The sequence below is a fragment of the Rhinolophus ferrumequinum genome, chromosome X (assembly GCF_004115265.2).
Source record: "Rhinolophus ferrumequinum isolate MPI-CBG mRhiFer1 chromosome X, mRhiFer1_v1.p, whole genome shotgun sequence".
Classification (NCBI taxonomy): domain Eukaryota; kingdom Metazoa; phylum Chordata; class Mammalia; order Chiroptera; family Rhinolophidae; genus Rhinolophus; species Rhinolophus ferrumequinum.
The window spans coordinates 70,615,906-70,687,994 of NC_046284.1; positions in this window are offsets into that span (position 1 = coordinate 70,615,906).

The following is a 72,089-nucleotide window of genomic DNA, read 5'->3' on the forward strand; positions in this document are numbered from 1 at the left end:
AGACCTATTTGAGTGTATCAGAGCTTAGGGCACTATTCTTAGGCTCAGTTTGTGCCCTGTTTCCCACTGTGTCTTTCTTATCTTTAGACTCTACTTCTGTCCATGCCAATTAGGATGTCAAGTTACCAAATTCTGCTTGAATGTTAGGAGCCTGCCTTGGTATGTGCTCTTGTGCCAAGCGTGGATCTGTAAGCATTAAGCCCACTGCCTATTTTAACTCTGTCCATATCTTATTCCCTCTGTTTTAATATGACACCCAGGTCTCTGACCTTAGTTTTTCCCTTTGGATCCATTGTACACTTGAGCCCCTTGTTCTGTAGGACTTGACTTCTCCCCTATTCTCCTCGTGTTGCTTGTGAGTGAGACTTGTTCTCCAGAGTACTCTTTCTGCCTTAATGTCACACAGAATTGTCTGTAGAAATTGAGGAACCCAGGTACAAGGTCTGGACAGCAGGCACAATTCAGCAGCCTCTTAATTTTGAGTCCAAGTCCTGCCCTCAGTTAGGAAGCTGACAGTACTGATGTAATGTCTACATAGACAGGGTTAAATCAGATGTAGCCAAAAATGTGGGAGTTATGACTTATGACTGGTGGGAATAGAGATTGCTGGAGTCCTACCACTGTGAGGAGTATAAATGGGCAGAACTGAATTAGAATCTTCACAGGTGGTAGAGAGAAGACAGACACTCACACTCAGAGTGGCCAGCATAGGCTCAGGAGCAGAGAGCAGCAATCAGGTAAGATTTCTGATTGCTGTGATATATGGACTAGCCTGAGTTTTTTTTGTTGAGAGAGACAGTGAGAGAGAGAGAGACAGACAGACAGAGACAGAGACAGAGAGACAGAGAGAGAGAGAGAGAGACAATATTCTGGGCACTGAGAGCTTCTCAAGCAAGTTTCACTAAAATCAAAGAGTTCTCCTCTGGAGCTGTAGATTGTTCCAGCTTTCTTTCTCCCCTGCCTTACACCTACCACATGGGTAGTTTGTGCCTGAAGAGTTGTTGGTGTTTTTATAGAAGGGTGGAGTTTTTTTCCTGGGGAAAACTGGACCTCTCTAGGAGAGGTTAGAGCTGATTAAGAATAAATACATTCAGCTGGCCTCATTAAGAAGGAAGCTGGCAAGACACAGGAGGGTGAAAGCTACTGTTCCCAAGCCAGGTAGGACTTGGAGGGAGCAACCAGGGAGTTGGGAATCCTGTGCCCAAGCTGAAAAGGCCCTGAGGATGATACCAGAAGGGTTGGCGTGAAATCTATTTGGATAATGATCCCTCACACTTGTGTAGCACTTTATGTTTTGCAAAGTGCTTCCACATTCGTGATTTCATTGGCTTCTTATAGCACCTCTGGGAGGTGGTTAGATCCAGTGTTAGAAATGAAGTAAATTGCTCAAGGTCACAGAACAAGTCAGTGGCAGAGGGGAACTGAAAACCTGCTTCCCCGACCTGTGTCCTCCCACTGGTGCAGGCTGGACGCCTATGGATGCATATGAAAGGCCAACTTCTCTGTGGTGAGTAGTTTTTCAAGAATGTTCTTAGAACAGGCATGGAAGCCCCAGAGTGAAGGATTAACTTGTCACTGGTTATTCCTGCGGACTGGGGCTCCTTTTTCTCAGTACACTTAAATGGCTTTCCAGAATTCAACTTTGCTTTCTTTAGCAGACATTCTCTTCCCTCTTTTCCAACAGATAGTTGCTAGTTATTGCTTTCTTAAGTAAGAAAAATGTCCATTTCTGCTGTTCAAGCTGATAACCTTGCCAAACTCATTGCCTTTTCTTCTTGCAGAACACTAGAAATAAACAGGTAGGTCTTATACGCCTTGTGAAGATCACTAGGTTGTCTTCTAACCATGGCCAGCCATTCGAAGTCTGGTTGCTGTTTCTAGAGAAGGACACCAGTATTGGCATTCAGAAACTGAGTGACTCAGAGACTAAAGAGATAATCTCTCTTCAAATCATTATCTTCAAGCAGTGTCCTAGCTGTTAAGGTAAACTGAAAATGGGCATTTTCTCTCCCCAAGTCAGTGAGCAGAACTGTTCCTAGTATAGACAAGTGGGACTGATCTCCCTGGGGCTGTAACTTTTAGGTACCCGTGTGGGCAAATGGAAAGTGAGGAAGGCATTTCATGAACTGGTACTAAAAGAACTGAAGCATGTATATGCAAACACATAAACATACCCTTCCCCCTTTGCAGCCACCCGCACCTGCTCCAAGGTACAACAGCTATGGTGGCTTTGTCCCTCCTCTCTCTTTCAGACATGCACCCTCAGGGTGACCTCTAAGTTACTCTTCCACTCTTAGACTCATTCTTTGTAACCCTTGTTGAGAGATGGAGAACAAGGTGTGATTTCTCTAGCACCCTCAATGTCTTAGGGATGACTGCAAATTTAGGCAAATTATTGGGCACAAACATACCTGGGCAGACTACCTACACACTCTTCCTCTCATTTAATTGTGATATAGCCCTCCTATCTACCCACAACTACAGGAATTGCTCAGCTTCTCTCCAGAATCAAGCAACTCCCTGGCTATAGAAGTCAATTTGGCAGCTGCACTAACTTTGAACTCCTCTAGCTCCTGAGATATGTCACTGTTGTTTAAAACTAAATGGGAGCACTAAACTGTTGGGGGATGGTAGAGGAGGGAAAAGGGGATCAAATATATGGTGATGGAAGAACTGACTCTGGGTGATGCACTCAATGCAATATATAGGTGATGTATTATAGAAATGTACACTTGAAACCTATATAATTTTACTAACTAATGTCACCCCAATAAATTTAATTAAAAAAAAACTAAATGAGAGCATACAATAATAACAGCTGAAAGAATAAGGGTAAATTCCAAAAATGCATCATGCATATAAGCCGGTAGTGACACTGGAGAAATCTGATTTACATTACCTCACATGGGTCTCATGTTTCAGTTATTAAAACACAAGGAGTGCTAATAATTGATGATTTAGATATTTGCCTTATCAAAATGAGAATAAATTGATCTTTATTTCACAGACCTTAAAACTGTTGAAAGTTGCTGCTGGGTACACATTACCCTTCCCCAGTTAAATCTCTTCTTTAAGGATGGTTTTCTGCCTTAGTTTCCACATAATTTGTCAATGTCCTTCTTCAAATGTGCACCCCCTCAAACATTTACACACTGGATATGATAATGATGCATTCAGAGATCTGTGTAAGAATTTGATCTAGGCACTGTACTATCTTAAATGACATTAATCTTGTTTTAAATTGCATTAGCTTTGTCTTTTGGTGGTGGTCTTTTCTAGTTTTGGATTTTGTTTTTCAGCAAACACCTTTCACTACTGGCTAATTGTGCTTATGATCAACAAAAAAATTTCCAGTGACCACTTTTTGCATACTGTTAAGGCAAGTCTCCTTGTTAATTTTATAAACTGAATTAAGATATTTTGTATTAATTACTTGTTACATTTCATGTGGTTTGATTTTACCCATCCTTTCAAATTGGCATTAGAATGCTGTGTTCTTCCTTCCAGTTTTGTCATCTGCCAATTTGAAAAAGCATTCCTCTTCTATTTTAATTTGAGACCCTGATAGCAGGGGTCTAAAAGCAGTGTGAATAAAATAGGAGAGCATTATAATATTCCATTGTTTTCAACAACAAATTAATTGATATATTTGGTGGAATGGTTGGTTATCTAACTATAAATTCTCCTACTACCTCAGGCCACATTTTGTCCTAACAACAGGGAGATTATGTTTTGTTCAATTCAGACATGCTAGCTCTAAGGCAGTCATTCACACTAAAAAGGAAATGAGGTTAGTTTGGCCTGACTTGTTCTCCATGAACCTATTATAGCTTATTGAAAATGAAATGGCGTCTGTCTTGCCAATTCAAGTTATCTGGATTTAACAAGGAAAAATTACATGCCCTCCCACTTCAGAGCACTTACGCTGTCCTGACCAACCACAGAAGTGGAACTCAAATTCCAATCGACAGAGCTCATGCTTCAGAAGCGGCCATTTTTAACATAATACTGACCCAGAAGTCAATATGATAGATAGAAATAAAAGTTGGAAAACTGAGAGAATATAATCTTTGTCTGTTAGGAAAGAAAAGGAGATAAACAAGAGAAATATTAGTCTGTCACTTTTTCTATACGTTTTAAGTAGTCTTGTTTCTTTCTTCTCTGCAGCTGGGTTAGAGACTGGGTGGAAATTTAAAGAATGTGTATTGATAGGATTGAAGCAGCCTTAAAAAAAAAACAAAAGGACTTAAGGCAGCTGTGGTCTAGTAAAAAGAGAGGTCAAAACTTGGACTCAAATCTGAGCTCTAGCACACAGTAGCTAAGTGACCTTGGGCAAGTCATTTAATCCTTTTGAGTCTTGGTTTCTGGGTTTTTTATTTTTATTTTTTCAGATGAATGGTACTTCATGAAGTTGTTGTGAAGGTTAAAATTCTTCCTTCACAAAATATAAAAACAAAGAGAAACGGTGCTCAACAGAGACTCACTTTCCTTCTGTTCTACTTTTGGGAACTGCCTTTTTTGGGAGTTTTAGCTTGCTATTTTCTAAAGTTTCATTAGTGCAAGATGCACATGTGGGGCGGCTGGATGGCTCAGTTGGTTAGAGTGCAAGCTCTGAACAACAGGGTTGCCAGTTCAATTCCCACATGGGCCAATGAGCTGTGCCCTCCACAACTAGATTGAAGGACAATGACTTGGATCTGATGTGCCCTGGAGAAACTCACTATTACCCAATAAATTATTTTTTTTTAAAAAAGGTGCACATGTGAGCCAATATTCCCCAATAACAATTAAAAAAAAAAGATGCAAATGTGAAACTGATTGAGTGTATAGGAGTCTCCCTGCCTTTTGAATTGATGCCAAACCTTAAAAGATAGCATTATTAATGATGAGCATTTTATTAATTTTTTTACCTTAGAAACATAAAGTATGATTTTTCTTGTAACTTGAATAACTTAACATTAACTTGGGTTAGACAAATCTGTATTCTTGTTTTCAGTTTTGAGAATTAGAAAGACAAGGTAAATAGTTTAGATAAGTGATCTCTAACATGGACTGTGCAAAGCAATCTATTAGGGTGTGGGAAGAAAAATAATATAACTATTTTATAGTTACTTTTAACACATCATTTTACATTTTCAAATTTCTGTATAAATTTTTTTTAAACTTTTACTTATTTTAAGTGTGTTTTTCCAGGACCCATCAGCTCCAAGTCAAATAGTTGTTTCAATCTAGTTGTGGAGGGCGCAGCTCACAGTGGCCCCTGAGGTGATCGAACCAGCAACCTTGTTGTGAAGAGCACCACGCTCTAACCAACTGAGCTAACTGGCCACCCCCTGTATAAGTTTTATAATATATATAATTAGATTGATACATTAATATAATTGACATACAAATTTTGGGGACACACATCCAAAATTTACTGATTAGGTGAACAAAATTAAGAGAACACTGATTTGGAGGATGGTAAAAATAAGATGAGACAACTTTTGCTGGAAATTCATCATGCCTGAAATCAAATGCCTCCATTTCCCCTATGATTCTAAAAATAAGTATACTGTGGATGAAATGCCACTTCACTTTCCTATTGACCTACCTATTTCTATCAATTTTATGATTATTCTCCTAGTCACTCAAACTAGGAACTTGGGAGTCATTCTTTGCCTTCTCTCATCCATCACATAACATTTAGCTGCCAACTCTATTATTTCTGAAATATCTTGCATATCTGCCTCTCCCTTTCTAATTCTATGGCCACCACACTAATGCATGCTTTAATTAGTTTTGTTTTATTTTTTAACATTGGTTACTGCAGTATTATAACAGATTCCTAACCACCTCCTTTCTCCTGACCCAATTTAACCTACCTTTTTTTTTTTTTTTTGTATGTGTGCATGCCTTGTCCCTACCGTTTAGAGTATGGACAACTTAAAGGCAAGCAGGCATGAGCAGTGTCTTTTATCTCTTCTTCTGTGGTGCCTTGCATATGGTAGGCACTTAAATGCTTCTAAGTGGATACAGTTAGATTGGGATTTGCTTTTTCTGTCTGGAACTGAAAGTTAGGTTTCAGGCCTTGGGACTTGGAGCTCACATAAATCTTCCCAATTTTTATAATCAAGTAATGTTAGAGTTAATCTGGTATACTAAAAAAACAAAAACAAAAAACAAAAAAATAGTAGTCCTTCCTAAGCTCATATTTAGATATTTATTTATTCTTGTTAGCTACTCAGAATCTCACTTTATCTGAGAAAAGCATTTTATGAAGAAAATAAGTATACTGTGGATGAAATGCCACTTCTCTTTCCTAAAACATGCACACAGGGAAAGCATTCTTTCTCCTTGTCTTGGGATTTGGAGTTGAATTCTAGGCTATATTACCAACTTCTTATGATTACCTGGGTGAATTGTTACAAATCACATAAGCTTGCTATGCTTATAGAAATAATCCCTCCCCTCTTTGTCCACCTTCCTCCAACTACCTCATAGAGATGAAAGAAATGTGATCCAACATCTGACATGACAAGATTCTTAGAAGAATAGCTCCTAATAAATTCAGAGCAATGTGATAAAGTTGCCCTTGGGAAGAACAAGGAATGAAAATAGATTCTAACTGGCTCATTCCTGTATAGTTATGGACTTGTGTTTTTAGCTTGTTCAAAGACCTTCAGAATTGGTGTGTATCAAATAGTCTTGATGCAAAGGACTTATTGAATGAAAGATAGTAATGCCTATATTCTTTCCTATTTACTATACAAATACACCTATCCAGCTACAAGCTCTAACATTTCCCTTTGGGTTCCCATGACAATTCCAATTGACTTCTGTATGGTATTTACAATACAAACCATGTTCTTTCTATAAATCTCTTCTGTTTTTATTTTAAGCACCAATTTACTACTATATTGAATATATACATCATTCATTTCTAGCTGTCTGTTTTAAGCCCCAAGACTTCTTCCTTTTGTTTTTATCAGATCGTTTCAGCACCAAAGGAACAGATCACTCAACGCTGATATTGGCAGCAGTAGCTTCTGCTTGCTTCAGACTGATTATAGCCAACTTCTTTAGCTCTGCATGAAAAAAAGCCTGCTAATATCACCATTGACTGCTCTATTTCCTCCATGCCAAAGCAATCACTTAAATCAGTGCAAAATTAATTTTTGCAACTTAAAGCTACAAGGATACAATATTTTAAAAATCCTTAGTGAGCCTAGGTATAATTCATCGATGGGCCCACTCATGAGATTAGATGATGTGTCTTCTCTATTTGCATACATTTTTCCCCTGGAGGGTTATGTAATATGTGCAGAATAAAAAATGCAGGGAAGATCTACAGCGGTGGAAATGCCGATGGCATCCACAGTTGCAGAGACGCAGGGTATCCCAGGACAGAACAGAGAACACAAAAGCCAGGAGGGGCCACCTGAAGAGGCACAAGACTCAACACACCCAGAGGCCAACTCCAGACCAAACCAGAGTACTACCGGGTTTGACCTACAAGTGACACACCCAGAGGAAATTCTATACAGGCACAAGAGCCCATAGAGGCCAAACCACATTTAAGTGGTAAACCCTCACACAACAGAACACCCTGCAGTGGGCAGAGCCAAGTCTCACAACTAGTCAGCCTAGGAGTTAACCCCACCTGCTCACAAGTGAAAAGCAATTAAAGATCTTCTTTAATAGGACAATATACACAACTCAATAGCCACCTTTGGAGCACACGCAGAGGAGAAGAACGAAGTAGTGCAAGTCAAATATAAAGGACACATACTACATAAGATAACCCAGCAAGAACTAAGAACTCTAGGGGATATACCTAATACATTGAAGCAAACACAGAGAGTCAGCCAGAATGGGGAAACAAAGAAACATGTCCCAAATAAAAGAACAGAAGAAACCTCCAGAAATGGAACCAAATGAAATAGAGGTAACCAACCTATCATAGACAGAGTTCAGAACACTGATGATAAGAATGTTTAACGATCTTAGAGACGACATAAAGAAGGATAGAGAAATCATAATGAACAACCAGTTAGAAATAACGAACACAATTACGGAAATAAAGAACTCACTTGAAGGAATTAACAACAGGTTAGATGAAGCAGAGGATCAAATCAGCGACTTAGAAGACAAGTTACCAGAGATCACCCAAACAGAACAACAGAAAGAAAAAAGAATAAAAAACAATGAAGATGGTTTAAGAGACCTCTGGGATAACATCAAGCACAACAACATGAGTATCATAGGAATACCAGAAGGTGAAGAGAGGAAGCAAGGGATTGAGAACATATTTGAAGTAATAATGTCCGAAAACTTCCCCAACCTGATGAAGGAAACCAACATACAAGCCCAGGAAGTGCAGAGAGTTCCAACCAGGATAAACCCAAACAGGTCCACACCAAGACACAGTATAGTTAAAATGGCAAAGGTTAAAGACAAAGAGAGAATCCTAAAAGCAGCAAGAGAAAGACAGAGGGTTACATACAAGGGAAATCCCATAAGACTATCAAAAGACTTTTCTACAGAAACATTGAAGGCCAGGAGAGAGTGGCAGGAGATACTCAAAGTAATGGAAAACAAAGGCTTACAACCTAGATTGCTTTATCCAGCAAGGCTATCATTTAAAGATGATGGAGAGATAAAGAGCTTCCCAGAAAAGAATAAGCTAAAGGAATTTATTACCACCAAGCCAGCATTGCAAGAAATACTAAAAGGACTTCTGTAAATAGAAGACAATCTAACTACAAATTTAAAAATGGCAATAACTTTGTACCTATCAATAATCACTTTAAATGTAAACGGATTAAATGCTCCAATCAAGAGACATAGAGTGGCTGAGTGGATAAGAAAGCAAGACCCTGGTATATGCTGTATACAAGAGACTCGCCTCAGATAAAAAGACACACACACAGGCTGAAAGTGAAGGATTGGAGTAAGATGTTTCATGCAAATGGAAATGAGAAAAAAGCTGAAGTTGCAATACTTATATCTGACAAAATAGACTTTAACATGAAGAACATATTAAAAGACAAAGATGGGCACTATATAATAATAAAGGGATCGATCCGACAAGAGGACATAACCCTAGTAAATATCTGTGCATCCAACATAGTGGCACCTAAATATATACAACAGACATTGACTGACATAAAGACAGAGATCAACAGTAACACTATCATAGGGGACTTCAACACACCTCTGACAAGAAGGGACAAGTCTTCCAGACAGAAAATCAATATGGAAACAACAGCCTTAAATGACACATTGGACCATGTGGATTTAATCGATATTTTCAGATCATTTCACCCCAATGCTACAGAATACATGTTCTTCTCAAGCACACATGGAACATTTTCCAAGATAGACCATATGTTAGGCCACAAAATAAGTCTTGATAAATTTAGAAAATTGAAATCATACCAATTGTCTTCTCTAACCAAAGTGCTATGAAATTAGAAATGAACTACAGGAAAAAAACTGGATGACACACCAATTCATAGAGGCTGAATAACATGATACTAAATAATGAATGGGTCAAGCAGGAGATCAAGGAAGAAATCAAAAGATACCTAGAAACAAATGAAAATGAAAACATGACGACCCAAAATCTATGGGATGCCGCGAAAGCAGTCCTCGAGGGAAATTCATAGTATTGCAGGCCTACCTAAACAAACAAGAAACATCATTAATCAACAGTTTATCTTCATACTTAAGGGATCTGGAAAAAGAACAGCAAAATAAGCCCAAAGGGAGCACAAGGAAGGAGATAATACAGATCAGAGCGAAAATAAATGAAATAGAAACCAGAAAAACAATACAAAAGATCAATGAATCTTTGAGTTGGTTCTTATAGAAGATAAACAAAATCAACAAACCTTTAGCCAGACTCATTAAAAAAAAGACAGAGGACCCAAATTAATAAAATCAGAAATGAAAGAGGAGACGTGACGACAACAGACACTGCAGAAATACAAAAAAAATTAAGAAACTACTATGAGCATCTATATCCCAACAAATTCGACAATCTGGAAGAAACGGACAATTTTCTCGAGGCGTACAAACTTCCAAGGCTAACTCAAGAAGAAAGAGAAAACCTGAATAGACTGATTACCACCAGGAAAATTGAATCAGTAATCAACAATCTCCCAACAAACAAAAGCCCTGGACCAGATGGCTTTACAGGTGAATTTTACAAAATGTTCAAAAAAGAATTATCACCTATTCTCCTCAAACTCTTCCAAAAGATCCAGAAGGAGGGAAGACTCCCAGACACTTTTTACGAAGCCACTATCACTCTGATCCAAAAATCATACAAAGACAACACAAAAAAAGAAAACTACAGGCCGATATCTCTAATGAACATAGATGCAAAAATCCTCAACAAAATATTAGCGAACAGAATTCAGCAATACATTAAAAAGATCATACACCATGATCAAGTGGGATTCATTCCTGGTATGCAAGGGTGGTTCAACATCCACATATCATTAATGTGATACACCACATTAACAAAATGAAAAATAAAAATCACATGATCATATCGATAGATGCAGAAAAAGCATTTGATAAAATCCAACAGCCATTTATGATAAAAACCCTTAAGAAAGTGGGAATAGAGGGATCATATCTCAACATAATAAAGGCCATATATGACAAACCCACAGCTAACATCATACTCAATGGGGAAAAGCTAAAGCATTTCCCTCTAAGGTCCCTCTAAAGCAAGGTTGCTTCCCTCTAAAGCAAGGTTGCCCACTTTCTCCACTTCTATTCAACATAGTGCTGGAAGTTCTAGCCACAGTAATGAGACAAGAAAAAGAAATAAAAGGCATCCAAATTGGTAAGGAGGAAGTAAAATTGTCATTATATGCAGATGACATGATACTATATAGAGAGAACCCTAAAGATTCAACCAAGAAAATATTAGAGCTGATAGATGAATTTAGTAAAGTAGCAGGATACAAAATTAATATTCAGAAATCAGTTGCATTTGTATATAACAATAATAAAATATCAGAAGGAGAAGTTTAAAAAACAATCCAATTTACAATTGCTTCAAAGACTATAAAATACTGGGAATAAATTTAACCAAAGAAGTAAAAGATCTGTACTCAGGAAATTATAAGACACTGAAGAAAGAAATGATAGAAAATACAAATAGATGGAAACACATACCATGTTCATGGATAGCAAGAATTAATATAGTTAAAATGTCCATACTGCCTAAGGAAATATACATATTCAACGCAATTCCTATCAAACTACCAACGACGTTTTTCACAGAAATAGAACATATAATCCTAAAATTTATATGGGACCATAAAACACTCTGGATAGCCTCAGCAATCTTGAGAAATAAGAACAAAGTGGGAGGTATAACAATACCTGACCTCAAATTATACTACAATTCTACAGTAGTCAAAACAGCATGGTACTGGCATAAAAACAGACACATAGGTCAATGGAACAGAATAGATAGTCCAGAAATAAATCCATGCCTATATGGCCATTTAATCTATGACAATGGAAGCAAGCATGTATGTTGGGGCAAAGACAGTCTATTCAATAAATTGTGCTGGAGACCTGGACAGACACATGCAAAAAAATGAAGCTGGACCACCTCCTTACTCCATATACAAAAATAAATTCAAAATGGCTTAAAGACTTAAATGTAAGATATGAAAACATAAAATTCCTAGAAGAAAATATAGGAAGAAACTTTACAGACATTACCCGGAGTAAGATTTTTACTGATATATCTCCTCGCGCAAGGGAAGTTAAGAGAAAAAATAAACATGTGGGATTACATCAAACTAAAAGCTTTTTTCACAGCAAAGGAAACCATCAATAAACCAAAAAGGGACCCTACTGAATGGGAGAAGATATTTGCCAATGACATATCTGATAAGACGTTAATAATACAAATTTACAAGAAACTCACTCAACTCAACTTCAAAAAAACAAACACCCAATTAAAAAATGGGCAGAGGACATGAAGAGCCATTTTTTTAAAAAGGACATACAGGATGTAGACGTCATCAAAATGGCGGCGTGAGGTGAGCCTCTGTAAAGCTCCCCTGGAATTTTCAATTAATCGAACAACAATAACTCCACAAAGGACTCCCTGCACAGCAGACAGGCAAGATGAAGAGGCCCACTACTGAATTCACCTAAAGGTGGATGAATCGCGTGAGTGGTGGGGGGGGAGTGGTAGGAAGGGAGAAGTGCAGAGACAGAGCCGTGTGGGAGCAAGACGCAGACCTAGCTCAGTGCTCCAAGCTCGCTGCATCCCGGAACTACCGCAGCTACAGGAGAGGGAAGAACTCGGACTGCTAGGGCTCCGCTTATGGCCCACAGGGCTGAGGGGGCAGCATATAACACAGCTGAACCCAACGCTCATGGCAGAGACCTCAGAGCAAATACTGAGGGAAGAAGGCTGAAAACAGTGGTTTAAGCCCTCACTGCTGAGCAGAGAACAGAAGCTGTAGGCACTGAGACTAGCTGACCCTCCCTACCATCCCAGAGCTCGCCCCGCCCCACCTGCCTGGTGCTAGAAGCGGAAAAGTAGCACTGTCAGATCAAAAGAACAAAAGAACAGAATATTTGCTGTTCTGGGAACTGTGGACGACAGACACAGATTCGCAGCCCAACTAGAACCGGCAAAGGGGAGGGAGCTGAGGAAGCAGGACAGGCTGTAGTGGTGGTTGCAGCCATTGCACTGGGCCACCTCTCACAACTCACCCTGCCCCTGGCCCCAACTATCTGGGCAGATCACTGCAGGAGTAAACAGAACTGCTGAAATATACGGGCTCTGAATCTGGTGCAGGAAGAGCTTTGGAACTACAAAAGCTCTCCGCATACCCACGCGGGCACTGCGCCCTATGACACAGGCGAACTATTAACAAGGAGAAGCCGGTCTCCCAGGTAATCCCCCCATTGTATGAGAAGCTAGAATAGTGCAGAGAAAACATAGCACTACCGTGTGAGAGAGAAAATTATGGCTGCAGTCAGAGAAAAAATAAAACATTCTCCCAAACAAATACTGGAAAACAAAAGAAAGACCTCTTCTTATTAACCTGTTGCAGAAACCACTCCTGTAGATGTCTAGGAAGAGAAATAATGAGGCATTAATTGCCACGAATAACCAAGGCAACAAGACAGCTCAGAAAGAAAGTGAAAAGTCTCCAGAAAAGGAGCTTAAAGATATGGAAATATGTGACTTAAATGGCAGAAAATCCAAGATTGCAGTTCTGAAAAAACTCAACGAGATGCAAGGAAACACAAAAAGGCAGTATAATGAACTCAGAAACACAATCAAAGAACAACATGAGCATTTTACGAAAGAGATTGAAATTTTAAAAAAGAACCAAATAGAATTTCTGGAGACTAAGAACTCAATAGAAGAAATTAAGAATGAAATAACCAGCTTAGGTAGTAGAGTTGACCAGATGGAGGAAAGAATCAGTGACATAGAAGATAGAAACCTGAAAATTACACAGATGAAAGAAGAAAGAGACTTGAGACTTAAAAGAAATGAAACAACTCTACAAGAACTTTCTGACTCCATCAGAAAGAGCAATATAGGAATAATGGGCATACCAGAAGGAGAAGAAAGAGAGAAGGGAACGGAGAATATATTCAAACAAATTGTCGATGAGAACTTCCCAAACTTGTAGACAGAACTGGATCCTCGAATCCAAGAAGCAAATAGAACACCTAATGACCTCAATCCCAACAGGCCTTCTCCAAGGCACATTGTACTGAAGCTGTCTAAAATCAATGACAAAGGAAGAATCCTCAAGGTAGCCAGGGAAAAGAAGACAGTAACCTACAAAGGAAAGCACATTAGATTATCATCAGATTTTCAGCAGAAACTCTACAAGCCAGGAGGGAGTAGAACCAAATATTCAAACTATTGAAAGAGAGAAATTATGAGCCAAGAATAAAATATCCAGCAAACATATTCTTTAGAAATGAAGGAGGAATAAAGACCTTTCCAGACATCCAAGCTGAGGGAATTTTCTAATACACGACCTGCACTACAAGAAATACTAAAGGAGGCTATTCGACCACCATCAACAGGGACAATTTGTGGCAACCAAAACATAAAAAGGGGGAGAGTAAAGGCCTGAACCAGAATATGGGAATGGAGAAAGTAAGCGTGCTGAAGAAAATGGAATACTCTAAATATCAAACTTTCTTTTACATAAACTTAAGGGTAACCACTCAAAAAAAATCCAGAACTGAAATATATACTGTAATAAAAGAAGAAACAGAGGGAAACATCATAGAATACCACCACACAGAAATAATAGACAACAACAAAAAGGCAAAGAAACAATGGAGACACAGCCTTACCAGAAAACTATAGAATGACAGGAAATCCTCACAAATCAATAATCACCCTGATTGTAAATGGACTGAACTCACCAATAAAAAGGCACAGAGTAGCACATTGGATCAAAAAACTAAACCCAAGCATAGGCTGTCTCCAAGAGACACATCTCAGCTACAAGGACAAGCATAGACTCAAAGTGAAAGGGTGGAAATTGACACTCCAAGCAAATGGTATCCAGAGTAAATCAGGTGTACCCATAATGATATCAGATGAAACAGACTTCAGGGTGAAAAAGATAACAAGAGACAAAGATGGACATTTCATAAAGGTAAAGGGGATTATACAACAAGAAGACATAAGAGTCATCAATATTTATGCCCCAAATCAGGGAGCACTGAAATATACCAAGCAACTACTAACAGAACTAAAGGGAGAAATTGACCAAAACACAATTTTACTAGGGGACTTAAATACATCAATGACAGCTATTGATAGATCACCCAAACATAAAATAAATAACGAAATAGCAGCCCTAAACGATGCATTAGATGAAATGGACATAATTAACCTATATAGAACACTTCATCCTAAAACATCAGACTATACATTCTTTTCTAGTGTACATGGAGCATTCTCAAGGATAGACCATATATTGGGACATAAAATCAGCCTCAGCAAATTTAAGAAGATTGAAATCACACCAAGCATATTCTCTGATCACAGGCTTTGAAATTGGATATCAACTGCAAAAAGAAAGCAGGAAAAAACACAAATACATGGAGATTAAACAACATACTTTTAAAGAACGACTGGGTCAAAGAAGAAATTATAGGACAGATCAAAAGATACATAGAAACAAATGACAATGAAAATGCATCCTACCAAAATTTTTGGGATGCAGCGAAACCAGTTTTAGGAGGGAAATTTATATCATTACAGGCCATTACAAGAAACAAGAAAAATCCCAAATAAATAACCTCATGTTACATCTTAAAGAACTAGAAAAAGAAGAACAAGTGAAACCCAAGTTCAGTAGAAGAAAGGAAATAACAAAACTCAGAGCAGAACTAAATGAAATAGAGAACAAAAGGATAATAGAAAAAATTAATGTGAAAAGAGCTGGTTCTTTGAAAAGATAAACAAAATTGACAAACCCTTAGCTAGACTCACTCAGATAAAAAGATAGAAGACACTAAGTAACAAAATCAGAAATGAAAAAGGGGAAGTTATCACGAACACCACAGAAATACAAAGGATCATCCAAGAATACTATGAAGGACTATATGGCACCAAATTCCATAACCTAGAAGAAAAGGACAAGTTCTTAGAAACATATAGCCTTCCTAGGCTGAACCATGAAGAACTGGAAAATCTAAACAGACCGATCACCAGTAAAGAAATTGAATCAGTCATCCAAAACCTTCCCTAAAGCAGAAGTCCGGGACCAGATGGCTTCACTAGTGAATTCTACCAAACCTTCAAAGAGGATCTAATACCAATCCTGCTTAAACTCTTCCAAAAAATTGAAGAAGAGACAGTACTCCCTAACTCATTTTATGAGGCCAACATTGCCCTGATAGCAAAACCTGGTAAGGACAACACAAAAAAAGAAAATTACACACCAATATCTCTGATGAATACAGATGCAAAAATCCTAAACAAAATTCTAGCAAATGGAATACAACAATGCATTAAAAAGAGTATTCATCACAACCAAGTGAGGTTCATCCCCGGGGCACAAGGATGGTTCAACATCCGCAAATCCATCAATCTGATACATCACATAAACAAAATAAAAGACAAAAATCATATGATTATATCAATTGATGCAGAAAAAGCATTTGACAAGATACAACATCCATTTATGATTAAAACACTTAATAAAATATGTTCAGAAGGAAAATACCTTAACATAATAAAGGCCATATATGACAAGCCCTCAGCTAATCTCATATTTAACGGTGAAAAACAAGCCCTTTGCTCTACATTCAGGAACACGACACGGCTGTCCCCTATCACCTCTGCTTTTCAACATAGAGTTGGAAGTCCTTGCCAGAGCAATCAGGCAAGAGAAAGAAATAAAAGGCATCCACATTGGGAATGAAGAAGTTAAATTATGACTCTTTGCAGATGACGTGATGCTATATATAGAAAACCCTAAAGACTCACCAAAAGGCTATTAGAAACAATCATCGATTACAGTAAAGTTGCCGGAACCAGATCAATGTACAAAAGTCCATTTCATTCCTATATACTAAAAATGACATCTCAGAAAAAGAAATACAAAAAACAATTCCTTCTGCAATTGCAGCAAAAAAAAATAAAATATCTAGGAATAAACTTAGCCAAGGATGTGAAAGACCTATGTACTGAAAATTGTAAGAGATTTTTAAAAGAAATTGAAGAAGACACAAAGAAATGGAAAGACATTCTGTGCTCATGGATTGGAAGAATCAACATAGTTAAAATGGCCATATTACCCAAAGCAATATACAGATTTAATGTAATCCCCATCAAAATCCCAATGTCATTTTTTAAAGAAATAGAGCAAAAACTCATCAGATTTGTTTAGAACCACAAAAGACCCCGAATAGCCAAAGCAATCTTAAGAAAAAAGAACGATACTGGAGGTATCACACTCCCTGACTTTAGGTTGTACTACATGGCTACAATAATCAAAACATCATGGTATTGGCAGAAAAACAGACACATAGACCAATGGAATAGAATTGAGAACCCAGAAATAAAACCACATAAATATGGATAATTTTTGACAAAGAAGCTAAAAACATACAATGGAGGAAAGATAGCCTCTTCAATAAACGGTGCTGGGAGAATTGGATAGCCACATGCAGAAGAATGAAACTGGACTGCTATCTGTCACCATGTACCAAAATTAATTCAAAATGGATCAAAGACTAAAGCATAAGACCTGACACAATAAACTGCATAGAAGAAAACATAGGTACTAAACTTATGGACCTTGGGTTCAAAGAGCATTTTATGAATTTGACTCCAAAGGCAATGGAAGTAAAACCTGAAATAAATGAATGGGACTATATGAAAGTTAAAATCTTCTGCACAGCAAAAGAAACCATCGACAAAATAAAGAGGCAACCAACTGAATGGGAGAAAGTTTTTGCAAACAGTGCCTCCAATAAGGGGCTAATATCCAAAATATACAAGGAACTCAACAACAAAAAAACAAACAACCCAATTGAAAAATGGGCAGACGACCTGAAGAGACATTTCTCCAAAGAGGACATACAAATGGCAAATAGACATATGAAAAAATGCTCAACATCACTAATCATCAGAGAAATGCAAATAACAACCACAATGAGATATCACCTCACCCCAGTCACAATGATTATCATCAACAATACAAATAGTGAAAAGTGTTGGAGAGGCTGTGGAGAAAAAGTAACCCTCATACACTGTTTTGGGAATGCAGATTGGTTCACCCTTTATGGAAGGCAGTGTGGAGGTTTCTCAAAAAATTACGAATAGAATTACCATATGACCCAGCAATCCCTTACCTGGGTATCTACCCAAAAAATCTGAAAACATTTATCCATAATGACAAGTGTGCTCCAACATTCATTGCAACTTTATTTACGGTGGCCAAGACACGGAAGCAACCAAAATGTCCTTCGACAGATGAATGGACAAAGAAGTTGTGGTACATATACACAATGGAATACTATTTGGCGGTAAGCAAAGATGAAATAGGACAATTTGTGACAACATGGATGGATCTTGGGAGTATGATGCTAAGCGAAATAAGTCAGACAGAAAAAGGAGAGAACCATATGATTTCACTGATATGTGGTACATAAACCAAAAACAACAAAAGAATAAGACAAGCAAATGAGAAACAAAAACTCATAGACACAGACAATAGTTTAGTGGTTACCAGAGGGTAACGGGGGTGGGGAGTGGGAGATGAGTGTAAGGGGATCAAATATATGGTGATGGAAGGAGAACTGACTCTGGGTGGTGAACACACAGTGAGATTTATAAATGATGTAATACAGAATTGTACACCTGAAATCTATGTAATTTTACTAACAATTGTCACCCCAATAAATTTAAAAAAATGGACATACAGTTGGCAAACAGACATATGAAAAAATGCTGAAACTCACTAATCATTAGAGAAATGCAAATAAAAACCACAATGAGATACCACATCAACCCAGTCAAAATGTCTATCATAAATAAATCAAAAAACAAGTGTTGGCGCGGATGTGGAGAAAAGGGAACCCTTGTGCACTGTTGGTGGGATTGCAGATTGGTGCAGCCTCTACGGAAAATAGTATGGAGGTATCTCAAAAATCTGAAAATGGAACTACCCTATGATCCAGTAATTCCACTCGTAGGTATCCATCTGGAGAAATCCAAAACTCCAATTCAAAAATCTTTATGCACTCCTATGTTTATTGCAGCACTATACACAATAGCTAAGACATGGAAACAACCGAAATGCCCATCGTTAGATGACTGGATTAAGAAACTGTGGTACATTTATACAATGGAGTACTACGCAGCCATAAAGAAGAAAGAAATCTTACCATTTGCAACAACATGGATGGACCTAGAGAACATTATGTTAAGTGAAATAAGTCAGACAGAGAAAGATAAGTACCATATGATCTCACTTATATGTGGAATCTAAAGAAAAGAATAAGTGAATGAACTAATCAGAAACAGTTTTGGAGACAAAGAGGAAAAACTGAGGGTTGCTAGAAGGGAAGGGATTCGGGATAAGGGGGAAGGTGAGGGGATTAGAAAACAGTCAGTAACTGCAAGATGGCCACGGAGTTCTGAAAATTAATTTGGGGAATATAATCAATAATGTTGTAAAGATTTTGTAGGGTATCCGATGAACACTTGTCCCATTTGGGAGACCACCTCAGGGATGATGTAGATGCCTGATCACTGCATTGTGCACCTGAAGCTGAATCTGAACAATAATGAATGTCAACTACAAGTTTGTATGTATATGTATGTATATACATATGTATGTATATGTATGTGTGTATATATATATATATATATACACACACATACATATATATGTTTGTATATATGTGTATGTGTATGTAATTACAAGAAGCGGAGTACAGCATTAGGAATAGAGACAGTGGAAATGTAATGGCTCTGTGCAGTGTAAGAGGGTTAGTGGATGAGGGAGGGCAGTTCACACAATGTGAGGGATATAAAAGATAAATGTCTAAGTATTACTTTGTCTTGTGCACCTGAAACTAATAAAAAATATATATAGACTTTTCATTAAAAAAATATATATATGCAGGGAAGTATACTATACTGTGTAGGCTACTTCGTGTAGGTTACTTATTGTGAATCATCCCCGAGCACTTACTGTAGCAAATTTCGAAGCAATACTTGACTATTGAAAAAAATATGTTATTTTGGTCATTTCAAGCGGATAAAATCCCATAGACATGTTCTTGACTAGCTTCTAATAAGACAAATTAAATTTTGCTGTAGGTCTCCTGCCTTCAGTAGTTCCAGTTGAGTGAGGTATTATTCTCCAGAGTTATTAGGACCTCTACAGTTATCTCCATTCCACCCTGCTTATTGAAGTTTATAATATGTTACCAGAGCTTTAATTCTCTCAAATGTACTCCATCACAGAATTAGTTTTGTTACAAAGGTGTATTAACAAATTTCTAGGTTGTAGGTCCTTGCTTTTCACCACGTTGGAAATTTTGTGTCAATTCTTTCTGGCCTGAAAAGTTTCTGTTGAGAAATCAGCTGACAATCTTACAGGAGCTCCCTTATAAGTTACTAGGTGCCTTTTTTTTTTTTTTTTTTTTTTTTTTTTTTTTTTTTTTTTTTTTTTTTTTTTGCTGCTTTTAAGAGTCTCTCTCTGTCTTTAACCTTTGCTATTTTAATTATAATGTGCCTTGGTATGGGCCTCTTTGGTTTTGTCTTGTTTGGGACTCTCTGCACTTCCTGGACTTGTGCGTCTATTTCCTTCACCAGGTTAGGGAAGTTTTCAGTCAATATTTCTTCAAATAGGTTCTCAATACCTTACCTTCTCTCTTCTTGTTGTGGTTCCCGTATGATGCAAATATTGTTATGCTTGATATTGTCCCAGAGGTCTCTTAAACTATCCTCATTTTTTTTTGAGTCGTTTTTCTTTTTGCTGTTCTGATTGGGTGTTTTCTGCTACCTTGCCTTCTAAATTGCTGATTTGATCCTTTGCTTCATCTAGTCTGCTGGTGATTCCTTCTAATGCATTCTTAATTTCAGTTATTATATTCTTCACTTCTGACTGGTTCTCTTTTATGGTTTATATGTCCTTTTTTATACTTCCCGTCTCTTTTTTGAAATTCTCACTAAGTTCCTTGAGCTTCCTTATAGCCATAGTTTTGGACTCTGTCTCTGGTAGGTTGCTTGCCTCCATTTTGTCTAATTCTTTTTCTGGAGTTTTCTCCTATTCTTCCATTTCAAATGGATTTCTTTTTTTCTTCATTTTGGCTGCCTCTCTGTGTTTGTTTCTATGTATTAGGTAGATCTGCTATGTCTCCCACTCTTGGCTGGATGGCCTTATGTAGTAGGTGCCCTGTGGGGCTGAGTGGCAGTCTCCCTGGTCATGTGAGCCGAGTATTCCAGGAGTGTCCCTTGAGTGTGTTGTGTGTGTTCTGTTGTAGTTGAGCCTCGATTGCTATTGACATGTCAATGTGTGAGATTGATCCTCAGGCTGACAGACTGTGTGGATGGGCCATGTCCACAGTTTATAGGCTGCTGTACAAGAGGCTTACCCCACTGAGTTGGATTTGTCTCAGTGGGCTCTAGTGCCTATTGAGACCACCCTTTCTGTGTGCGACTTCTGAGGCTAATTGGGTAGTGCTCTGCTGTTGTCTGAAGCCAACCTCCAAGTACTATATTGCTGTGTATAATGCACTCCCATGTATAATGCATACCAACATTTTTGGCCCAAACTTTCAGGGCAAAAAACCTTTTGTTTTAAATTTTTAATTCAAATTTTGAGACCACAGTGGCTCAATGGTTGGAGCGCCATGCTCCTGACGCTGAGGTCACCCGTTTGATTCCCACATGGGCCAGTGATCTGTGCCCTCTACAGCTAAATTTGTGAACAACAGCTCTCCCTGGAGCTGGGCTGCCGGAAGCACCCGGAGGTTGGCGTGAGCTGTCGTGGGCTGCTGTGGGCTGCCGTGGGCTACCGTGTGCTGCCATGAGTGGCCAGTGGCCAGTGTGAGTGGCTGGTAGCCGAGAGCTGCTGTAAGCTGCTGTGAGCCGCCAACCGATGACTGGCGACTGACTGCCTCAGCCAGGGAGAGCACAGGGACAATAATACCAGCATGGGACAGAGAGCCATGTCCTACACAACTAGACTGAGAAACAACGGCTTCAGCCGGAGTCGGAGGAGGGAAGTACTGGGGGGAGAAGTTTTGTTTTTAATTCAAATTTTTATTTGTTTACATTTAGGTACTTGTTTTTGTATTATAAATGAATTTTAACATTTATTTTTTAACACATTATGGTACAAGAAATTTTATGTAAGAAATAATTACAAAACACAAGCACAGGTACAAAGTGCAAGAAATTTTATGTGCTGGTAATAAATTTACAGTGTTTACGCATCATAGAAAGCCAAGAACTCTTTGTCGTTGAGAGTTTGTCATAAATTCAACAAAACCAATTATAGTATTCCAGGGTATCATTTTGTATGCAGATATCACTATTTATTTCTAGAGTTACACTTTTAACTCATGAGCATACATAAAAGAATTAAAAACATTTATGTAGATACGGAATTAATACTACCCATGTATAATGTGCATCCTTCTTTTTCTCTCACAAATTTGGGCAAAAGAGTGCACATTTCATCGCAAGATATGGTATGTTGGTTCTGGGACCTCTTGGGAGGGGCTCCGGTGCAGGCCCAGGTCAGCCACTGCCAAGGACTGGCAGAGGGCAACATGATAGGAGCTACAAAGTGATCGGCAGTTGTTCTGTGCCTGTGCTAACCCTGGAGGCTCGTGGGAAAGGCCATGCTGCAAACTGAGGACGTCTGCCACCAGTACCAGGCCAGGGTAACTCACCAAAAAGCCAAGACACCTGGAGGGCTGCTGCCCCCTGCTGGCTCCTTTACGGTTCAGCCACTGAGAAAGTCTCATGCAGTACGTGAGTTAAGTGAGACAAGGTCTCAGCTAGTCGCTAGAGTAAAAAGAGTTGTGGTCACCAAGTTAATGTAAATTCTGGTTTAGTGCCAGTGCTGAGCCTGGAGCAATTTAGCAAAAGTCTCAGAGCACACTGAGGCTGGTCACCACCGGCCTGGGGGCCATGCACTAGGACTGTTTTCCAAGATAGAGTGCAATTTGGGAGGGGATGCATGCTCCTGAAGAAAGTGCCTCGGATGGCGCACAAATTGCGTGGGGCAGTGTCCCAGTGAGTCAGAAGGGCAGAGCAGTGGGCCAATCAGATTCATATTTGGCCATGCAGGGATGTGCTCAACATAAAAAGATGGTGCCTGCCTGCCGGCCACACAGGAAAAGTATCCCTCACAGTAAAATGCTGACTGTCCTCCAGTCCTTCCTCCAGTCCACATTCCTCAGTGTGCCCCCCGTATTTCTAGGAAGCCCCCAAGTCACTGTCCCTCCGCTGGAGCCCAAGGTGAGATCCTGCAAGCAAGTGAGTCTGTGCGCGGGCCCTTTAAGAGGATGTCTGGGTTTCCCACAGCCTTCCATCCCACCCGACAGGTCAGAATCCCCAGTTTTTCACGGGCAGATGTTGTGGGGTCCCCTCTTCCCAGCACTGGTACTTTGGGCTGGGGAGCCTGGTGTGGGAGGCCTGGGGTCCCTCGCTACTTGGCGGGGTGGGTGGGGGAGACCTCCATGGCTGAGGTATCCCTCCTGCTTCTTAACCTCCACAGAGAAGTTTGGGGCCTGTTCCATGTCTGCACCCCTCCTACCAGTCTCAACATGGAGGCTGCTTTATATTTTTAGCTGTAGGACTGCTGTTCAGCTAGAATTCAGATGGTTCTCCAGGTTGATTGTTCTATCATTTGGTTGTAATTTTAAAGTGCTCTTGGAAGAGCACAGGCACAGTATTTATGTACTCAGCCATCTTGGATCTCTCCTCTGCAGAAATTCTTAAAAAGCATCCTCGTACAAGTGTCCAATACTTCATGTTACTTTAAGATCAACTATACTCATTGCCATTATGTTCACAAGGAGAGGGAGTGCCATAGTTCTGCCCCTCATGCCTCCTGCTTAAGCTCAAGGGGGAATCTATTCTCTGATCCACAGACAAAAAGTAATTTTATAAAATTAATGAATTAATCAATAATCAATTAAGAATTAATTTTATAAAACTGACATATTGTATGCAATGTATTTTTTAATTAAAGCTTATTGAGGTGACAATTGTTAGTAAAGTTATATAAATTTCAGAGATACAGTTCTGTATTACATCATCTATAAATCCCATTGTGTGTTCACCACCCAGAGTCAGTTCTCCTTCCATCACCATATATTTGATCCCCTTACCCTCATCTCCCACCCCCCATCCACCTTGCCCTCTGGTAACCATTAAACTATTGTCTGTGTCTATGAGTTTTTGTTTCTCATTTGCTTGTCTTGTTCTTTTGTTGTTTTTGGTTTATGTACCACATATCAGTGAAATCATATGGTTCTCTGCTTTTTCTGTCTGACTTATTTCGCTTAGCATCATATTCTCAAGATCCATCCATGTTGTCACAAATTGTCCTATTTCATCTTTGCTTACTGCCAAATAGTATTCCATTGTGTATATGTACCACAACTTCTTTATCCATTCATCTGTCGAAGGACATTTTGGCCTTGCTTCCATGTCTTGGCCACCGTAAATAAAGCTGCAATGAATGTTGGAGCACACTTGTCATTATGGATAAATGTTTTCAGATTTTTTGGGTAGATACCCAGGGAAGGGATTGCTGGGTCATATGGTAATTCTATTCGTAATTTTTTGAGAAACCTCCACACTGCCTTCCATAAAGAGTGCACCAATCTGCATTCCCAAAACAGTGTGTGAGGGTTCCTTTTTCTCCACAGCCTCTCCAACACTTTTCACTATTTGTCTTGTTGATGATAGTCATTGTGACTGGGGTGAGGTGATATCTCATTGTGGTTGTTATTTGCATTTCTCTGATGATTAGTGATGTTGAGCATTTTTTTGCCATTTATATGTCCTCTTTGGAGAAATGTTTCTTCAGGTCCTCTGCCCATTTTTCAATTGGTTGTTTGTTTTTTTGTTGTTGAGTTGTATGAGTTCCTTGTATATTTTGGATATTAGCCCCTTATCGGAGGCACTGTTTGCAAAAATCTTCTCCCATTCTGTTGGTTGCCTCTTTATTTTGTTGATGTTTTCTTGTGCTGTGCAGAAGCTTTTAAGTTTGATATTCATTTATTTATTTTTATTAGCTTTTACTTCCCTTGCCTTTGGAGTCAAATTCATAAAAGGCTCTTTGAATCCAAGGTCCATAAGTTTAGTACCTACGTTTTCTTCTATGCAGTTTATTGTTTCCAGTCTTATGTTTAGGTCTTTAATACATTTTGAGTTAATTTTGGTACATGGTGACAGATAGCAGTCCAGTTTCATTCTTTTGCACGTGGCTTTCCAATTGCAATGTATTTTCATATAAGCCATAATCATTCATCCCCACTGCAAACCCCATTTCACAGTTGATAGACGTAAAGCTTACATATGTTTAGTCACTCATTCAAGGTCACAAATTAATAAAAGGCAGAATTGTTATTGGAGCCCCTGGTCCTCTTGAATTATTAATGTTGAAAGTGGGAGAATTTATCTCTACCTGGACCCAAATACAAGCACCTGAGAAGAAGCCATCTCCTAAAACATGATCCTCATTTGTTGCTAATCTGGTGTAAATTCTTCATAACAGGGGATCAGTTGCCCAATATTCTTGCAGTGATTTGCTTTTGGACTAGAAATATCCTGCTAACTTGAAGTATTGTCTCTGAATGCCACCTGGTAAATTATCATTGGGACATGATGTATAAGCAAGAACTGATGCCTGGAAATTTCTGTCTCCATTTGCCAAAGCTACGTTCTTCATTATTTTTTTTACGTAAATTTCTTTAAATGTATCTATTGAGAGACAACTGTGGAACACCAGGGTGAAAAGGACTTGGAATCTGAAGGTCAGGTTTCATGTTCTGGCTCTGTTGCTGTGACCTTGGTCAAGATACTTAGTCTATGGGAAACCAATCTTAAATGGGTGATTGTCGTGACTGACTTACAGACATATTGTTTGTGAAAGGCTTTGTAAACTGTGAAACTACTAGATAAAGTTTTGGTAGTAAGCATAATAGCTACATCTGAATATTTCACTATGTTAGAGGTACTGTTTAATGGCCAAATTATTTGTCTTGGCCAAACATTATTGGTTTGTTGTTATAGTTCTTTCTCAGTGCATCTTACGGTGATGATAAGAAACAGCCATACAATTATTTTATCAGCCTTGTTTGAGAGCTAATTGCTGGTGAACCAAATGTTCTGAGGTCTTGCCTCTTGTTTTAAATACACCCTATGTTTCTCATGTGTCAGTGTCTCTGTATTCACTGGTGAATCTTGGGACCATTACTCTATTTTGGACAAATACAATTTAAGAATTGCCACATACATATATTTCTAATTTAAATGTGTGCCCCAATCACTCTATCATTTGAAAACAAAATGGCATGTTTTAGTTTTTCTCAAGGATGTATAGTATTTTATTTTTCATGAATTTCAAAAGAATTTGATCAGCGTCTTATTTTTAATGACCATCACTATCCTAAATCACCAAACCATTCAGTGTCACTAAGCAAGCTACGTGTTTTTAGCTTTAAGATAATTGCTGTGGGCTACTGTGTGCCACCATGAGCTGCTGTGAGTGACCAATGACTTGCAACTGACTGTCTCAGCCAGGGGGAGCACAAGGCTCATAATACCATCATCTGCCAGGGAGCTGTGTCCTACAGAACTAGACCGAGAAACAAAGGCTTGAACCAGAGTGGGGGGGAGTCAGAGGAAAGGGGGGGAAATTAATGAATTCCTAAAGATAGAATTTCAACCATTAGTTAAGGAGCTAGTATGGGGTGTATGCCTTTCCCAATGCCTCGTAAATCATATATTAGATAGGCAAGTGTCTATTTTGGCTACTTTAAAATCAGCCTTATTTACAACTCATAATGTTATTCTTGTCACAGTTTGAATGGGTTTTCTCTAGAATTTCAGTAGATGGAAATGTCCAGATGGTGGAATTTAAAGTAGTGCTATCTAGTGCTGTTTTTACAATATTACCAAGAAATATTTTGCAGTAGCTCTGGGTATTGGCATGAGCATCGTGTATTAAAAATTCTGTAGCAGTTCAGAGCCCAGTACTTTCAGATGGCTAATGGGTTTGAATAGCAAACTGTTGTCCAGATGGTCTCATACCGTGTTTCCCCAAAAATAAGACCTAACGAGACAATCAGCTCTAATGCGTCTTTTGGAGCAAAAATTAATATAAGACCCAGTCTTATTTTACTATAATGTAAGACCGTGTATAATATAATATAATATAATATAATATAATATAATATAATATAATATAATATAATATAATATAATATGATATAATACCAGGTCTTATATTAATTTTTGCTCCAAAATACGCATTAGAGCTGATTGTCCAGCTAGGTCTTATTTTCGGGGAAACACGGTAGGTAAATTTGACTTGTTATCTGTTAAATAACTCCCCATTTTGTTTAAAGCACATTGCATTAGTGCTATGAGATTTTGTTGTTTACCAAATGCTTGCCTAAAATTCCAAAATCTTAGACTCTAGTGCCCATCCTCCTAATATTCAACTTGGAGCAGTTGTAATCAGGATAGCTTTTATTTTAGATCTGGAAATACTTATTGAACTTATGGAGTTTTCTAAACAAGTGATTTGTCTCCCCCTTCTGCCCAGCTCAGCTCCTGCTTTTTGAGGCTGGAGCTTGTGTAAAGTCCCAATTTTCATCAAAAAATTAGTCAAGGTTATTTCCTCTTTATAGACATAACCTTTAAATATACTTTAACAGGGGAGATTTAGAGTTTAAAATAAATTCACTGTGCTTTCTTTGGAATACTTTTAATTTTTGACAAATTTGATGATATGTACCTTTTGGAGGAGAGCATTGCTGAAATTTTGTCCAGTGGAGTTTTACCATCTTTAAATAAGTTCATGATAGTATTAAGATGGTTTTCTAGTATGTCAAACATTTATAGTTTCTTTCATTCACGGGCACCATTTGCTCTTCCTTTGTTTGTCTTCTTTCGTCATTTAAAGCAATAGCTTCATCTTCTGATTCATCAGCTTCAGGGGCCTCTTCATTTATAGTTTTGTTAAGTCCCCATTCTTCTTCAACGTCCTGTTTCATGGCATTGATTTTACCTATAGTTAGCATATTTTCTTCCACAATGAACTTCTGCCAATCTATAATATTTCGTTCATTTTGCATACTTTGCTTTTCTGAACTAGGATGCAAGGGAGGGGGAAGGGGTTGAGGGGAGCCATGAGGAACCGTTGCTGGCCTATCCTTTCTTTTCTCAGTTTCCAGTCAAGTGACTTAGCAAGAAAAGCATAATTTGATTCCTCTTGTCTATTTAATGTGAATCCTGGGAAATATGACTTGGTGATTGATTGAGTTGTATTTCAACCAATCATCTGTAATTCCCAAACCTCTCTGAGACTATTGTCTTGGTGACTCTTGAAATCTTTCGTGGTACCTAATTACTGGGTAGTAACAATCCATTCCACTGTCCATGATTTGAAACTGACTTTTGGTGAAAGCAACAACCTTCACTTTTGCTTTGTCTCTTTTTACTTTACTCATAGTAAATAAGCCCTTCACAAATGAGCCTTCAAATTATTAATTGTACTTCTCTATTTATGGACTGTCAAATTATTTTAAAAGGAATAAAATGACATTTTATTCTTGATGAGGAGCCACTTGCAATTAACTGAAGTTTTGTGATTGCTGTAGCGGAGTATGAGTTTCTAGTAGGTTAAAGGAATAGTTCCCGTCGAACCAGATTGTCACATGCAACCTCCCTCCACTGGGCCTATCTGTAAGCCTTAGAGAGGAACATATGGTTGGGAAAGCCAACTTACATATCAACTTTTTAACCCTTGATCTACATGGTTTGGAGACCACAAAAGTAAGGCTTTGTGATCTACCAGTAGATCACTATCTAGTTGTTGGGTACAGCAAGCAGATCTAGGTCAATTGGACTATAAGATGTTATATTTTGAGAAGACTATTATTAGTAGTATTATTAATGATGAAAAATCACATTAAGAAAGGAAAGGCTGAAGGAAAACCCATAGGGGAATAAAAAAGGGCACACTGACTCATTCTGTTCTACCTCAGCGGCTGCTCTTCTCCATAAGGGATTGTGATTGATGATGCAAGGCAAGTGGTATAATATTCCCTTGGAAATGATGACTAAGGTAATATCTCCAGAAACCTTTATCATTCTCTTCCTAACCAGGGGTTCTGCCAAAATTTATCCTGAAAAAATTATTAAAGAGTACTTTAAAAGATTGTCTTTGCTTTCTTTTAAAGAAATTAGTTCTCATTTCAATCAAATGTGATTGCCTAGATTGAGTGTGTCAGCAAAGGAGTCATGAAACTCCTGAGTGGTAAACCATCAAAACTTGAAATTACAGATAACAAAATGGATTAAAATAATAGGAGGGTTTTGAGATTGGGGGAAAAAATACCTTGATAAGAGAAGAAGGGATTGTTGCAGAAAATGTAAAGATAAATAATAATGATGCCATGAACAAAGAAGAGAATGATGGTCTATAGAGGAAATAGAGATAAACATTTATTGCCAGGAGATTTCTAAAGAAATTGTAATATATATTTAAATATATTACCAAGAATAGAGGGAAGGAAATGAAATATTGATGCTTCCTTCTTTTCAACCCCTCCTCCACAAATATTTTTTTCTGGAAGAATGGAGAAGAAAAATGACTATTCAAATAGAGAAAAAAAGGAAATGAAGTAACTCAAAGCTGTCAGAATTCAAGTACTACAGACTAGATTGCAAAGGGACTTTGCAATCATTTTTTTTGCGTGAGAAGATACTAAAATTGAAAATTGAGGAGGGAAGAGCGATATGAAACCTAAGGGAGAGAGAATGGGGTGGGTAGAAAGCAATGGTAGCTGGAATATACTGGGGCAACATTGTTTCCGGGAGAGTGAATTAACAGGGGAAGCAGAATTAACAGCTTCAAAATTATTGTTAGATAAATGGATATTTAAGACATCTGAAATCTTTGGGCTTAACTCAAAACTTTTTACTGCTAAAAGGCTGAAAAAAATTACCTTTGAAGTTCTAAGCTCTTGGTTTGGGCTCACAAGAAAAATAAACTCTCAATTGGAATCTTATTTAATGGCAATCTACCCACCCCCACAGTGTTCACTTAGCATAGCAGAGCAGAGAGCAAGCACTGAATATGGATTAAGTAGCTCAGGTTTTCTAATGATTTAACCCACTGTTAATAAAATGTGTACCTTTTTATGATTGCCTTAAGTGATGAATAATGTAGTGCTTTATCTGCCTTTCTCTATGCCGTCATATCTAGTTACAGTAAACTGCTTTTAGGCACATTCAGAAACAAGGGATTCTGGTTTGTGAACTGCTTTCTCCTTAGGTCCTTTTGTTCTTGCTGCTTCACAAGTCTGAGCCATTTGATTTTTCCTACAGCTCTATAGGGTAGACTCCATTTGTAATTTGAGAAGACAAAGCTAGAGGAGCAAAATGGCAGTGTGAGGATTCAATTTACAGAGTGTGAAGTATTAGGCACAGTGCAGTTAAGTGGTTTTCTTCTATCATTCTGTAAGTAGAGGAAAGGAGGAAGGAGGTAGGGATTGTGAGTGAACCAGGTGCCCCTATTTTCACTCTAGTATTTCCTCTGGTGCCTCTCTGCTTCTCACTTCAGAGTCTACCCTTTAAGTCAGCCCAAGGACTATAAGTCATGGAAACAATAAATAAATTTAGAGAATGTTACGGATACCAGGACCGGAAAGAACCCAAGCAGCAGTCAGAGAGTTAGGAGAGTCAGCTTCATTACACCGGCAGGCTCAGCGGGATCTTTCCCAAAGACAGAGCCCCTAGCAAGGTTTTGAGCAGGTTTTTATGGGTTGGGGACTTCCTTGAGTTGGGGAAGGGGTAGATGTCCTCTGGTGATTGGCTCAGGGTGTGGCTTGAAGGGAGTTATGCGGAAGTGGGCTGGGGCTTAGGCTGGGGACCTCTCTCTCCCCCCCCCCACGCTCGTGCCACCATTTTAGGTCAGTTTCACGTGGCAGGGAACCATTTTAGGTCAGTTTCTCCATCAAAACTAGTTAAACATTGTATCTACCCCCAAAACAACTCTTCCTTCTAAAACCACAGCAGTCTCTGCCAATCTGGATACCGAAAACCAACTAAAAGGAAAGTTTGACATTCATCCATTAAGCAAATAGAGAAACTCTTGGAATATATGATTGTGTAAGAACTTAGCTCATTGAGATAAACGTTTGAGCCAGGCAAGTAGTATATTGTCAAATCAGAGCTTATACCAGATTTCTAATTTTTATTTCAAATCTAAGAGATCTGACCAATTTTGGGAATATTTCTTAAAGGGACACAAAAATATTTGCCCTCATGGCCATAATCTTTCCCAGGAATGTTGAATAGGTTCAGTTTAAAGAATATTTGAATTTAAATCAGTACATGCATCAGTAAATGATTTCACATAGCCTGAGTTGGTATATACTATTCAGTGGAGAATAACATTACTCATGTGTACATTAGCATTTTTATTTTTACTGCAGCAATACATTTTCCGGATGCAGAGAAATACTGCTGCAAAATGCACTTCAGATCCCAGGTAAAAACCCAAGACAGGCTTTTAAGAAGCAGCTCATTTAAGAATGAATATCAGCTAAAAGCCAAGGGAAATGTTTCATCATCTCTGCCTATTTGTTCACCCTCTCCCATGAGAATTGATACCTTCTGCTTTTCTGTGTGATTATTTATTGCAAGTTTTGATGCAGTGCTTGGTTAGTAATTTGGCAGATGGGCAGGAAAGGTTCTAGCACCTCTAATTGACTTTGATGACTCAGAAAAAAACAAGTGGTGTTGGTTACAGTAGCTGCAAAGAATGATCATTTAGTCTCTGACAGTGTAGATTGTGAATGAATGTGTAGGTGTGCATATGAGGGAGCAAAGAAACCTAGAGACAAAAAGGGAGATGGAGAGCTAATGGTGATTCATGGCAAGTATAAAAAGGGAAGTAATTTTAAAAACAATAGGTGGCAGTCTATAAAATAAGCCCATTTAACTCATCACTAAGGAGAAATTATTGTGTTTAATGTTACCAAATATTTTTCCTTCAAAAACCCTGTTTGGATGACTTGTATGACTTTTCATTTTAGAATTTCGATGATGAGTGTTATATAAACCAAAGCTTAAGCTAAAAAAAATCTGAGGTGAGGTAATAGAAAATAAAGATAAATAAAAAAAAGTTTTTCCACCACCATTTGAGTTAGTAACATTAGGGAGAAAATGGATTTTCTTCACTTCAGCAAACAGAGCTTTCAGAATATTGCGTTTATGGGAAATAATTAAACATACTTTGAACTTTGAACAACTTTAGTGCTTTCAATTAAGCATATGAACAGTTCTCAAATGGGTTTGGATTTATCCATGGTATTAACATTTTAAAATGCCATCCCTAGCATGTATGTAAGTAAGTCACAAAGTGTAGCCTAATGATTTGATTAGTGTAGCGGGGAATGGATCTTTACAAGAGCTGTGCAGAGGCCTGGCTAGGCATATCCCCATTTGGCCTTTTCCTTGCAATGCACAGCACTAATTTGGTATTGCCAGGAGTGTGAAATTGAAAGGGGCACTGAACTCAGAGTGTCCCTAAGTGCTAATCAACATGATCCTTTTACTGGTTTGTTTATTCTTTCAGTTTATTAAAAAAAAAAAAAAAAAAAAAAAAGGAGCCTACTACAGAGGCCTCTGGACTACATATATATAATTAAGAACACAGGCTACTTTGTCCACCCACTTAAGTACTTGCCAAACAGAGATTCACAATATTGAAAAGGGGAAGAAAGGGAGGAAAAGGCCCCAAGCAACATTTGATAAACTTTAAAGGTCCTTTGTTCTCACAGATTGTATCTGATAAGGGGTGGGGGTTTGATAGGTAAGAAAGAATAAAAAGGAAAGAAAAAGGAAACTGTGGCTGCTATCAATGTACAACAGAGTTTAAGAGATTTTGGTTGGCATCTGTGGGATGATTTAAAGGGTAATGGAGAGGGACACAAATCTCTCAAAAATATTCCATAGTACCTGATGGTGTCACACTTTGGGGTTAAGACATGGAAGGCTCCTGCAACTACCGGTACCATGATCAGAAGTAGGCATGATTCCTACGGAAGGACTTGGAACTATACTTTTACACTTTTATGTCAATTCCTAAGGCCCTGATTGAGTGGGTTGTGCTTTCACTTAGTCTGGCAAAAAACGGGGTTGACAATGAATGGTCCTATATTTCCTAGGGGCAGAATCGCCCATTAGTCCTATACAAATGGAGAGAAGGGGAAATAATGGCTATGGGTAAAGAAACGAATACATGGCTTATGCAATGAGAGAAATCCAATATTCTCACAAAAGGCTCTCAGCTCTACTATGCCAGATACCTGCGAGAGAGAAGCCATACATAGCTGGGACCACTCCTTTCTTTGGAACCTGACAACCTCACATAGTAGCCAGTAAACCTGTGTGACTTTGCCCTAGGGGACATTTTGTTCATATGATATGATGATGGACTGGACTAATTACTAATGACTGAAAGGACATCTGGGAATGTGCCAGTACCTTTTGACTTTTATTTTTCAGGTTACATATATCACATTGCAATATGGTCTAACAGTGGTGTTGTTGGTAAAATTGAAGGTCAAATGTGTTGGGAAATACATTTCAGCTAAAAACCTACCATCTGTACCCCACACTCACTTCCAAATATTCAGTATATTTACGTTGGTACCATTGCAGTATCTGTTATAAAATGCTATACACAATGTAGGTGCTCAGACAGGTATGATTATTTTACTATAAGGTAACGGTGGTCAAAGACCAAGAGAGGGGCGGGCAGACAGAGACTGACTTCAATTATGTGGCCAATGCTTTCATCAATTACATCAATAGGTTCAAACACCCATAAAATTATGAACACTGAGACTCAGTGGCGTTTTTTGTTAGGTGAGCACACGGATGTGCTGGGAGGGTGAGGACATGGAAACTGTTTCCAGGGCCCTCCCAGACCTCGCCCTGTGTGTATCCTTTATCATAAACCTTTTTAAAAATAAGTATTTTTTTAAAAAGATGTGGAAGGCTCTTACACAGTCCTAATTTGATACCTCAGAGCAGAAACTCATTAGGCTTTTATCGACTATTAATATTTTAACATGGGTTATTTTCTCAGATCAGTTTCAATTGCCTAGCAAGTCCTTGAGAGAAAAGAACACATTATAAGTGAGGGTTGCTAATGATAAACAGAAGAAAGATCTAGAGCATAGATGGAGGATCCAGTCAAATAGGTTTGGGTAGGGAACTTGGGCAGTTAATGGTTCAAAGAAGGAAAATGGAGGCCTAGGAATGTTGCAGAAAACAGCAAGGACTGAGAAACTCAAGGGGCACACAGAGATCAGGGAGAACGCAGCTTTATTTAGCCGGCGGGCTCAGTGGGATCCTTCCCAAAGACCGAGCACTCGCCGGGGGGTCGGGCATTTGGTTATATAGCGTCTGGCTTCCGGGTTTGAGAGGGATCGCGGTTTGAGAGGGTTCGCGCCATTGCTATTGTGGCTCTGGGGGTTGGTTAAAGCCAGTCGGAGTGAGGGGAGAGTTTCTAATGGCTGTTATCACCGGAGACTGCTCTAACGTGCTGGGAAAGTTCCTAGAGGCTGTGATTGCCGGAAGCTACTCTAACAGGAATACTATGGGTGAGGGCTAGAAGAGAGAAGGGAGAGAAAGAAGACATAAGTACAAGCACAAAAAAATCTCCTCACCCTCTTTTGTAGCTTAGCGGAGAGCTCTAGCCTAGCCTAATGCACTGTCTTCTGTCTGTGGCATCTTTTTTTTTTTTTAACCTTCGTTGAGTAGGGATTGGCCATGGTAGTGAAAGAAGCCCTTTAATAACCACAGGCCACCTCCTGTACCTTTCTGGTCCTTTTCTTTTCAGGTTCACAGATAGGTAAAGCCTGGCTCATAGGAGGCTAGGACATTGTCCTTTCCTGAGGACATTGAGTATAGAACTGAGGAGCAAAGTCTTGAAAAGAGTGAAGTATTATATAAATTAATTGGAAACAATTTAGTCAAAAAATCTGGGGTTGGTTAACAGACTTCTTTGTGAAAAGCCACATGGGAGAGTTTGTGGAAATTCTTTTGTCTCCATGGTGTAGGTGGCTATGAAAGTTGACGAAAAAAATATCAGCTTCAATCCAGTAAAATGAGTCAGTAGGAAAGCAATCAGCTTGCAGAAATCCCTTATTATTAATCTTTAAAATGTTGCCTTAAGGAAAGACTGCCTTTCTGTTTGTCTGGTTAGCAGATTTGTTCTTCCTTCTTATCAATTGCTCCATACTAATGTAAATTATTTACCTTTACAAGGAGGAACCCCTGACTGAGAGACTCAAATATGACTAATATATGCTCCAGTTCTTCTGCCACTTCTATCTTATTTACATTCTGATTGTTCTTAATGGACCAGAAGAGAGCTTCAGAAAAAATTTCAAGCATCCTAAGCACTCTAGTGGAAGTTGAGTTTGGAGCATAAAACCCTGTTCCAACAAAAATTAAAATGAATATTTGCCTTACAAAGGGGACTTAATAATTGAGGTCTACCCTTTAGGAAATCTTAGGACTCATTTATCTGGGACATGATGGGAAGTAAAGCTTACTTGTTTGAAAATAAAAAGGCTGATGAAACTATCAGATGCTAAGAGATTTTTGTAGAAAAATGCAGAAACATAGTCAGAGACATAAGGTATAAGTCAGCATTTGTTCCAGTTATGCTATGCTGTTGTCTGAAGCTGTCTTATATTTTACCTCCCCACTTTTTCTTGCTAAAGCTTTCCTGATAGCTGAAAACTCACAAAATGTTCCTAAAGTGCAGCTTTTAGATATAAAGTGTTAAATAATACTACTGTGCTTAAGTTGGGTAAGTTTATTCTGTATTAAAAGTGGGGGCTTATAAGATAAAGAATACAAAGAATTTAAATTGTAATCATGTTTCATGTATTTGTTTTATAACCACTTAGTCCCAGTGGTATTAGAATAATATTTGGGTTTATACAAAGAGGATTAAATTAAAATTCATCTTATCTTTTTGTTTGTTTGTTTTTTCTCCCCCTTTCTTCTGCCTCCCCCCTCCCTCCCCTCTCTCCTTTCTCCCCCCTTCCCCCCCACATTCTGGTTCAAGTCTTTGTTTCTTACTCTAGTTGTGTAGGAGACAGCTCCCTGGCCCATGCTGGTATTATGAGCCTTGCGCTCCCCCTGGCTGAGGCAGTCGGTCGCTCACAGCAGCTTATGGCAGCTCTCGCCGGCTGCCTGGTGTTGTCACGCAGCAGCCTACCCTTCTGTCCCCTCGTACCTACCCCTAAAGAGTCTGTGAGACTAATCCTTTCAGGGACTTTGCTTCACCTTTGTGCTTACACCTTATATCTCCCTGTTTGGCCCCGGATGATGGCTGGTTAGCCAATGACGAGTAAGATTCCCCATGTGGGGGCAACTCAAGCCAGGCACAGTCGAGTGGGGACCAGCAGGAGAACCTACGGGGTTAATAGAGGTAGGCATAGACCCCCACCTTCCCCCAGTTAAGGAGAGCTTATGCCTTTGTGGCTGCATTCCTTCCCACAACCTGCTTGGGAAGAGATTCAATGGTATATAATAACATCAGTTCTCCATCTATCCATTTCAGTAAGTTTAAGCATAAAAGTTCAGCTGCTTGCAGGAGGTACATTCTGAAATTGACGGTGCAGCTGCTTGAAGGCAAGGGTAATTAGTTCAAATCAGTTTCTTAGTATAATGTGTGAAATTCACAGACCTTGGAGAAAACAATGTTGTTTTCTTGTGTATGCACCAATAAAAGCCACAGGACTGCCCCATTCAGGGCTCTCAGTCCTTTGAGGCTGTAAGACCCTTGGCCCCTGTTTCATAACTTTCTTGATTTCTGTTTCTTACTTTCTTAACCCTTTGCCGCCCCTTCTCGTTCACTCACTGCCTGTGTTGCACTAGACGCTGACAGCCTGGCCACTCACGCTGGCCGCCAGCCACTCATGGAGGCACACAATAGCCCCTGGCAGCTCACGCCAACCTCTGGCAGCTCACAGCAGCCCAGCTCCAGGGAGAGCTGTTATTCACAATCTTAGCTGTAGAGAGCGCAGCTCACTGGCCCATGTGGGAATCAAACCTGCGACCTCTGCATTAGGAGCACGGCGTTGGGAGCAAGGCGCTCCAACCACCTGAGCCACCGGGCAGGCCCTTAATTCATCTATCTTCAAATTTGAGTTATTATACATTTTAAAATAGTATCTTGCTTTTGATGTTTGAGGTCCACAAACTATTAGGACATTTTAGTGTTCTCTTACACTCCTCTATTTTTAAATTTTCTGATTGCTAAAAAAATATTTTTCATCTAGAATCTAACTTAATCAAGTGTTATTTGTGTTGTAAAAACAAACATTAGATTTTAGGTGATAAAAAAATTGTTAGTAAGGAATTTCCCAGCTTAAAAGTACCCCACTTATGAAAATTCCATGATAGAAATGTAGACCTGCATGCAAGGTTTCTGGAAAGCATAAGAAGCATCCTAAATATCCATTAGTCTTCTAGACCAGGAAATTGAGGGAGGAGTTGTGGAAATGAGGATTTATGGATCCATTTCCTTTATTACTTTAATATTTCTGGGAAAAAAGGCTTTCTGCGTTTCAACCAAACAACCTAAAAAAAAAAAAGAATTTTTTTTTTTTTTAACATAGCCCATTAGGTTGGGGATTCCCTAACACTCTAAACTGCAGTAGCAATATATGAATTTGATTTCATGGTTGTGATTTTAAAAGATGAGTAATTTAACAACATTGTTCTTTCACAGTAAAAAAAAAAAAAAAAAGCAGTATATTTCATTGTCAGGTCAGGCCTAAAAAAGCGTTTGAGAACAAGATGTACCTGTAGGCTGGTCATAATTTAAAATGATTATTACTGGCAGCATTTTGATGGATATCTTTGGGACCTGCCATTAGAAAAAAGGGAACAATGGGTAGCTTTGCATGGGTAGCTATTGGGGTAAAAATAACAGAGACAATGACCTTTCTTATAACATCTAGTCTCATATCCCACATTAGGTATTATTTTGAGGGCTCTCTATATATGACTGTTCACTAGTGACCTTCCAACCTTGGCATTCTTACTTTTTTTTTCATACTTTCATAATAGTTATTAAATATTGTTTTTTGGCAGAACTGGCCGGGCAAGGGGTGGGAAACAGAAATAGAATTCCAACATCCCGATATTTGTCCTTTTGGTTTTCCTGACTATTTTTGTAATAGTCATAAGTATATTTACTCATTAATTTCTTTATTTTTGTACTTTAACATTTTATGTTCTGGCTTACTCATCTTACATTGTTGAATAATATTTCATCACATGGAAAAAAATATGTTGCCTTCACATGAAGTCTGGCTGTGAAAGAGAGTGACATTGATAAAGACCTAGAAATCGTATACCACGAGATTCATTAGTGTTTTTTAAGCCCTGAACACCCTCATTTCCAAAAATAAATTATGAGGAAATAAAAAAGACATTGCCTTTGTATGGTCCCAAATAGAGAACTGGAAAAGACAAAAGCATTCCTGATGGTTTGTTAAAATGTAGTTTTCCATTCTCTAAGCTGGATATCTATTTTACTACTATCAAATGGGTCTTTATAAACCCTTGGCTACACTCACTAAGATAAAAAGAGAAAAGACACAAATAAACAGAATCAGAAATGAAAGAGGGGAAGTTATCACTAATGCCACAGAAATACAAAGGATCATCCAAGAATACTATGAAGGATTATATGCCACTAAATTCAATAAGAAAGAAGAAATGGGCATGTTCTTAGAAACATATAGCCTTCCCAGGCTGAATCACGAAGAACTGAAAATCGAAATAGACCGATCACCAGTAAGTAAATTGAATCAGTCATCCGACACCTTCCCAAAAGCGAAAGTCCAGGACCAGATGGCTTCACTAGTGAATTCTACTAAACATTCAAAGAGGATCTAATACCTGTCCTACTCAAACTCTTCCAAAAAATTGAAGTACAGAAAATACTCCCTAACTCATTTAATGAGGCCCACATTACCCTGATACCAAAACTTGGTAAGGACAACACAAAAAAAGAAAATTATAGACCAATATCTCTGATGAATACAAATGCAAAAATCCTAAACAAAATTCTAGTAAATCAAATGCAATAATGCGTTAAAAAAATTATATATCACGACCAAGAGGGGCTCATCCCAGGGGCACAAAAATGTTTCAACATAAGCATATCAATGTAATACATCACATAAAAAAAATAAAGGACAAAAACCATATGATTATATTAATAGATGAAGAAAAAGCTTTTGACAAGATACAACATCCATTTATGATTAAAACACTTAATAAAATAGGTATAGAAGGAAAATAACATAATAAAGGTCATATATGACAAATCCTCAACTAATATCATAATTAATGATGAAAAACTAAAGCCCTTTGCTCTGCATTCAGGAACACAACAGGGCTCTCACTGATCCCCTCTGCTTTTCAACATAGTATTGGGTCCAAACCAGAGCAATCAGGCAAGAGAAAGAAATAAAAGGCATCCAAATTGGGAATGAAGAAATTAAATTGTCACCGGTTGCAGATGACATGATGCTATATATAGAAAACCCTAAAGATTCCACCAAAAAGCTGTTAGAAACAGTAAATGAATACATTCAAGTTGCGGGCTACAAAATCAACATTATGAAAATCCATTGCATTCCTATATACTAACAATGAAATCTCAGGAAAAGAAATTTTTTAAAAAATTCCTTTTGCAATTGCAACACAAAAAATAAAATACCTAGGAATAAACTTAACCGAGGATGTTAAAGACCTAGGTACTGAAAAGTATAAGACATTTTTAAAAGAAATTGAAGTAGACACAAAGAAATGGAAAGACATTCCACGCTCATGAATTGGAAGAATCAACATAGTTAAAATGGCCATATTACCCAAAGCAATATACAGATTGAATGCAATCCCCATAAAAATCCCAGTGGTATTTTTTAAAGAAATAGAACAAAAAATCATCATATTTGCGTGGAACCACAAAAAACCCTTAATAGCCAAAGCAATCCTAAGAGAAAAGAACAGTGCTGGAGGTATCCCACTCCCTGACTTCAGCTTGTACTGCAGGACAAGAATAATTAAAACAGTATGGTATGGGCAGAAAAACAGACACACAGACCAATGGAATAGAATTGAGAACCAAGAAATAAACCCACATAAATATGGACAGACAATTTTTGACAAAGAAGCCAAAAACATACAATGGAGAAAAGACAGCCTCTTCAATAAATGGTGCTGGGAGAATTAGAAAGCCATGTGCAAAAGAATGAAAGTAGACTGCCATCTGTCACCATGTACCAAAATTAACTCAAAATGGATCAAAGACTTAAACATAAGACCTGAATCAATAAACTGCATAGAAGAAAACATAAGTACTAAACTTTTGGACCTTGGTTTCAAAGAGCGTTTTATGAATTTGACTCCAAAGGCAAGGAAAGTGAAAGCTAAAATAAATAAATGGGACTATATCAAACTAAAAAGCTTCTGCACAGCAAAAGAAACCATCGACAAAATAAAGAGATAGCCAAACGAATGGGAGAAGATTTTTGCAACCAATGCCTCCGATAGGAGGCTAATATCCAACATATATAAGGAACTCATAGAACTCAACAACAACAAAACAAGCAATCCAATTAAAAAATGGGCAGAGCCCCCATGTTTATTGCAGCACTATACACAATAGCCAAGACATGGAAACAACCGAAATGCCCATTGGTAGACAACTGGATTAAGAAACTGTGGTACGTCTATTTATACAGTGGAGTATTACGCAACCATAAAGAAGAATGAAATCTTATCATTTGCAACAATATAGATGGACCTAGAAACATTATGCTAAGTGAAATAAGTCAGACAGAGAAAGACAAATACCATATGATCTCACTTATATGTGGAATCTAAAGAAAAGAATAAATGAACGAACTAATCAGAAACAGCCTCAGACACATGGAGGAAAAATTGAGGGTTGCTAGATGGGAGGGGGGGTGGGGATAAGCGGGAAGGTGAGGGGAATAGAAAGCACAATCGGTAACCACAAGATTGCCACGGGGATACAAAAGTCAACTTGGGGAATGTAATTAATAATGTTGTAAAGATTTTGTAGGATATCCGATGGACACTTGTCTTATTAGGGAGACCACCCCAGGGATGCTGTAGATACTTGATCAGTGCACTGTACACCTGAAGCTGAAGCTGAACAATAATGAATGTCAACGATAATTTTATATATGCACACACATACACATATATATATATATGGTTACAAGAAGTGGAGTACAGCATTAGGAATAGAGACAGTGGAAATGTAATGGCTGTATGCGATGTCAGAGGGGTAGTAGATTGGGGGAGGAGGGTTATCACTTTGTAAGGGATATAAACGATAAATGTCTAACTATTACATTGTTTGGTACACCTGAACCTAATAAAAAAAAAAAAAACGGGCAGAGAATCTGAAGAGACATTTCTCCAAGGAGGATATACAAGTGGCCAATAAACATATGAAAAAATGCTCAACATCACTAATCATTAGAGAAATGCAAACACAAACCACAATGAGATATCACCTCACCCCAGTCAGAATGGCTATCATCAACAAGACAAATAGTAACAAGTATTGGAGAGGCTGTGGAGAAAAAGGAAACTTCATACACTGTTGGTGGGAATGCAGATTGGTGGGGCCGCTATGGAAAGCAGTGTGAGGTTCCTCAAAAAATTAAGAATAGATTTACCATATGACCCAGCAATCCCTCTTCTGGGTATCTACCAAAAAAATCTGGAAACATTTATCCATAAAGACATATGTACTCCAATGTTCATTGTAGCTTTATTTGCGGTGGCCAAGACATGGAAACAACCAAAGTGTCCTGCGATAGAGGAATGGATAAAGAAGTTGTGGTATATATACACAATGGAATACTACTCTTCCATGAGAAAAGATGAAACGCGTTGATTTGCAGCAACATGGATGGATCTTGAGATTATCATACTAAGCGAAGTAAGTCAGACAGAAAAAAGCAGAGAACCATATGATTTCACTGATATGTGGTACATAAACCATAAACAACAAAAGAACAAGACAAACAAATGAGAAACAAAAACTCATAGACATAGATAATAGTTTAGTGGGTCCCAGAGGGTGAAGGGGGAGGAGCGTGGTAGATGAGGGTAAAGGGGATCCAATATATGGTGATGGAAAGAGAACTGACTCTGGGTGGTGAACACACAATGTTAAGTACAGATGATGTATTACAGAATTGTACACTTGAAATCTATGTAACTTTGGTAACACTTGTCACCCCAATAAACTATAGTTTTTTTTAAAAAAAATGTGTGTTTAGTTATTTTCTTTTTGAAAATAGCATTCTGTTTGATTTAAGACTTGGAAAAACTGAAGGGACTGTACTGAAAATGAACCCAATAATCAACAAGATGGAAACTAGGCCCTAACATAGTTAAGGTTCTTCTGTCTGGAGAAGACAAGGATAAGGGATAATGTAATTGCCGTCTGCAAGAAAATTAAGGGGGTTTATGTAGAGGAAAGGGAGATGCTGATCACTTGTCTTCTATGACCATAAAATAGTTTATATCAGGGAAAAAATAAAACTTAATTTTAGAGCAGGATAGATCTTGATTGGCTAAATCAAGTTTTTGAGTATTAGGTTAAAAAACATCCATGGAAATGAAAACCATATGGGTCGGCCCGGTGGCTCAGGCGGTTGGAGCTCCATGCTCCTAACTCCCAAGGCTGCCGGTTCGATTCCCACGTGGGCCAGTGGGCTCTCAACCACAAGGTTGCCGGTTCAACTCCTCGAGTCCTGCAAGGGATGGTGGGCTCTGCCCCCTGCAACAAAGATTGAACATGGCACCTAGAGCTGAGCTGCCTCCCGAATGGCTCAGTTGGTTAGAGCGTGGGCTCTCAACCACAAGGTTGCCAGTTCGATTCCTCGACTCCCGCAAGGGATGGTGGGCAGCGCCCCCTGCAACGAAGATTGAACATGGCACCTTGAGCTGAGCTGCCACTGAGCTCCTGGATGGCTCAGTTGGTTGGAGTGTGTCCTCTCAACCACAAGGTTGCCAGTTCGACTCCTGCAATAGATGGGGGGCTGCGCCCCCTGCAATTAGCAATGGCAACTGGACCTGGAGCTGAGCTGCACCCTCCACTACTAAGACTGAAAGGACAACAACTTGACTTGGAAAAAAGTCCTGGAAGTACACACTGTTCCCCAATAAAGTCCTGTTCCCCTTACCCAATAAAATTAATATATATATATATATATATATATATATATATATATATATATATATAAAAGAAATGAAAACTATGTGAGAAAGGTTGGGGAATCTCTAAAGATTCTTGAGGAATAATCATGGTCATACAAGAATTTGCTATATAATATTCTTCAGAACTTTTTGTTATAAGCACATTTTAAAATAATCAGAAAAGAATATTGGTACCATTGTAGGATATTATTTTCTTTTCAATATTTATTTGTACTTTCTGATAATCCTAAAATGAACACTGTAATTTTTAAGAATAAGATGAAAGTGATTTAAAAATGTTTATGTTGACCGATAAAGGAATTACCTCTATTTTCTATAGATTAGATATTTCTATATTTTCCTACCAAAACCTCTTTTATATTTTTCTGTTTTTTTACCTGTCTGCTTTTTCATTCTGCTAAGATTTTTAAAATGTATTTAATAAACATTTTTAAGTGTCGATGTACTGTATTAAATACATAGATATGAATATGACTATAAAACACAGCCTCTACCTTCACGGTAATTGCAGTCGGACACAGAGAGGTGAATGAAACAATGGGGTGATATTTACAGCAAAGTTATGAATAAGCTGTTAGAGAAGCTCAGAGGAGTGAAGTTTTGAAGGGGTCCTTTACATCAAATATGCAAAAGTCAATCTGGATGACATAAGTAGATAATGCCCTAGATAAAGAGGAAGAATTGAGAGCATTTTAGGCACAGAAAACACTATTTGGAAAAGCACAGAGTTGTGAGAGGGCTGACCATGTCTAGGGAATGGTGAGAAGTTCAGTAAAAAAGTCAGAGTCAAAGGTGACATCTAGGTTTCTGGGTTAGGACGACAAGGTAGTTGGTGAGGCTATTTACTGAGAATAGAAACAAAGAGGGGGAGCAGTTCTAGCATTCTGGGTTTGGAGATGGAGGTTGATAAGTTCAGTTTTAGATATGTTGAATTTGAGTAGCCAGAGAGAAGTTCTAGTGGTGATATGGAATTAGAAGGAAAATCTGGGTTGAAGAAGAAATCTGTGACATATTAGCATATACGGATAAGGTCTCATGAAGAAAAAAGTGTAAAATGAGAAAAGTCATGGGCTGAGGGTAGAACATTGAGAAACACCAATATTGAAGAGACTTTCAAAGGAAGTAGATTTCCCACCCCCCCCCCAAAAAAATGACAATGAAGCAGTAGCTACACAGATAGGAGGAAAAGCAGGATAGTGTCTTAGAAAGAGGGGGGATGGTAAAAGAGGGTAAAGGGGGTCAAATATATGGTGATGGAAGAAGAACTGACTCTGGTTGTTGAGCACATAATGTGATACGAGTATATAGATGATGTATTATGGAATTGTACACTTGAGGTATTATAGAATTGTACACTTGAAGCCTATATAATTTTACTAACCAACGTCACCCCAATGAATTTAATTAATAAAAGGGGCATTTTGATAAGATGGAGAAGTCAACGAAACCACTGGATTTGGCAATAAATTGGTCATTATAGACTGTGACAATTCCAATGGATCAGTGGAAAGAGAGAGAGAGAGAGAGATCAGGAAGTACTAAGATCAAGAACTTATATGTGGAGGTATTTGCCTTATATCAGAGGTGAGGTGACTCACCTCTTCCATTGTAACAGGAGGGAAGAAGGAGAGACTGACTGCCACCAAACAGACATGTTTATAGGTAGCATGACAAAAAATCTGAGGGGTTCTCATATAATGGCTTTTAATTTTTCCACATAGCAGGAGGTAAGATTGTCTGAAGAGACTTTGAGGCAGAGATGTATTGGTGGTAGAAAAATAGAGAAGGTTTGAAATGGCTGCTAAAAGAGAGGGAGATATGAGGATTACTGGGTGGCATTGAAAGCAAGTTGAGATTAGAAACAAAGAAGGTGCATTAGACCAATTTGTCTTTTTCTCCAACAACATTCAGGAGTTCAATATAGTAGGGTCAGAGAGATGAACATTTGGTTTGATTCATCTCTTGGAATTTATCATGTGGATGCTACATAAGGACAATGGATAAGAAAGTTGAGTAAATTGGCAAGAAAATAATTGAAATGATAGATAATGGGCTCTGGGCTGAATAGAATATTTAAGAGAGTGATAGTTTCTTGATTATTCTCCTTTTCCCCTGATTGTGTTTCCAAGGTAGTTGTAGACCAAGAAAGCAGGAAGCAGTGGAATTATGCAGTTTCTGGGTTCTTGAAATATGTCATAACATTAGTAACCTTTTCATGCATAGCAGGGACACTAGATATGTTGTATAGTCTTATCAGAAGGGCAAAAATAGAAATTGTGACTTGGAAGGGAATAAATGTCAAATCTAAAATACTAAATCCTTAGAATTAAGATTTTAGTGGGAGGGGCTTGGCAGAGAAAAGCAGTTAATATGCAATGATCTGGGATATCAGAGTACCTAGTACAGCAAAAGCATGGCATTTTGATTTAGATTTAGTGAGATTCTGGAGGCACAGTGCAAAGTGCTGGGGGTGGCTTTGGATGTGGCATGAGCTCTGGTTTGGGCAGGTGTGTTCAATTGACTTAAAGGCATATGAACAGTGGGAAAGGATAAATTTGATAGGACTTGGTAACTGACCTGATAAAATGTGTAGAGGAAAGTGAGGAATCAGAGATGGAAGAATATTACAATAGAGACAGAGAGTGGAAAGGACATTTATGAGGACTATATGGTAAGTGTGTTTTGGAACTGAGTCTATAGTAATAATTAATAGCCAAGTAAACATTTTCAATAAGAAATTTGAGACTGGATGTTGCCTGAAGAGTTAGCTTTAGCTGTCATCAACACAGATGTGATAAAATGCATGAAAATGAATGAAATGTCTAAGGTAAAGAGTGAAAAAAGAGCAGAGGCATTAAGAGCTAAGCCCACAGAAAGCTGTAGAAGGAAGAATTAACAGTGACATAAATAAAGAATCAATATGTGGGGGAGACTGGAAAAAAAATCAAGATTGATAGGGAGGTCAAAGGAAGAAAGACTTTCAAGGTGGAGGTGATGGGCAACAATGTGCTGTGAAGATAGACTGTGGATTTTTTTTTTATAAAGATTTTACTGGGGAAGGGGAACAGGATTTTATTGGGGAACAGTGTGTACTTCCAAGATTTTTTCCAAGTCAAGTTGTCCTTTCAATCGTAGTTGTGGAGGACACAATTCAGCTCCAGGTCCAGTTGCTATTGTTAGTTGCAGGGGGTGCAGCCCACCATCCCTTGCGGAGTCGAGGAGTTGAACCAGCAACCTTGTGGTTGAGAGCCCACTGGCCCATGTGGGAATTGTACCAGCAGCCTTCGGCGTTAGGAGCCCAGAGCTCCAACCACCTGAGCCACCGGGCCGGCCCCGAATGTGGATTTCTTAACAAAGAGGTCATTGGTGAGCTCTGAGAAAGCAGCTATCCTCATGAGGTGGAGCATAAGTAAAAATTGAAGTGGCACATATAGGGAAAGATTACATAGAAAGAGGAGAAAGCTTATGTAGATCATTTGAGAAGTTTTACCACAAAAGGAAAAAAGAAAATAAGGTGGTAGCTAGAGGGAGCAGTAGGGTTACATAATAGTGGTTTTGAAGGTTGTGTATACCTACGCTTCCAGAAAGTTTTTAAAGATTAAAAGGTTTTATTATTATTATCATTACATGCATGTTCTGGTGGTAAAATCTAGTTATTCACCAAATCCATCAAGCCATCAACTAATGTACAGAGCCAATAAAGACCTTTAGTTAATAGTACATTGGTGCTAGAACATTAATGCTACAGCCATAATAACTCATTTTTAATCATTTATAATATACCCTGACAATGGTTTTCTTTAATTTGATTTTTGGAATACATTCCCAAGAGTTTATATAGCAGTAAAAATTATCAGATTATAAACACACAGGCTAAATTTGGGGGCTTGGAATACTAATGGTATTTAATGTTTAGAAATAACAGCTCTAAGGTTTAAACTTTAGAATTCACTTTTATCATTTCCTGAATCCAGGAAAGCAAAAATCTGCATCAATTTTTGCAGACATAACTTATTTAAAAGTAGTTAAACCCTTTAAATATATTTTAGAACTGAATAGAGAAGCTATATTATTTTGTTTTATTGTTTGGTCAAAGAATAATAGTGGGGAAAGGAATGAGTAGCCACTGTGTTGGAAATTAGCTTCTGTTTTTATACCTCATTCTTCATTATGTTCTCCCTTTACCAGAGTGGTAAATAGTGGAAAAGCCACAGCATCTGGGCTCAGATTGCAATTCCAATGTGAGTCATGTCACTAATTATAATACGTATGGGCACTTAACATCTCTGAACTTCAGTTTTCTTACCTGCAAAATGGGGATGATAATTATCTACTTCGTAGAATCTTGAGATTTTAATATAGCTCATTGCCTAGCCTAGATTCTTTTTTCTTTTTGCATTTTCTTCTTCAAACCTCACCACTCTTGTCTACAAAATCAGATGTTATTTTCATTGTTTTTATTCATATCAGCTACAACGCTTATAGACAACTGTTAATTCAGTCCAGGGTCACTAACAGTCAAGACTTTGGTGATCTCGGTAATTGATTCTAAAAGCTAATGTGAAGCAATATTTCAAGGGGTACATTTGAAGAATGAGAAAGAAAAAGACAGTAGTCAGAGAATAGTCAAAATATTTACCTCTAATGGGACCAACTCTATCTTTTCTATTACATTACATTATCGAAGATAATTAAAAAAGAAGGAGATAGGGACACGTTAGTTTGATGGAGAAAATGTTCTGTCACTTATACATCTCTTAGAATAAAATCTGCTCTTTTCAGCAATACATGGTACAGTCCTCATCATCACTAAATATTCCTTTTAAAAGGATAAAACCTATTCTTCAACCTAGTTATTCAGGGTTATTAAAGTAAAAATAACTAAGGTTCAAATATATAGAATCTTTTTTTGATATTTGCATGAAATACTTTAATAATAATTGATGATAGCACATCTCCAATTCAATGTCAGCTGCCTTGAATCCTTTTTAGAAGTCGGTGTGGTACAAATTATAAATAAATAAAATAAAATTTCAGTGTCAGACTCCAGCTGTCCTCTGGCCCAAGTGCTTAAATTCAAGGGCTTAAAATTGCAAATTGACTTTACCTACATCTATACTAGGAAAACTGAAGTGCCAAGTAACTTTTCGATTGATAAATACTTTAATCTCCCCAAACCCTTAATACCTTGGTATAATCTACTTTATTTCACCACAAACTTACATTGACATAATAATACAGTGGTTTATTATAATTTAATGCAGAGGGTGCCAAAAAATGTATATACATTTTAAGAAAGGAAAAAACTATATTAAAATTGTAATACTCAATATACACCGATAACAAAAGATGAATACAAGTCACATTTGGCTTCTACAATTACAAGAGGTGCTCAAAGTGGTTGCCATCAGCATAATTTTAATACAGTTTTTTCCTTTCTTTAAATGTGTGTACAATTTTCGTCACCCTTTGTATGTATATTAAATGTTAATGGCATAGTAGACACTGTCAATCAAGTTCACAGTCCAAGTTAATTGCTCATGTTTATATTTGTAGCATCTACATGCTGTATATAATTAGGGACAATCTAATTATTGATAGAAGGGACATGGCCAGTTGGCTGGTGGCCCAGAAGGTCTGGGCTGAGGTGGAAGGGTATATTTATGCCAGAACTGCCCAGAGATAGAGACAGTTCTGAGATGGGAATGCCAGGAATTTAAGTGAGAAAGATTAAGTGAAAATCCCAGGAGAAAACAGAGGAAAAGGGAATAACTCAGCCTATTTTCTCCTTCAGTGCCTGAAGGATATGTAAGGCCTATGCTTTGTAGGGGTGGGGTCTCATTCAACCTTTCTTCTGCATTCTCTTCCTCTTGTCCAAGAGAAAGAGTTGCATTATTTTATTATTAAATTACTATTATTACTATTATCATTACTATTTTTATTATTATCATCATTATTATTACAGCCAGCATAAAACTCATAAAAATCTCCAGAGGGCAAGGGTTTAGGTAAGATCTATGATTTCCAGGAACTCCTTCTCCCATTCCATCCCCTCATCCACCCCGCACTTATTGAATTGACATGTTTCCCAGCTCCACCACTGTTCCACCCCGAGTTACATGTTTTTGGTTTTTTTTTTTAGGCTGTACTCCAGGGGGAACACCTTATAGAAAGTATCCACTTTAAGGCACAATGAGTTCTAGAAGAATACATCATAGAGTGTCGGACCGTAGGGCCAACTCCAATTTAAGCCTGTGCTGTTGCTTTCCGTTCTTCGGACATCAGCAGAAACCTGAGAATCAGGTAAGAGCATCTAGAAACAAAGCCTTGGGTTTTATTAGGCTATGACTAAGGGACAGAGGAATGGGAAATGTCGAATGTCTTAGTGTTATGACTGTGTGCGGATCTACTAAACAGGTTTGTCATGATTGGGACTTTCTCTAAGAAACTCATACAAGTCCAAAGAATTCTGCCTTTGTAGGTGTAGGAGATTGGGGAAATGGGATAAGATTGGGATTCTAAACAACTTTAACAATGCTGCAGTGAGTAAAAATAAACAAGACAAAGTGTATTAAAGGCAAGTTCACTTAGGGAGGAATACCATATTACAGAAATGAGTACAAGATGGTCCTGGATTGGTTATGTATAGTATAGCAAGTAATTGCCTTGAGTCTGTGGGAGTCATACGAGGTGTGATCACAAAATATGGTGAATGCTGTTGCTGAGTACCATCCAACCGAAAGGCAGGGATCTTCCATACAGGAAGCAGTGTGGCGAACCTTAGAAACAGTGTGACAAGTTTCAACTTGTTCAGTGCAGTCAGCCGGGTGTGAGCTATGGTTGAGAGAAGGTGTGTGTTAAAGTGTGCAATAAATCATCCATCATGACAGCACTCTGTGTCATACATTGCTTCTGGTACACAACAATTTCTGTCAAAAACATTACAGTATGTCCTCATCTACCCTATTCACCAGATCTGGCATGGTGTGACTTCTGGCTCTTCTCCAAAATCAAAATGAACATGAAAGGTAAACGTTTTGAATCGATTCAGGACACTGAGGCAGCCACAACAGTGCAACTAAAGACACTCATGAAAGAGGATTTCCAGAACTGCTTCAGAAAGTGGCAAGAACAATGGGATAAGTTTATTTGAAGCAAGGGGGAGTATTTTGAGGGGGATTAATGGCAATGTGTTTTTTACTGTAATAATTTTTTTTTAATTTAAGCATTCACCATATTGTTTGATCTCACCTCATAGGTCAAAAATGCTATTAATAAAATGTCATATGGGTGAAAATGGTGAACATTAATATAGAGATTTATTAATAGCATAAAGAAGCTGAGATATATTTTGCCAAAGAAGACACACAAATGGCCAATAGACATATGAAACAATGTTCAACATCACTAATCATGAGAGAAATGCAAATAAAAACCACAGTGAGATATCACCTCACACCAGTTAGAATGGCTAAATAATGACAAGTGTTGGAGAAGCTGTGGAGAAAAAGGAACTCTCATACACTGTTGGTGGAATGCAGATTGGTGCACCCTTTATGGAAGGCAGTGTGGAGATTCCTCAAAAAATTAAAAATAGAGTTACCATATGACCGAACAATTCCTCTCCTGGGTATCTACCCAAAAAAATCTGAAAACATTTATCCGTAAAGATATATGTGCTCCAGTTCATTGCAGCTTTATTTACGGTGGCCAAGACATGGAAACAACCATAGTGTCCTTCGATAGATGATTGGATAAAGAAATTGTGGTTTATATACACAATGGAATACTATTCGGCCATAAGAAAAGATGAAATAGTACCGTTTGTGACAACATGGATGGATCTTGAGATTATTATGCTGAGCGAAATAAGTCAGACAGAAAAAGTAGAGAACCCTATGATTTCACTGATATGTGGTATATAAAACAAACCAACAAAAGAACAAGACAAACAAATGAGAAACAAAAACTCATAGAGACAGAAAATAGTTTAGTGGTTACCACAGGGTAAGGGAGGAGAGGGATGGTTCCTGAGGGTAAAGGCGATCACATATATGATGATGGAAAGAGAACTGACTCTGGGTGGTGAACACACAATGTGATACATATAGATGATGTATTACCTGAAATCTATGTAACTTTACTAACAATTGTCATCCCAATAAATTTTAATTAAAAAAATAAAGAAATCAAAGTGAATAAACAAAAAAAGGGGGGGAGAGAGAGTCTAGAGGAGAGTACATAGAATTCCCTGTATATGTCTTTGCAATCTCTGTGAATACAATTTTTCAAAATAAAAATTTACTAGGAAAAAAACAAAGAAGAAGAAGCTGAGATTAATCTTGGAATATTCTTAGTTAGATTTTTATTATGTCTTCCATGTGGAATAATACATTGTTTCAGTATCTAAGGCTTAAATGAGATATAGAATATTTAGAGAAGGACCAAGGTAAGCTAGCCAAAGTTATTCCTTTCAAAGACGTAGAAAATTGGTCATGTTAAAGAAGCCTAAGGGAACTGAAGGGTTAGCTTATCCAAAAGTCTTCAAATAATTGGAAAGATATCATATGAGGAGTGAAAGGGGTGGGTCAGGTAGCTGTTCAATATATCTACTCAAGTCAGACGAGAGGAGTGATGAGCTTTAATTATAGTGGGGTAAATCAGAAGTTTGTTTTTATGTAACACTTCTCCTCATTTTACAGTACTGAAAAAAGAGAATACTTTAAAAGAACAGATAAATCAAAAAATTCCCCTTTGAGATTTCTCTGAGTTGGGGCAACAGCTAACTTTATGAAATGACTTTATTGCAGATTGTCTATATGGCACAATGGATCTTTTAGTCGATTTATGAAAAGACTTTTATGTAATAAAACTCTATGAAATAAAGTTCATTCACCTTGGTATCAACAATTCAAAGGGGAAAATTGGATTCCTAAACATCTATTTTGTTTCTCGTTATAATTTTGATAGCATTTGCCCTCAGGCGTGTTTTTAAACCATTTAATAGACTTTAAGATTTCCCAGACCTCTTTTATATTTGTTAATATTTAACACCAATCTTTTTTTCTGTTCTCAATGTGCCCACTAATTTGTCATTTGTTTAACCTGACTTCCTAGTCTGTGTTCTAGCAACATAAAAATGACATATGTGAAAATATTTATATTTAATCATCATATTTCTGGTTTATCAGATGATACTAGTTCTTACTTAGTTTTCTACCTTTAGAATTTTTCTCCATGTCCAAAGCAGATTTTTATGACAATTGGCTGAAATAAAGTTAGCTGCTAAGCTGCCCCTCAACTCATTTTTTATTCTATACTGACATAAATTCTCTTAACAGAAATGTATTTCAAGAGATAAAATGAGAAATTAAAGTAAGAATTTTTAATGTGCTAACTCACTGAGTATATATGATTGAACACTGTGATAGGCATGCTATGGGGGTATTTATTTTCCATTAATTTTAATTTCACCATGGCTATATCTAAATGCACCAAGGCTTGATAACAAAGAATCTGGTAATTTCATGAAATTAGCAACTTGTTTGGGCTTAAAGATACTCAGCACTGGTTTTCAACCATTTTTTTTCACTGAAATTTTCAGTTGCTTCACCCAAAGTGAAGTGGAGAATTGGGGCAATTATATATATGATTTAAACCAAAAAGTTGACCTCTACATTTGACGTCAGTTATAGTATCTGAATATTTTAAGCAAAGTGTGAGTTTTGCTTGGAAACTGGTAAGAATGTTGTTAAATATTTAAAAGTGTAAAATTTGTTCAGAAAACTGCCTAAATCATCAACTTCTGTATTGGTTTATGTGTATCTGAACATTAACTGCAATAGTGCTAATTAATGCAATGCATAGAATACTGATTCCTCATAAGAAAGGCTGTTTTTTTGATAGGTACTAAACTGATGGACCTTGGGTTCAAAGAAGATTTTATGAATTTGACCTCAAAGGCAAGGGAAGTAAAAGCTAAAATAAATGAATGGGACTATATCAAATTAAAAAGCTTCTGCACAGCAAAAGAAACCATCAACAAAATAAAGAGGCAACCAACCTAATGGGAGAAAGTGTTTGTAAACAACACCTCCAATAAGGGGCTAATATCCAAAATGTATAAGGAACTCATACAGCTCAACAACAAAAAACCAAACAATCCAATTAAAAAATGGGCAGGCAGAGGGCCTGCCTGGTGGATCAGGTGGTTGAAGTGCTGTGCTCCTAACGCCGAGGTTGCCGATTCGAGTCCCTCATGGGCCAGTGAGCTGCGCCCTCTACAGCTAAGATTGTCAATAACAGCTCCCCCTGTAGTAGGGCTGTCGTGAGCAGCCGGAGGTTGGCCTGGGATGCTCTGTGCTGCCATGGGCTACCATGTGCTGCCATGAGTGGCCGGTGCCCAGCATGAGTGGCCAGCAGCTGGCGAGAGCTGCTGTGAGCTGCTATGAGCGGCCGACCAATGACTACTGGTGACTGCCTGGGTGGGGGGAGCGCAAGGCTCATAATACCAGCATGGGCCAAGGAGCTGTATCCTACACAACTAGATTGAGAAAGAATGGTTTGAACTGGAGTGCGGGTGGAGACGGAAAAAGGGGGGGAAATTGGCAGAGGACCTGAAGAGACATTTCTCCAAAGAGGACATACTGATGGCCCATAGACATATGAAAAAATCCTCAACATCACTAATCATCAGAGAAATGCAAATAAAAACCATCATGAGATATCACTTCATACCAGTTGTAATGGCTATCATCAACAAGACAAATAGTAACAAGTGTTGGACAGGCTGTGGAGAAAAAGGAACCCTCATACACTGTTGGTGGGAATGCAGATTGGTGCAGCGACTATGGAAGGCAGTGTGGAGGTTCCTCAAAAAATTACAAACAGAATTATTGTATGACCCAGTAATCCCTCACCTGTGTATCTACCCAAAAAATCTGAAAACATTTATCTGTAAAGATATATGTGCTCCAATGTTCGTTGCAGCTTTATTTATGGTGGTCAAGACATGGAAACAACCAAAGTGTCCATCACCAGATGATTGGATAAAGATGTGGTATACATACACAATGGAATACTATTTGGCCATAACAAAAGATGAAATAGGACCATTTGTGACAACATGGATGGATCTTGAGATTATTATGCTAAGCAAAATAAGTCAGACAGAGAAAGTCAAGAACCATATGATTTCACTGATGTGTGGTGTATAAAATTGAAAACAACAAAGGAACAAGGCAAACAAATGAAGAAACAAAAACTCATAGACACACACAATAGTTTAGTGGTTACCGGAGGGTAAACAGGGAGGGTGAGTGGTAGATGAGGGTAAAAGGGATCACAAAAGAACTGACTCTGGGTGGTGAACACACAATGTGATATATAGATGATGTATTACAGAATTGTACACTTGAAACCTACGTAATTTTACCAACATTGTCACCCCAATAAACTTTAATTTTTGTAAAAGAAAGGCATTGTTTGAAGACAAATAGCAATACTAAATTATCTTTGTGAGAACAAGCTTATTAGTAAAGGAAAAGAGATAACAGAGATTATAAGATGTCTCTTTTAACATTTGAGGAAAAACTGAGGGTTGCTAGATGGGCGGGAGGGGTGGGGGGTGGGGGGGAGGGTGAGGGGATTGGAGGGCAATCGGTGATCATAGGATGGCCACGGGCTTGAAAATTAATCTGGGGAACGTAATTTGGTGGTTACCAGAAGGTAAAGGGGTTGGGGGGTGGGGGATGAGGGTGAGGGGGATCAAATGTATGGTGATGGAAGGGGAGCTGACTCTGGGTGGTGAACACACAGTGTGATTTATGGATGATGTGATACAGAATTGCACACCTGAAATCTATGTAATTTTACTAACAATTGTCACCCCAATAAATTAAAAAAAAAAAAAATTAACCATGAAAAAAAAAATGTGTAATAAGGAAAAAAGAGACTCTAAAATTAACATTTGAAATGGCAGTGAGTCAAATAATACAGAGCATACTAAGAAATGGCTACAAATATTATGGTGGTTGAATAATTAGAATGTCTTTTCTCTACTACAAACATGCATTTTTACTCCAACATCACTTAATTGGAACTTGAGCATAAATAAGGCAACCATAGTCTGTTTTTGCTGAACAGTGCTTTAAAGCAATTTTAAAAATGCAACGTAATTAATTTATCATCATTACTTAGCAAATTAGGAAAGCAGAAAAGCCAATCAACCCAGGTAATGTGACTGTGGAACAAGTTATAAATTCGATGAATTTACAATTTTGAAATTGAGGATATTTGTATAAACACAAAAAATAGAGCACACAGCTATTTGAATTTTGACCCAGTGTAATCAATATGAATTAGTAACAGAATAGGCATACATTTGCAATAATTAATCATTAATATGGCATTCTCCATTCTCATCTTCTCCCCATCGAAATGTTAGTAGGCATTTTCATACATTATCTTTCATAATTCTTACAACTACGCTGCAAGATAGGTTTAATAACAAATTTTAAAATCGAGGAACAGGAAGTTAAGACAGCTTAAAGTAGCTTTCCCAAAGTCACATAGCTAACATGTGGTACAAGCCACACTTTAAATCCAAGTCTGTCAGCTACTACATCACTCTACTGCTTGTTGGTGAGAGAAAAGATAGGTAAATAGAGAAGTTGTCATTAAAACAATTGTCAGAGAATAGATGCCACCATTTACAAATACATGTATTATGTTAGGAAGTTTTATTTGGAATCCAACTTGTATTTACTAGCTGTATGGCTTTGGGAAATTTTTAAAATCTGTGTCCAGTTCTCTCATTTGTAGAAAAACATGCAAATCTATGAAGCCTTTCCTTGGAACTTCCATGTCTATTGTGTATGTGATTTAATCAAAGCCTTTCTGCTTTCAAGCTAGTAGGAGAAATAGACTTGTACATAGATTAGTGCAATGAGAGCGATATGTACAAAATAAAAAGGGGAAACAAAGGAGCAATATTTATTCATCCAAAATTGTTTACTGGGCATTTGCTATGCTAGATGCTGTGCTGGATGATGGAGGTATACAGTAGTGAGAAAAAGACATGGCTCTGCCGTCTTATAGCTTACATTTTTAGTGGAAGAAGAGGACGATAACAAAATAATCTCACAATAATGTATGTATACAGACTGTAAGTGCTATGAAGGAAAGTTTTGTGATGTTATCAGAAAAAAAAGAGAGGAATTTGACCTAATCTGTTGAGTTAAGAAGGTTTCAGAGAGGAGAAGTTGTTTGAATTAGGCTATAACAGAAACTTAGGAATCATTTGGATAAGGAGGGGAATGGAGAGATACAAAAATGTCTTATACAAAGGCACATAAGCTTAAGCAACGTGGTGTAGTTATGGAAATATAAGATGTAAATGGGGATTTATCAGAATATGAAGCTGGAGAGGTATACAGGTTTCAGTTCATAGAGGGTCTTGTATGCTACTGAGTTTAGATTTAATTCTGAATCGATGGGCAGTGATTGAAAGTTTTTAAGCTGGGAGATGACATCATCACATATATGTGTTGAGAAGATCATAGTACCCTTGCTTCAAAGACAAACTTAAATCTTAAATTCTAAAAAGCCTTCTTTGATTTTCCCATATTATAGTAAGAAGAATATTTCCTTTCCCATACTGACTGTATACAGTATACTTTCTATTAATATGAGTGACATATGAGTCTGTTTCCCATGTTATATTGTGAACATTTGAAGGTCAGGAAATATCTTGTTCTCTATAACACATCTACAAGGAAAAGATGTGTGTCAGAAACCAGAAAGATGAAAAGAGAAAAGTCTCAGAGGCCTTATAAGCTAGACTCCGAGCGTAGGTCCAGAAAGCACGTTAAGGAGACTACTTGGAGGCTCTTAAAATAGTCCATGTGAATAATGATAAGTGACTGAACTGGGATCAGTAAAATGAGAAATGGAGAGCAAAGAACAGATCTTCATGAATGAAAGAGATTCATTCATACATGCATTAATTTTTTTCACAAATATTTATTGAGCACCTTCGATGTGCCACAAACTAACTTAGCTGTTGAAGATAATAGCATTGGATAAGGCAGATATTTCCTGTCTAAAGAATTTGGATGCATTGTAATATGGTGGTTTAGAGCTCTGGCCACCAGTGGGATTACTGGGATTTGAACCCAGGTTCTATTACTTGTTAGTTGTGACCTAGGACAAGTTACTTAACCTTTTGAAGCCTCCTCATCTATAAAATAGAGAGACAAATAGCACCTGTCTAATAGTAAATTCTCAACAGACATTAGTAAAAATTATTATTAATAAGTAATATAAAAGTAAAATAGACAGAGTGCCTTGAAAGTGCTTGGCAGGAAATTCTAATCCAGTGGATGGGGTAGAGTCAGAAAAAGTCTTCCTAAGGAAAGGAAGGGGGACAGTTACATTGGGCCCCGAAGGATGACTAGAAATTCACTAAGCAAAATCTGAAGCATAAGGAAGAAGGTGGGGAAAGGGTCAGTGTGGCTAGAATTTAGTACTAAAATGAGACTAGAGAGATGTACAAAGCCTAAAAGACCACTGAAAGGAGTTTGGATTTTATTTTAGGTACATTGAAGGTCCAGGGAATATTTTCAAGAAAGGAGATAGGATGGTCTTTTGCCCAGAAATGTCCAAACTTGCCAACTGGATGTGGGAAATGAGGAAGATGGAGGAGTTAAAGATAACGACATTTCCAGCACAAGTGACTTTGTGCAAGATTCATTAACAGCGCTAGAGCACAAAATACCAATAGTAGGATTTTTATGATAGGGAGAAACAATGAATTTGGTTTGTCACACATTGAAGTTGAGGTAACTGAGGAATTTCATACAAAGATATTTAGCAGCCATTCAGAGATTATATCTAGAGCCCAGGAAAGTGATTTGACTGAAGATATTGATTTAGGAATGATCAGTGTATAATGGGATGATTGAAGCTATAGGAGTAGATGACTGATGGGATGGGGGAAGATAAAAGAAAAAACTGTCTGTATTTTAGATGTGCTCAGAGAAAGAGGAGTCATCATAGAAGAGTGGGGAAGGGTCAAAAGTTATGAGAAAACCTAAGAGGCCCATTAGAAGATAAGCTAAATGAAATATAGTAAAGACCAAGGATATTTTATAATCTTTCAGGCATAATCTGAATGGATTATCCTGTTAAATGTTTGGTGTAAGCACTCTGGCATAAACATTTATAGTACGTTTTCCCCTGATGAAATCTATAACCTCCAGTTCTCTAGACTCTTTCAAAAGTCAGTCCAGCTCCAAACTCACCTTTCATTTGTTGTGTTCTTGTAAATGACTATTCATCCTTGAGCAAATAATTTATCTCTATTAAGTGCTAAATGTTGCTAATCTCCATCATTTAACTACCTACACAATTGTGGATAGAAAAATACACAAAAACGGTAGAACAGGTGATCTACCAAAAGAAAATGATCAAATTGCCAGAGTAAATTCAATGGACATGAACAGAAGTGATAGCATTGTAAATTCATACTTTTCAGAAACATTATGTATCATGCATGCAAAAGTGCACACACACATACACACAAACTCTCCTTTTTCTCCAACACAAAGAAAATATATTTGGTTCCCTCAAAGCAACAGACTTTCTCATGCCTCAGGACTTTTGTACATGCTGTTCCCTTTGCCTAGAACACCCTTATCTCCACTTATCTTCCTCTCTCCCTGCTCTCCTTCCACCCATCCCCAGGACATACATAAACCATGCCAAACAAATTCCCATTTTCCTTTAAGACTTATCTCTTGGAAACTCTCCAAATATCTCTCTCAATCAGCCCACCCACTAATTGCCACAATACTGAGTATTACTCTCCTTTTCTGTACTCTTAAATTGCCTTATACCTATTTGGGTTATAAAATTTATCACACAGATATGCTTTTATTTATCCATTCTCCAATATTTTTCCCACTAGACTGTTTCTTTTTTAATAAACTTTTTATTCTAAAACAGTTTTAGATTTACAGAAAAGTTGTGACAATAGTGTAGAGTTCCCATGTACTCTACACCAACTTCCTCTACTGTTAACATTTTACATTAAGAGGTACATTTGTCACAACTGATATTGGTACATAATTACTAAATGAAGTCCACATTGTATTCAGATTCCTTAGTTTTTACCTAATGTTCTTTTTTTCGTTCCAGGTTCCCATCTAGGATATCACATTACATTTACTAGATTGTTTATTAACACGAGCTGCTATATTTTGTTCATTTTACCATCACTGCTAACTAGTAGAAAGCCTGTAGATGCTTATTAAATATTTGTTGAATTGACAGAAGAATGAATGAATATATAAATGGTGAAGAATATTATGCAAAATATCAGGTATAGTTTGATTCTCTCTATATATACATATGTTACTCTCCATATTTTATATATAGTATGTATTATATATTTACATAGAATTTTATATAAATAAATAAATATAAATAAATATAAAATTCTATATACATATATATATACATATATACATATAAAACTTTAGAGAAGAAAGTCAAGAGGTAATATTGTTTCCATCAAGGACAACTTTTGACTCTCCTGATAATGATATTAGTGACTTCAACTACACCAAGATAAAAAGGAAAATATTGATTTCACATTACACTATACATTATTAAATCTCCAATTATATAGATGATGTATTACAGAATTGTACACTTGAAATCTATGTAACTTTACTAACCATTGTCACCCCGATAAACTTTAATTAAAAAAATAAAAATAAATCTCCAATTATAAATTCAGATATTCAAAATGGTTATGAAGGTCAATTTGAAAAATGATCTATTGAAACAGAATGCTAAATAATTAAATGGCATAATTCCTTGTATTTCTTTAATAATCTATTCTTTGCAAAGTTTTTACTCATGTATTATACTTGAGCTTCACAACAACCCTGTGAGATATCTTAATACTAAGTATTTTTAAACACCATTGCCAAGAACAGTGCGGTGGTGGCACAGCTTTAATAAAATTTATAACTGTCAGACGAGTACAGCACAGCCCAGTAGAAGCTAATGAGTATTGATTATGCAGGCAAGGCTCAGGTGAGCAGAGCAGAATTGGAGTGAAACTCTTGTGGATTCACCTACTTATACACACTTAGGACATTGTGAAAGGAAGATGTCATATACCATGTGACCAAAAAAGGCTGTTGGCAGCTGATTTCTATTTCTACACAGAATAATTGTGGATGAAACAGCTTTCCCCCAGGATGAGGGCTAGGATTTTCCCTATGGAGTTGGTCCCAGGCTGAGTCAAAAAAAAGGATAACATAAATGCATAACCAAAAGTGGTAGGTTAAACAAAGATTAGGTCTGATAGAGATTAGGTCTGGGGGGAACAAACAGTAAAGTAATCTTCTGTGACAATAAGGTTTTATCTGGGGAAATGGGCAGGAAGTAAAATTAAAAGGGTGGGGCGCTTGGCAGAGATATCTTTGAGGTTTTTGCAGAAAGAGCAACTGATCCTGGACCAAATGTTACAGTGGGGAAATTTCCCCAATGGAATAGTTGTGCTGACAGAAGTTTGTAGCCAAATGTTTCTGGTAACAGGGTGTTTAAGGCCTTTCCTTGACTTAGTACATGTGCACAGAGTGAGCTATTCTGACTTCGAAGACTCCCAGCCTTTGAGGACAAGAGTCTAAGGCTTCTTTAGTCTAGGAGTTCCTACCTTTCCCCCCGCCCCCCGCCCCCTGCCATCTATTTTAAAAAAAAAAAGCATTCTGGAAATTCTTGACAGGGACTGGAAGGAAGATGAAGGACCTGGGAGTTGTCACTCTCTGATTTGTCCTTTGGAATAATGCCAACCTTCTTGAGCATTGTATTTGACCATGATACTAACAACTCAAGTTCAATGGGGAAAAGTACTGGCAATGTAAAACAAATTTTATATTATGATACTTTACTCCTGATTTTTTTCTATAAATTATCCTTATTTAGTTTATTCGTTTAGTTATGGGAAACACTAAAGCAGGGAACAATCATAAATATTTTAGCTATAAACAAGTTCTTTTTCCCAATTATTGAAAAAAGGAGACCTGCCAGAACTTGTGTCAGTAATGATACACAGTTTGTTTCTGTAATGGTTATAAGGTCAGGTTGAATAAATATTTTCTGGCAGCTTGATTTTTATCTCTGAAAACAAGATTGGATTATTACTCATGATTGAATATTTCTAAATCAGGATCTTTGTTCAAATTAATGGGACACACCATATATAATGGATCTAACTTTATCCATTAAGCATGTAAATCAAAATGCAGATTATTTTTAGAAGTACAAGTAGAAAAGTGAAGATAATCTGCTTTCAAAACTGCAAGCATATTAGCGTGTATGCTAGATGGAGATGATCTAATCTAAGCAGAGCCTTGTGCCTCTGATAAAGGTTTTAGTGCTGGTTCTAATCAAGTAGGGATCAATAGTATGTTGTTCTCTTTCTGTAGTGCAGATGAAATAAATAAATGAGTGGCATTAATTCAGGCCTGAGTAGATAGATAGCCATATCAGAATAAAACAGTTAGGACTGATAAGTACCATCATTTCAGGATTTAACATGGATGCAAGGACTGAATAAATTCCTATCTAGTCATTTGTGTAGAGTTTACCAAAATAACATCTGCCTGAAATCTCTGGGTAGTAGTAGACCAATTCAGTATGCTAGGAATACAAGCATACTGTGGGTTGTAAATGGACTGATAATGCCCTTTGCCCATAGCAGATGGTAGCCATGGGTGGGCCGTTTTGTAGGCTTAATAGGCTGATGGTCACTGCTTATTTGCTGATGGCAGAATTAAGATTTTTTCTGACTACATGTGCTGACTCTTTCAGGTTACTGGAGCTCAATATTGCAAAGAGAAGTTATTTTCTAAAGATTTTATGATAATATTTACATTTCCAGGGGGTTTGAAAAGAGTGTGGGCCCCATCTTCTTTTCTTTATTAAGACTTTATTTCTTTAGAGTAGTTTTAGGTTTACAACAAAATTGAGAAGGAAGTACAGAGATTTCTTGTATACCCCTACCCGGACACATGCATAGCCTTCCGCATTATCAGCATCACTCACCAGAATGGTACAGTTTTTGCACGAAGGATGTATCTACATTGACACATAATAATCAACCACAGTCCACAGTTTACCTTAGAATTCACTCTTGGTGTTGTACATTCTATAGGTTTGGAAAAATATATAATAACATGTGTCTATCATTATCATACCATACAGCGTATTTTTTCTGCTCAAAAACCCCTCAGTCCTCTTTGCCCAAGTTCTTATTCCTTTTACATAAATTATTGATGATCTCTATTCATTCCATAGCTTAGCTACCACCAATTCTTCACCCCAATGACTGAAAGAGAAAGGTATTTAGATTTCAAAATGCTGTCTTACCCAGGCAATACAAATTATTAACATACAACGTGAGTAGAATTGAAAAATTTCTATATGCAACTGGATATTGTATGAATCACTTCTTTATTGAAACCAAGAGTCTTATCGGGAGATGTGATACATTTTTTTTCATTTTTTTTTTTTTTTTTTTTTAGTAAAAGCATGCTTGTTGGTCAGTAAGGGAATATTATTTCTACCACCTTAATAAAATTGGAGATTGGATTATTTAACATAAAATATGTTCTAAAATCCTTTATTCATTTATTAAACATACTCGGCTGTTCTAGCGTCCCATATTTATATATATTCTGTTGTAAGGAGAATAGCAGTCAGAACATGTGATTACCACTGTTTATGTCAGAATAGGAACTCAGTCAAAAGCATGATAGGCCATATGCCATGAGAGGTGAGTAACCGGAGTTCAACATGTCCAGTAGATGACCAGTTTGGAATAGGTTTATCTGTAAATACCTTGTTTCCCAGAAAATAAGACCTAGCCGGATCATCAGCTCTAGTGCGTCTTTTGGAGCAAAAATTAATATAAGACCCAGTCTTATTTTACTATAATATAGGACCAGGTCTAATATAATATAATATAATATAATATAATATAATATAATATAATACCGGGTCTTATATTAATTTTTGCTCTAAAAGATGCATTAGAGCTGATGGTCTGGCTAGGTCTTATGTTGGGGGAAACACGGTAATAAAAAGACACACTAGAAGGCAGGTGGAAATATTCAGAGAGCATAGTGGTAGCTAATAGGTGGTAATTAAAGTAGTATTAGGGAGGTAATTGATGAGCGTTCCCCAAATCAGATGAGGGCCTAAGAAGATAAGAGTTGAAGTGCTGGACATCAGGGAAGACATAAAGGAGTGAATGAAAAAGTGACAAAGAGTTACAAGGCTGCACCTGCTGAGAAGGGAATGAAGTAGTAAGAAGAGAGTACAAAGGAGAAAGAGTGGGATGTTAGGGAGCAAGAATAGAATAAGTGGGTAGAGAGAGTGCAAAGGGGCTGAGGGAGCCTGAACATAGAATAGAGAGAAAAGGAAGTGGGAAGGCAGAAGCAGGAGGGGATTGGGAAAGGAGGGAAGGGAAGTTGAAGATGGAGTATCTTGAAGGCAACCAGTTGGTTATTGCAAATTTGATGTATTCCATGCAAAAAGGATGGATAGCATCTGTGGATAATTTAACATCTATTAATTTGAGTCATTTATTTAATTCCCATTTCTTTTCTCCAGTGAATATAAACAATGTGTTTCTTCAAATCATTCTGAGGCATAGTCAGGGTCAATAAATTATATATGTAAACAATGTATTAATAAATAATTCCAATCCTTCCACTATTAATTTACCTTCCAAGAAAAGAGGTATAATTAGGATTAAGCAATGGGATAATTAGCAATGGCATGTAGCCACCTGGTTAGGAGGGGTGATAGTTATTGAACAGACTGGTATCATGACCATCTTTTCTTTTCAAAGAGGTTTAAAGTATTGCTTCTTTTTCTGAAACACTTCTATCTTAAATTTGTGAATGTGAAATGTGCTAATATGATAAACAGATTCAGTAGCATAGGCCTAAATGGTCATAAGAAATAAAATGTAGTATGTAAGAAGCAGCATTACCTTTTTAAGAAAATATCTCCAACATCAGTATTTATTAAATCTATACATACAGCATATTTACTTCTGTGATATTGAATAATAATGTTACATTTTAAAGATACTGTCTTTCCCAAATATACATTGTTAACCATATATATTGCAAACAGATTACAAAGAAAAATTAATCTAAGAGCAACCAAATAATGATTTCTGTTCCTCTTGTTTAATGTTAACTGAATGTGAGTAAAATACACTTAAGAAAGGTAAGTCATTTCTCAGCTTCAATCTCTACTGTGGCCGTAATTAAAAAACACAGGTAAAGTTACAAATATCTAAATTTGAACGTGCTCCTTTATGAGAGTATCCATCAAAATTTATTTAGGTGAGGGAGTTGACCTGAGGGTATGGCATATCAGAGCAAACCTTCTGGGTCTCCCACTTTAGGATGTTCTGCATTATTGCAGGGAACATGTTGCTTGTGCTGCACAGATACTCTGGAAAAACAGTGACTCAGTATGTTAGTGGGAGGGAAAATCAGGTGACATAATGGGCCATTGCTAAAAAGGATTTGAGGTGTTCTTATATAATCGGCACATAAACACCCACACCCATAACCAAGGTAGCAAGGCTAGTTTGGTCATAGAAGTTTACCGTCCTTTAAATACTCTCCTTGGGCCTCAAAATGCCCTTTTGTAAAATGTATTCTTTGAATGTCCCAACACAATCCTCAACCCTCTTAACATTACCCTCCACTGTTATTCATAGTTGTGTGTCTATGTGTGTGTATTACCTTTCTTTTGGCTGTTTGATGTCCTTTTTTATAAGTCAGGTTTGTTGACAAATAATTTCTATACAATAAAACACCATTTTGGGGGTATATTTCTGTAAGTTCTGATAAATATATACGGTCATGTAACCACAACCGCAGAACATTTCCATCACCCCCGAAAACTTCTGACCCTTTATACAAAACCCTTCACACCCAGCCCCTGACAACCACTAATTTGTTTTCTGCCCCTATAGTTTGCCTTTTCCAAAATGTCACAAAAATGGAATAATAGAGTATGAAGCTTTTTGAGGCTGGCTTTTTTTTCAGTTGAAATAATGTGATATTTGCAATTCATCCATGTTGTTGCAGGTACCAGTAGTTCCTTCATTTTCATTGCTGAGTAGTATTCCATTTAATGGATGTACCACATTCTGTTTATCCATTCTCTACTTGAAGTGCATTTTAGTGGTTTCCAGTTTTGGGAGATTATGATTAAAGCTGCTATAAGCATTCACATAAAGGTTATTGTGTGAACATATATTTTAATTTCCTTGGAGTAGGATGCTAGGTTATTTGATAAGTGTACATTTAACTTTATAGGAAACAGTCAAACTATTTTCCAAAGAAGCTATGAAATTTTGCATTCCAATAAGAGAGTTCTAGTTGCTGCACATTCTCTTTAACACTTGATATTGTCAGATTTTTCTTGTTTATTTTTCAGTCATTTTAATAGGCATTTTCTTCATCCATTTGGGATGCTATAGCAAAATACTATAGCATGAGTGGCTTAACAAACATTTGTTTTTCAGTTTTTTCTTTTATTTTTAACTGTTTTCAATTACAGTTCACATTCAATATTATATTAGTTCAGGTGTGCAGCATAAGGGTTAGACATTTATATATCTTACAAAGTGATCACCCAGATAAGTTTAGTACCCACATGCTACCACACATAGTTATTACATTATTGACTATATTCCCTATGCTTTACTTTACTTCCCGTTGATTATTTTGTAACTGCCAACTTGTATTTCTTAATCCCGTCACCTTTTCAACCCAGACCTCTACCTCCCTCCCATCTAGCCACCATCATTTTGTTCTCTATATCTAGGAGTCTGTTTCTGTTTTGTTAGTTCACTTATTTTGTTTTTTTAGATGCCACATATAAGTGTAATCACATGGTAATTGTCTTTCTCTGTCTGACTTATTTCACTTAACATCCATCCATTTTGTCACAAATGGTAAGATTTCATTCTTTTTTATGGCTGAGTAATATTCCATACCATATATGTACCACATCTTCTTTATCCATTTGTCTATTGATGGTTACTTCTGTTACTTCCATATCTTGCCTATTGTAAATAACACTGCAATGAATACAGGGGTGCATATGTAATTTTGAATTAGTGTTTTGGATTTCTTTGGATAAATACCCAGAAGTGGGCTTGCTGGGTCGTAAGGTTGTTCTAATTTTTTGAGGAACTTCCATATTGTTTTCCATAGTAACGCCACAATTAGCACAAAGGTCCCCTTTCCTCTGCATCCTCACCAACACTTGCCGTTTGTTGACTTATTGATGCTGGCCATTCTGACAGGTGTAAACTGATGTTTCATTGTGGTTTTAATTTGCATTTCTCTGATGATTAAGTGATGTTGGGCATTTTTTCATATGTCTATTGGTTATCTGTATTTTTTTTTAGAGAAATGTCTATTCAGGTCCTCTGCCCATTTTTTAATTGGATTGTTTGTTTTTGTTGTTGTTGTCGTCTGTTTTTGGTGTAAAGTTGTATGAGTTCTTTATAAATTTTATATATTAAGCCCTTTATCAGATGTATCACTGGAAAATATGTTCTCCAATTTAGTAGGTTTTTATTTTCATTTTGTTGATGGTTCCTTTGCTGTGCAAAAATGTTTTAGTTTGATATAGTCCCATTGTTTATTTTTTCTTTTGTTTCCCTTGCCTGAGGATATATATCAAAAAATATATACATTACTAAGAGCAATGGCAGAGAGTTTGATGCCTATGTTTTCTTGTAAGAGTGTAATGATTTTGGCTCTTACATTTAAGTCTTTAATCTATTTTGAGTTTATTCTTGTATATGGTGTAAGAAAGTGGTCTAGTTTCATACTTTTGCATGTATCTGTTCAGTTTTCCCAGCACCATTTATTGAAGAGACTGTCTTTACTTCATTGTATATTTTGCCACCTTTGTCATAGATTAATTGACCATATAGATGTGGGTTTATTTCTGGGCTCTCTATTCTGTTCCATTGATCAATGTGTCTGTTTTTATGCCAGTACCATACTGTTTTGATTACTATAGCCTTGTAGCATAGTATCAGGTAGCATGATACCTCCAACTTTATTCTTTCTCAAGATTGCTGTGGCTATTTGTGGACTTTTGTGGTTCCATATAAATTTTAGGATTATTCATTCTACTTCTGTGAAAGAATTCCATTGGTATTTTGATAGGGATTCTCCTGAATCTATAGATTGCTTTGGATACTATGAACATTTTAACGATGTTAATTCTTTCTATCCATGAGCATGGTACATGTTTCCAATTATTTGCATCTTCACTTTCTTTCTTCAATGTCTTAAAATTTTTCAAGTACAGGTCTTTTACCTCCTTGATTAACTTTATTCCAAGGTATTTTATTTTTGTGATGCAATTACAAGTGGGATTGTATTCTTCATATCTCTTTCTGATAGTTCATTATTGGTGTGTAAAATGCAACCAATTTCTGAATATTAATGTTGTGTCCTGCTATTTTAGTGAATTTATTTATCAGTCCTAATAGTTTTTTTAGTGAAATCTTGGGGGTTCTCTCTGTATAGCATCTGTCATCTGCAAATAATGACAGTCTTACTCCTTCCTTTCCAATTTGGATGACTTATTTTTTTTCTAGTCTGATAGCTGTGTCTAGGACTTCCAATACTATGTTGAATAAAAGGGGTAAAAGTAGATATCCTAGTTTTGTTCCTATTCTTAAGGAAAATGCTTTTAGGTTTTCCCTGTTGAATATGATGTTAGCTGTGGGTTTTTTATATACGGCCTTTATTATGTTGAGGTACGTTCCCTCTGTTCCCACTTTGCTGAGCGTTTTTATCATAAATGGCTGCTGGATTTTGACAAAAGCTTTTTCTTCATCTATTGATATGATCATATGATTTTTATACTTCATTTTGTTTATGTGGTGTATAACATTAATTGATTTGCAGATATTGAACCAACCTTGCATCTCAGGAATATGTTTCATTTGATCATGGTGTATGATCTTCTTAATGTGTTGCTGAATTTGGTTTGCTAATATTTTCCTGAGGATTTTGGCATGTATGTTCATAAGAGTTATTGGCCTACCTTTTTCCTTTTTATTTTCTTTGTAATGTCTTTGTCTGGTTTTGGAATCAGAGTAATGCTGGCCTCATAAAATGAATTTGGGAGACTACGCTCCTCTTGAAATTTTTGGAATAGTTTGAGAAGGATACGTGTTAACTCTTTTTTGAATGTTTGGTGTAATATTCACCTGTGAAACCAACCAGTCCAGATGTTTTGTTTGTTGGCAGGTTTTTTTGTTGGACAAGGGGAGCTTTTTTATTACTGATTCAATTTTGTTAGTAGTAGTCAATCTGTTAGGATTTTCTATTTCTTCTTGATTCACTGTTGGATGGTTGCATATTTCTAGGAATTTGTCCATTTCTTCTAGACTGTCCAATTTGTTAGCATGTAATTGTTCATAGTATTTTCGTATAATCCTTGTATTTTTGTTTTGTCACTTGTCACTTATCTTTCATTTCTGATTTTATTTATTTGCATCCTCTCTTTTTTTATAGATGAATCTGGTTAAAAGTTTATCAGTTTTGTTTATCTTTTAAAAGAACCAATTTTTTTCTAGTTTCTCTAGGTGTAACATTAGATTGTTTATTTGAGAATTGTCTTGTGGTTGATGTTTCTTGCTGTGAATTTCCCTCTTAGGATTGCTTTTGCTGTGTTCCATAGATTTTGGGTCATCGTGTTTTTGTTTTCATTTCTCTGAAAGTATCATTGGATTTTTTTTCCTTGATCTCATTGTTTACCCATTCATTGTTTAGTAGCATGTCATTTAGCCTCCAAGTCTTTGTGAGTTTTTCAGTTTTTTTCTTTTCCTTTATTTATTTATTTATTTATTTTTTAAATTAAAGCTTATTGGGGTGACAATTGTTAGTAAAGTTACATAGATTTCAGGTGTACAATTCTGTGTTATATCATCTACAAATCCCACTGTGTGTTCACCACCCAGAGTCAGTTTTCCTTCCATCACCATATATTTGATCCCCCTTACCCTCATCTCCCACCCCCCACCCCCCTTACCCTCTGGTAACCACTAAACTATTGTCTGTGTCTATGAGTTTTTGTTTCTCATTTGTTTGTCTTGTTCTTTTGTTGTTTTTGGTTTATATACCACATATCAGTGAAATCATACGGTTCTCTGCTTTTTCTGTCTGACTTATTTAGCTTAGCATTATATTCTCAAGATCCATCCATGTTGTCACAAATGGTCCTATTTCATCTTTTCTTACTGCCGAATAGTATTCCATTGTGTATATATGCCACAACTTCTTTATCCATTCATCTATCTAAGGACATTTTGGTTGTTTCCATGTCTTGACAACCGTAAATGAAGCTGCAAAAAACATTGGAGTGCACATGTCTTTATGGATAAATGTTTTCAGATTTTTTGGGTAGATAGCCGGGAGAGGGATTGCTGGGTCATACAGTAATTCTATTTGCAATTTTTTGAGAAACCTCCACACTGCCTTCCATGCGGCTGCACCAGTCTGCATTCCCACCAACAGCGTATGAGAGTTAATTTTTCTCCACAACCTCTCCAACACTTGTTACTATTTGTCTTATTGATGATAGCCATTCTGACTGGGGTGAGGTGATATCTCATTGTGGTTTTTATTTGCATTTCTCTGATGGTTAGTGATGTTGAGCATTTTTTCATATATCTATTTGCCATTTGTGTGTCGTCTTTGGAGAAATGTCTCTTCAGGTCCTCTGCCCATTTTTCAATTGGGTTGTTTGTTCTTTTCTTATTGAGTTGCATGAGTTCCTTGTATATTTTGGATATCAGCCCCTTATCGGAGGCACTGTTTGCAAAAATCTTCTCCCATTCAGTTGGTGGCCTCTTTATTTTGTCGATGGTTTCTTTTGCTGTGCAGAAGCTTTTAAGTTTGATAAAAGCTCATTTATTTTAGCTTTTGCTTCCCTTGTCTTTGGAGTCAAATTCATAAAATGCTCTTTGAACCCAAGGTCCATAAGTTGAGTACCTATGTTTTCTTCTATGCAGTTTATTGTGTCAGGTCTTATGCTTAAGTCTTTGATCCATTTTGAATTAATTTTGGTACATGGTGACAGATAGCAGTCCACTTTCATTCTTTTGCACGTGGCTTTCCAATTCTCTCAGGACTATTTATTAAAGAGGCTGTCTTTTCTCCATTGCATGTTTTTTGCTTCTTTGTCAAAAATTATCTGTCCATATTTATGTGGTTTTATTTCTGAGTTCTCAATTCTATTCCATTGTTCTACATTTCTGTTTTTCTGCCAATACCATGCTGTTTTGATTATTGTTGCCCTGTAGCACAAGCTAAAGTCAAGGAGTGTGATACCTCCAGCAGTGTTCTTTTTTCTCAAGATTCCTTTGGCTATTCGGGGTTTTTTGTGGTTCCAAACAAATCTGATGATTTTTTGTTCTATTTCTTTAAAAAAAGGCCATTGGTGTTTTGATAGGGATCACATTAAATCTGTATATTGCTTTGGGTAATTTGGCCATTTTATCTATGTTAATTCTTCCAATCCATGAGTATGGAATGTCCTTCCATTTCTTTGTGTCTTCTTCAATTTCTTTTAAAAATCTCTTACAATTTTCAGTATATAGGTGTTTCACATCCTTGGCTAAGTTTATTCCTAGGTATTTTATTCTTCTTGCTGCAATTGCAAAAGGAATTGTTTTTTGTATTTCTTTTTCTGAGATGTCATTGTTAGTATATAGGAATGCAATGGACTTTTGTACGTTGATCTTGTAGCCGGCAACTTTACTGTAATCGATGATTGTTTCTAATAGCTTTTTGGCGGAGTCTTTAGGGTTTTCTATATATAGCATCATGTCATCTGCAAAGAGTGACAATGTAACTTCTTCATTCACAATTTGGATGCCTTTTCTTTCTTTCTCTTCCCTGATTGCTCTGGCGAGGACTTCGAAAACTATATTGAAACCCAGAGGTGACAGATGACAGCCCTGTCCTGTTCCTGAATGTAGAGCAAACGGCTTCAGTTTTTCACCATTAATTATGAGATTAGCTGAGGGTTTGTCATAATGGCCTTTGTTATGTTAAGGTGTTTTCCTTCTATACGTATTTTATTAAGTGTTTTTATCATAAATGGATATTATATCTTGTTAATTTCTTTTTCTGCATCAATTGATATAATCATATGATTTTTGTCCTTTATTTTGTTTATGTGATGTAATATATTGATGGATTTGCATATGTTGAACCATCCTTGTGCTCTGGGGATGAACCCCACTTTGTCATGATGAATAATCTTTTTAATGCATTGTTGCATTTGATTTGCTAGAATTTTCTCTTAGGAGTTTTGCATCTGTATTCATCAGAGATATTGGTCTGTAGTTCTCGTTTTTTGTGTTGTCCTTACCACGTTTTAGTATCATGGTAATTTTGGCCTCATAAAATGAGTTAGGGAGCACTCTCTCTTCTTCAATTTTTTGGAAGAGTTTATGCAGGATTGGTATTAGATCCTCTTTGAAGGTTTGGTAGAATTCACTAGTAAAGCCATCTGGTCCCGGGCATTTGCTTTTGGGAAGCTATTGAAAGACTGATTCAATTTTGTTACTGGTGATCAGTCTGTTTAGATTTTCCAGTTCTTCATGGTTCAGCCTAGGAAGGCTATATGTTTCTAAGAACTTGTCCATTTCTTCTAGGTTATTGAATTTGGTCACATATAGTCCTTCATAGTATTCTTGGATGATCCTTTGTATTTCTGTGGCATCCGTGACGATAACCTCCCCTCTTTCATTTCTGATTTTGTTTATTAGTGTCTTCTCTTTTTTTATCTTAGTGAGCCTAGCCAAGGGTTTGTCAACTTTGTTAATCTT